Source organism: Enoplosus armatus, chromosome 6 (genome assembly GCF_043641665.1).
Source record: "Enoplosus armatus isolate fEnoArm2 chromosome 6, fEnoArm2.hap1, whole genome shotgun sequence".
NCBI lineage: Eukaryota > Metazoa > Chordata > Actinopteri > Centrarchiformes > Enoplosidae > Enoplosus > Enoplosus armatus.
In genome coordinates this window covers 4,122,369-4,186,666 of record NC_092185.1, presented here as the reverse complement: position 1 = coordinate 4,186,666, position 64,298 = coordinate 4,122,369, and the positions used below count along the sequence as shown (strand labels likewise).

Sequence of the window (64,298 nt, the reverse complement as noted above, 5' to 3'; positions counted from 1 at the left end):
TTTTCCTTCACTGAGCCTCAGGATAGTGACGTCAGTACGTCCAACAGTTTGGTCCACAGATCTCATTCCTGCTTTCAGGATGACCCCTTGAGATTCTAGTGACCCCCATGACCTCTTGCGCCACCCACAGGACAAACTGTACATTTTTAGCGCCACCCTTAAGACATTAAGAATCTAAATAATCAGGATATTGTTTGCAAACACAGCAGCTTCTATAGGACGTTGCCATTCAAAACATACATTTAATTTAGATTTGAAATAATGTGATTGTTTCCATCCACTTTGTCAGTGTTTTGGAAAATAATTTTAACTTTGACCCCGAGATGAACCGGTCAGGAAGTCGAGTATCAGCCCTGGACTGTCAAGACTGTAGATGCTGTTTGTTTGTTTGTTGTCCAGCACTCCTGTTTCCTCTCTGCTGACGTTGAGCAGGACTCAAACTGATGGAGGAGGGAACCAGTAGCAGCTCACGGTGCTACAAAACACCAACCAATCAGCTTCCAGCTTTCCCCTGATCCTAATCTGACCAAATACCAGCCGGGGTTTAACGATGTAGCTGTCCGTCTGTCTGGGACAGTTGTAGCTCAGCCTTTAGGTCTTCACAGGAGCCCCACCTGCATACATTCATTATCAAGGAAAAACAGGCCTGATACAAGAGGGACCTGAGGACAGTCAGAACTGGTCTGATAATAAGACCTGTATGTGGTGGACCTGAACAGAGAGAGAGAGAACACCAACACTGATAATGTGAACCGGGTCAGTTCTCAGTTATGAGGACCTGAGTGGGCCTGTGAGGACCTTTTAGCTCGGCCGTCTGTCTCATGTTGATTTATCTCTTAACGTTGTGTGGAAATACAATCAGAGTCTGAATGTTTGCTGTGAAACCCCCAAACAACAACAAACCAAATGTGTTCAACTTGTGCACATGGAGGTCGACAAGTTTCTCTCAATTTAAAGCTCTCCAGCTGACAGGGAATATTTTCATTTTCAACACTGTAGTTTAATCTGATCTAAATCTAGTGAATCAGTCGACCTCTAGCTGTAATCTGAGCTGTAACTGATCTTTACCTTCTGCTGTAGCTCTTTCATTATCAGGAATTAAAAACCTATTCAACTCCTCTGCGTACACAATGATTTTATTCTTAACATCCTCTCAGTGTTGGTTTCCGCTGCGTGTTTGATTTAAATTTAGATTTATTTATTTATTTTCAATGAATCATTTTTATTTATTCATTAATTTATTAATTTTCTGTATTGGAACCCAATACATCCTTTAAACACTTGGGCAAAGAAACACAAACATTAGACATTTTCTAAACATTAGCACTACATGTTTATATTATTATTACATTAAAATATTAATTTTCAATATCTGAACCCTTTTTTTCACTTTTCAAACCACAGTTACCATTTTTAAAACTGGTCACTTAATATCAATATAATAATTATTAATAATTAATATTAGCCCCACCTTTTAAAAGCTGCAATATTAAAGTGATGAACACATGAATGCATCAGTAATTATAATCTAATAATATATACAATATTCTGAAACAGGCCATTCTGCATAATGAGCATAATAATTGTTGCATAATACTTTTACTTTTGGTACTTTGAGTATATTTTGATGTTAATATTTTTGTACTTTTACTTGAGTAACATTTTGAATGCAATACTTTTACTTACTAACAGAGCATTTCTACACTGTGGTATTGCTACTTTTACTACGTAAAAGTACTGAGTACTTCTTCCACCGCTGACAGTCGGTAGCAACGGTCTCAACAAAGCAGCTAAACGTGCTACTGTACGTTGTCCGAGGCCACTTCTTCAGGTCGTCCCCCCACCCCTCGCTGTTAGCAGGCAGAGTTCACGTTATCCTGTTTAAGGTGCAGCAGGCTGTGTTCCCACATCATTTGTTTACCCCAAATCTCTTAAGAAACGGGAAGACACCTGTAGCATCTACATCTCGCTGTCGTGTCTACATGATAACTCCTGCAAAACTCTTTGATTTGTGCAAACACAGTAACCAAGTCGACATTGACTTATTATTTTAACCCAAACCATGAACTTAACCAAGTAGTTTTGTTACCTAAACCAAACTGCATGCGAGAGTTTTCCAAATCTAGGGTAACCATCTGGACTCGACCAAATCTCACAGATGCCAGTTCAGGGAAGCTGTGCACATAATTCAGGCAAAGTATCAGGGGAGTAGGAATGAGGTGGACAAAACCAAGAAACAAAACAACAAGGATGTTTGCAACCACTGTCATCTAAGTAGTACTGTATATGGAAGAGGCCTGCACAAAAATGATAGAGGACAACTTGTGAATTTGGTTATCAGTCGTGTCTGAACACCTTGTTATAATCCTCTGAGGTCAGATTCTCCACTGAGAACAGTTGTGACGGAGCAAACAGGAGCTCGAATCACAGTAATAAAAAGATTTAAACGTGTGTCTGTGGATCAATACTGTGTATTGATGTGGGGATGATTTCGTGTGGACAAACAGCAGGCAGCTCTCACAGGTGATTAGAGCTCATTAAGGAAGTCGCGTCCAATAATTTCAGGAAGATTTCAGGAAGCGAACAAACCGTCACTGCAGCTGTAAAATCTGATTCTTAACTCAACGTGTTGACACGGTAAATAGTGAAGTCTGTCGGAGGGTCGATACCTGAGGGGGTACAAAAGGAGGCGGCCCGGACCCTGACACCCAGTCTGCAGGTCTGATCCGATCTGATCTGGTCTCTGAGCAGGATTTGTCCAGGTGAGTCTCTTCGTACATCGACTGGAGACAGCATTTGTTCATTTCCTCCCAGAAGCTCTCAGAAACAAAATACGACCTTAGAGATGTTTAAAACTGGATGAACATAAAGGTTTTATTTGAGTTTTTTTATTTGATGCAGTTTGTTTGTCTGTTCAGGCTGCAGGAAGTTTCTGAGGCTGAGGGGATCGAAGCTTAATCACTTTGATTAAACATGAGTTTAGGTCACAAACTGGTGATAATATGTTCATATTATTAATGTCTTTTAAGGTTTCTGATTTGCACGTAATGTGTTTCTAAAATTTGTATATTTTTGTAAAGATCATCGTTAGAAATATTCTCATATTATCGTCTTTCTCATTGTGTTGGTGAGGTTTTAAACGTGTGTTTGAATGTATATCTATTTTTGATTAAGAATAACACTACTTGTACAAAAGTATATGGACCGTTAAACATTGCAGCCATTCGTGATGGATGAACATGTTATTCCAAAACCTGTGGCATTAATCTGCTGCTACAACAGCCTCCAGTCTCGGGAGGGCTTTCCACCAGAACCTGGGTATATATAGAAATATTATATCAACTGAAAAACAGAGTTTTGAAGCGGGAATGTTAGTTTTATAAGTTTGTACATTAAAGTTTGTGCCTGTAAATTCTGTTGAAAGATTTAAAATTCAGCTTTGTACGATTTTGAAGATTTCAGGTACAAAAATGTATTTTCAATGACTTCACGTGAGTGATACAATATGCCAAAGCTGCAGGGATGTGCTCCCATTCAACCACAAGAGTGTCCGACATCAGTGTTGGACCTCACTTGTCGGCCTTCCAGTTCATCCCAAAGGGGTTGAGGTCAGTCTCTGTTCAGGCCAGTTAAGTTCTTCCACACCAAACTGGGAAAACCATTTCCTTATGGACCTGGATTTGTGCACGGGGGGGCAATGTCATGTTGGAACTGGAAAAGGGACAAACCCAAACTGTTTCAACAAAACAAATATCATCAAAGAAATATAATTTTATGCAGTAACATTAAGATTTCCTTTCTTTGGAACTAAGCAGCCTGGACTAAAAGACAAAAGAAAACTAAAGGATGTGTTTGTTTGAAGGTTTGAAAAATCAACTTGTCTCTATAGGAAATCATCATCCTCATCATCGTCATGGTGCCGTCCATCAGTGTGACTCAGGTGTTCCTGCTGTTGGCCCTCCTCCACCTCACCACATCACTTCCTGCCAGGTACAAATCTCACGAAACACTAACAATATAAAACATTCAGGAAAGATTTTATCAACTTGTTTAGTGTCAGAAATCCTCCTTTCATTCTCTTCTGGAGAAAAAGAGTTTTATTTTTCCTGATATTATTCTTTGTAATTATTTAAATGTTGTATGTCTTCCTGTCATGTGACCTCAGGGATGAAGACGAGGTGGAGAGTTTCCTGACTCAGATCAGACACCTGAACGCACCGTGGTCTCTGTCGGGGATGAACTCTGCGGACGCTCTGCTCGAGGCCAGACTCAGGTCAGTTTACAGCAAAAGAGGGAAAAAACAAACAAAGATTGGTGAAGAAAATGAATCCTCACTTCCCTGTGGAGCTGACAAATACCACAGAGTCAAGGTTTAAAATGTCCCTTAAAGCGGCAATAAACAACATTTTATAATAACAATGTATAAAATGTTCATAGTGATGAACCTACAGAGAATTCTCACCTGAATCTGCAGCTCCTCTCGGCTTTACTTTATGGTGTTTGCCGTTCCATATTGATGATCGACTGATGTGATTGTGTTTCAGGCAGCTGCTGTCTGCAGGTCTGGACCGCAGGAGGCAGCTGGGAGACATCGAGTTCTCCAACAGATACGCAGAGTTCCTGCGATCTAAAGCCAAACACAGCTCCATCTGCGCCTTCCTGCGCCGCATGCAGAGCGTCAAGAAGAGGTGTGACAACAGTGATGAAACACACTGATACACTCAAGGGGTGTAATTTCCACTGAGGATGGGGGGGATGTGTCTCCCTCACTTTTATGGTTTCAGGTTGATTTATTCACTAAAATCACTGTAAGCAGGATCTTCTTGACTGTCCAGCTGCCAAAATCTAAAGGAAAAAAATATTTATATGTTCATCTAGGCTGCTTTCAATTATTACCGTGCATTCATAGTGATTTGCTTTAAAAGCAGCAGCGCTTAATTAGCCGGCCCCGGGTTAGCTTCTTAGGCTACATGGAGGCTACTGCTCTACACTCTGATTGGTGGAGGTTATACCTGCAGCTCTTGTTCGAATGATATCTATTTTGTTGTTGTTGTTGTTGTAACACAATACTTTATATTTATAATTTGTAAAGAGATATTTCAGTGTTTTACGACAAACCAACTTATTTGATTTTAACAACAAACTTTACGAGATAAGTCACGAATAACAGCTGTGGGCAGGGCAGGTACGAACAAATAAAGGCAGAAGGTGGTGGAATTACCCTTGTAAGACATGATGAATTCAGTACAATGTACATTTCCACAGCACTCAGTATAACAACAATAATGTCATACCCATAACACTGCTGAAAACACATTAAATATCTTTTGCTCGTATGCTTTTAATGTGAAACATCTACAGGAAGTGTTGATTTTCATTGACAGTTGCGATTGTAAAAACAACCATTTCTAATTATTGAATGAAAATTGTATTAGTGTTCTCATTCTCATTTTTTTTCTCAGTTTGGTGTTAAGCTACTGTCAATGAAACTCAACACTGTCAGCAGATTTTTCACATTAAAAGCCTACCAGGAACGAGATGGATTACGTCCTTGAGCCGCTCTGCGTTTAATGATGTTGGCTCAATGGCGATTGTAAAAAAAAAAAACAGCAAAGTAGAAACGATTGAAAATAATCTGTTTCTTCTTCCTGTGTAACAAGATCAGATGTTAAGTTGTAATAATAAGAGAAACAAGATACAAATACCAGAGAAAGAGATGACGTTACAACACAAACATGAGTTCTGAGGACAGTTACTCTCTCTAATTGCCACTGTGTTTCTGTCCACAGTGGGGTGGGAGGAGACATGGAGAGGGTGAACCTGCTGCTGAAACAGTACATGTGTCCGTCCGTCTACAACAACTGGCCGACCGACCTGTAGAAGACGCTCAGCAGAGACAGACAAACATGTTACTGATGTTCTGAGTAAAGCTGTTATCTTATTTAATGAGGAAACACGGATATCTTTGTTATTAAAATACATTTTATGAACTACTTCAAGTGTTTTACTCACACACTTACACCCCAAATTCACTTTGATGAGTGGACGTTATCAAGGATAGTAATGATTTCTGCTGAATCCATCATCCAACCAGAGGAAGTCAGCAGAGATCGAAAGAAAATATCAAAAACAGACCTGTTTAATAAAACAATGCGTCAGTGGGGGCGAGTTTCTTCAGGCCTCGGTGATACGTTGACAAGATTTAGATTTAGACTGCAGCAGTTATGAATATGAAAATCCCCCAAATTGTAGGATTTTACAAACCTGTTCAGTATTTTTTTTTTCACCACAAGATAAAGTTATAATTCAAACTGATCTATGGATCAAGAGAGTTGTTTAACAGAAACTGAAAAGTTCCCTTTGATGGAGTCTGTTTGCCCGACCCCGACCTAAAGATTACCCAAGTGGACCCCCTCTCACGCTGTAAGAAATTAAATTAAATTAAGCATCACCAACAGCAGCAAGTTGGATGAATTGATCTGTCTGTCAAGTCTTTTACCATCTTAAAATGTTTAAGTTAAGTATGGATACACGAAGCTGAGAAGGATTATGTTCCTGGATAATCTATTAAATCTAAGACAATGAGATGGTGGTTATACAATGTTCTTTTATTTTTATATAATTAAAAAAAGGGGAGTAAAAGAAAAGCATGTATTTTGGGTTTCAATGAGAAGGTCTAATAATCATAATAATCAAAGAGTACTAGACACTTACAGTGATCCTGATAAAACTGTTAAAAACCTCTTAAAAGTATATTTATATAAAAATATAAATATTACACATAGTGGTTTGAGAGGAAGTCAACATTTTGTATATTTGATATATAAAGCAGTACCAGTAGTAGTAACAGTAGCAGTAGTTTGGATATATAAAACAGAAATCTAACCATCCACAATCAATCAATCAGTCCATCAATCAATCAAGTTTAAGGCACAATCACAGTGTTTTCTGTATTTGTGTGTTTGTTCCGTCATTGTTGTCAACCATAAATGGAAACCAAGACGCATGAAGTCGTGATAAAGGGGGGGTGGAGAAGAGGATCATAGAGTATGTGCTTTAATATTATTTGATAGAAAACTTAATTAATGCTAATAATAAATTCAACTTCTGTATACGAGTAAACATAAAACCATGATATGCCTGATGTCAAACAAATCAAATTAAAGACAATTGGTTAAAAAAAAAAGAAAAAAAAGAAAAAGATCTTATATGACTTCCCAACAAACAGACGTGTGTGTTGTGTTTTTATGACGGGGAAAAGTCCACAGCTGCCATAAAGCCGAACAGATAAGCAGAGACAGAGACAGACGAGGATCAGTTCAGACAGGACGGACGGAGACATGGACGGGATCACTGCGAGGACGTCCTTCAGCTTTCTGCTTCTGATTCTGCTTCAAATGTCCGCTGAGGCCCAGGACAGTGAGTAATGACGTCTGCTGGTCCACTCGTTTGTTTTATCTGACTGACGACTGAATCAAGAACAGAGTCACATGGAACATTTAGACATTTAGATAAATAACATACAACTGGATGAGGAAACAGGAAGTAGTTTGACATTGAAACAGCGCAGTGTGTGTGTGTGTGTGTGTGTGTGTGTGTGTGTGTGTGTGTGTGTGTGGAGGCCAGAGAGGTGACGGGTGGAAACATTTACTAAAAGCACTGACGTTCAATCTAATTTTCAGTTTAGGATTATTTATGTTATCAATTGATGGATCATTTTGTTGATTACAAAATTCTCAAAAAGTGGAAAGGGCCTTTATCAGTTTGAGTTGAGTAAGTTTGATGATAAGCACCATTCAGATACAACTGTGAGAGAAAGTGAAGTAAAATAAGAGAGTAAAAAAACAGGAGGATGTTTTCTATCCTGCACAAATCCAGTTTCGCAAACCCGGTTAATCAAATATGCTCCGAACTGGAGGACACTGTTGGCAAAAGCTGTCAACGGCCTAAACTAATAAAGAATTGCTAAAAATAAATCCATAAAATCGACTCCCTCAGATTGCGGCAGTAGAAGTATCCTCCGTGTGCTCCATGTTCATTTCACCACAGCTGGATATCTTCTTTATTTAAATCCGAAACACTGAGATTTAACAATCGCTGACCTTGTGTTTGAGAGCTGCTTCAAATGGTTCAGTTTGTGCTGTGAGATTATTTGCAGAATACTGGCTGACTAGAAATCCCCATTTTGTATTAGTTTGTTTTGAGATTTAAGGACTGTTGAAGAACTTTTTCATTTGGATAAATAAGGACTGATATTTTGTTCAAGTCTATTAGACGTCATTGACATAAATGGTGCTTTTCAAACATGCATAGGAGGAGCAGAACCCCAAAGTTTAAATGTATTATCTCTCCAACATTTACTGCGTAGTTTGCAGAAATACAACCAGCACCAGTATTCATATCATGTTTCTAAGGTAAGGGGAAACACAAAGTCATTGAGTAACAGAATTTCACACTTTAACACTGGTATCCATGGCACCAACGGGGCGGCACCAATAAACATCCACTGCCTGTCATGTTTCCTGTGCTGCACCTCGCCCGTCAACATTTCAACATGAAAATTAGATAGAAAATACTTGAAGAGTGACAAGTTTCTGTTACAAACAACCAGGTGGTGTCAGCGGTTATTCCCATCTCAAGTGAACGCAGCATAAAATCTCACTCTACATGTAATTTACTTGTGTGGTGTGACCAGTTTTTACCAAGTTATGTGTAAGTTACATTACTTACACAACAGTGTGCAGGCTTTTATTTCTAACTTCCCCGTTTTATTTGATTATACTTCAGTTTGTTAGTTCACCGAGTTTGCCTCAGTAAATAGAAAATATAGAATTTTCAGTGCTTGCATTAAGCTAGCACTTTGATCTCTGTACTGGACACACAGAGATGAAACTGATATCCACTTTCTAATCCGACTTTGGAGAAGAAAGAGAGCAAACAGGATTTACTAAACGTTGGTACTGTCTCTTTAAATGTGACAGCTGTGTTCTTCTTCTTCTTCTCTCCCAACAGTCTGTTCTGCTCCCACATCTGTACAGTTTGCAGAAAACAACGCAGTGGGTGATGTCGTGGCGACGATCACTGTCCTACCAGGGGTGACCCTCGAGTTCAAACCTCCCCCTGCTAACCCCGACAACCCATTCAGTCTCGAAGGAGACCAGCTGAAAGCTACAAGAGTGTTGGACTTTGAGGTACCGTAGGACATGACTAAAAGTGAAAACCAGATCCAAACCCACATCTCAGTTTAGATACTAGTCTGTGAAAATACCTGACTGTTTGATAAGGAAGTTTGTTTTGTTTGCAGACTAAAGACAATCATGTAGCCCAGATCACCTGCATTGAAACAGCCACAGGCCTCCAGGTAAAACTGTCTCATACACTTAACATGTTACACTGAGAGCCGGCTGTACATGCAGCTCTTTGATTTACTTGATAATCTTAATGATGATCTTAATATTTGTAGTCATATAATATTTACAAGTTGTATCAAATATGCAATGATAGTTGGAATAAACAATAATATAAAATCAGTAGCAAAATTAATTTAAACAAGGATTGTTGTTGTTGTTTCCAGTTGGGCGTCATTATTGTCGTACTTGTGACCAATATGAATGATAACCCTCCAGTCTTCAATCAGAACCTCTACAACATCAATGTCAATGAGGTAGGAGTCTGATCAATACCTTCAATTAAACGGGATTTATTGGTCATCATTGTAGTTTTTTGTTTGTTTGACCTGACCGATGACAAAATCTATTTTTAATGAATTAGGTTTGCTGGTGTTAACATCCAAGTTTCTCTGAATTCATGTATTTTCACGTGCATTTTATGTTTGTAGCTACATGTACACTACACGGCCAAAAGTATGTGGACACCATGTCCATATGTTTTAATGTGCTATTGCTCTGGATCTGATTTTCATGGTTTGGTACAGAATCAGAATCAGAATCAGAAATACTTTATTGATCCCCGGAGGGTACCATGCAGTGTTCAGCTGTCCACATACTTTTGGCCATGCGGAGTAAGAATAGGAAACTTACAGTTATGTGTGATGATGATGTAAATGTCTTACTGGACTGATCAGTGTTGTGGCTGCTAATTGCGGGTTGGTCCAGTGAATAATTCCATTAAATGTTGAAAACTGTGTTCCATGTTAATGTTTCATCACACTTAGTGTTTGTACCGTTTTGTCCCAGATGTCTCCTGTAGGCACAACCGTGGGTCACTTCCCTGCCACGGACTTAGACATGCAACCGATCTACTACACACTGACGTCTGAATCTGTGAGACCTCACGTTTGTTTTTGTCTTCTTATCAGAGTCAGATGAGATAAACATTTCATTTCCAGTACAGAAATGTGTCCAGGACGTGTGTTTAGCCTAGCTTAGGACAAAGACTGGAAGCAGGGGGACACTGATAGCTCAAGAGGCAGATTTAAACAGTTTTCATTCTTTTTCCTGTTTGATTTCTGCAGAACGGCTTTCAACTAAAGTCGCCTACAGTCCCGGATCTGCTCGTTCAGACGCCTCTCGACTACGACAAAGTCAAAAATGTCCAACTGACATTGTACGCTCAGGTGAGCTAAACACAGATTTCCTTCCTCCAACTCAATAAAATCCAATATTTCTTTCAGTCTCTGGACACTCTGCATGTGAACAAGTAAAAAGCATTTTCCATTAACCTCGCTGTAGAAGAGAAAGACATCTGTAACCATGGAAATTTTACACCACAAAGATGGCGACAAGCTTCAAAATGCTTCGAAGACAAAAATGAACAATTCCTGACAAAAACTGTTACAGAAATTACAAAAATTTGACTAAAACTAATCTACATTTCCGCCCAAATTAACCCCAGTGTGGGCGTGCCGGGCCTTTAGATGAAGAAAAGCATCTGTAAAATGTTCGAACCCTACAGAATCTGGAGTCTCTGACCTGCTGAACCTTGTGAAGCTTAGTTTCTCAGACCCGTCATACCGTTTGTTAGTTGTACTGATTGTCATCTCTCTTTTTTTTTAAGGACACACCGTTGGCACCGATCAATAGCAAGGCTTCGTTCACCGCCACCACCACCATCATGGTCACCATCTTGGACGTGGACAACAGGCCGCCGTGGTTCCAGCCCTGCACCAAGCACGAGATAGGGGGGGTTGTGGTCTGCCAGAACGCCGGCTACACCGGCAGAGTCACCTTAAACGAACAAGAGGTCCGACCCTTCTGTTGTGGTAACTCTTTATTTAGAAAGTCCAGCGAACTGGAGCATCAGCGAGCTCTCTGACTGAAGGTCCAGATATGCTTGAAGGTAGTAGTAGTTGGACTGTCATGTGGTCCACGTCTAAAGTCAAAGTGAAAAGAGACAGAAGTACAGTTCCCACCTGACAAAGCACTGCGTAAAGTGTGCATGACAGGAAGTTTCAGACAATCTGACATGCACTTTGTTTGAAGCACGCTGAGGTCTTAACACAGCCTCTAAAGTCTGTTCTCCACTGTGCTCACGCTGAAGGATGACTTTCACCACTGTGTTAGACACATGATGACGATCAGAGTGTTTTCTTCTCTGCAGACCGGAGTGTTACCACTGAAACCAGGACCGCTTTACGCCATTGACGGAGACTCTGGGATAAATGAGGAGATGACGTACTCGTTCCTGAACGGTGGCGACGGTCTGTTTGAGATCAACCACAACACGGGGAACATCATCATGCTGAAGCCGGCCGACGTGTTGGGGACGATCAGCCTGACAGTGCTGGTAAAGACAAAACATTCACTTGCTTTTATCCAATTCGTTCAAACGATGGCGTCTTTGTGTCCCTTTTTACTTCCTGATCTATGTTCTTGTTCAATGCTGCAACCTTTTAGACGTGTACACCATTTAGACGTGTAGGCAACAAAAAAACTAAATGAGTTTAACTTGGATGTCTAGAACATCTTTTTTTTGTCTGCTACAGCGTACGTATCTGTCCTGTAAATCACATGTCCTGTGTTTTGAGAATAAATCTAAAACCAAAAGAGGAGAAATGTATATTTTGTATTTTTCAAATATAAAAATCTGTATTTCAAACACCAGATCGCCCCTCCTCAAAGACCCTTTTATCCTCCTTTAAGTAAAAAAAAAACTATTAGGGCCGCAACTAACAATTATTTTCATTATCAATGCATCTGTCAATTATTTTCTTGACTAATCAATTAATCATTTGGTCCATAAAATGTCCTAAAATAGCACAAAATGCATATTACAACCTCGCAAAGCCCAAGTTGACGTCTTCAGATTGCTTGTATTCAGTTTAATACAATAGAAGACTGAGAAAACCAGTATATATTCATATTTAAAAAGCTCATATCAGTGATGTTTGGGCATTTTAAAGTCGAGATGAAACAGCATTTTGAGAGTATCCAATGTCCGTATAGTGACGTGCTTCCAAGTGAAACAGGAAGTCAGGTGGGATGAATAAGCTAACTAATGAATCTTAGCTCTGTACCACTAAAAGTTGAACATTGATTGATGGGTGGATGTCATGATATTATTGGTTTATTTATTTATGATATTATTGGGAAGAACAACATGATTGGATTTTGATATAAGAATACAAAGAAACTGATTTTTTGTAATTCTTTTGGCACAATACGACTGGGGATCTGATCTAACTTTTCATTTCATCTCGACTTCAACTTAAAAAATGACTTAAATGATTATTCGATTATGCAAAATAGAAGTAGCTCTATTAACAATACATTTAAAAAAACACATTGACATTAGTTTGAATGCAACATCTAAATGTGATTTCACTCGCACTTTAAAATGTGACACAAACTTTCTTTCAATAAAATTAATTTAGTTTTCTCCACTGAAATTACATACCTGGCATTTAGGCCATGATGCAAGGTGATAAAATTAACTGAAAATCTAGTTGAATGGTTAAATCAATAAATAAAATGAGAAATGTTTGTCGGTTGTTAATCAAACATATCTTAGTTAGGTGGAGCTCTCTGAGGTTTGAAACGAGACAGTCTGCGTCTGGGTTTTTTTTAAGTTTAAATCTTCCATCCAGGTATGTTTTCCTCTCCCAGGCTGCTCAGAGGAGGAACAGTTACCAGTTTGCCACCACCACCGTCACAGTCAATGTGCAGGTGAAGAGTCTCCACCTTCCACGGTTTCAGAGGCCCCAGTATGAAGGCGTCATCACTGCAGTGGGCGCCATGGCAATGGACCTGAAGAACAAGGACGAGCCGCTGCAGATCGTCGCCACAGATGATGACTACGCTGCCACCGGGGTAAAGCGCTGATTCCAGAATCTGTACACTTTTTCAATTTGTGCATGAAAAAGTGGAAACACTGAAAATACAACAAACAAAAAAAATCGATTAATGGCACCCAACTGGAGAATTGGCACCACCAAGTGTTTATCTCGATAAACCGACTCCTAATATTCACATAACCTCTTTTGCATATTTTCTGGAAATTCGGTTAATTGCACAAAATTTGGATGGAAACATGTCACCATTCATCTTTGTTTACTCTTACAAATACGTTTGGCTTGGGTTATGTCTGGTTTCTCTGAATACATTTACTAATATTAAACCTTTAACATCTTTGGTAAACCCTCTGAACTTCAGCTAACTTCAGCTTCATTGTGAACTAAAAGTGGTGGGCTTCTGTTTAACTGAATATTCATATTCAGCTTTCTGTCTACTTGATGTGCAGCACTAACCTTCTAATTTCTGTTCAAACAGGGGTTAAATCCCCACATCACATACTACGTTAACGGGAGCAGCGATTTCTCCATTATTGACGGTTATCTATTCATGACTAAGGATCCCCTAGAACCCACGTTATCTCTGCAAGTGAGTTTACAAAACTAGTAAATCTTAAAGTGAATGATTGAAAGGTAATTTTCTTACTAAGCACTCAACTTCATCTTCACACTTCCAGGTGATGGCAAGAGACAAGTCTAACGAAGAATCAGCTACAGCACAGCTCTTAGTGGAGGTGACATCAGGTAGGAAGTACACCTTCACAGAGGGCTCTACTAAAGATTGAAAAATAGTCAACAAAAACCCACTGGCTCTTCTTCTTCAGTGCAGCGTTAACCTCCAATGTGCTGCATGACCATCAACCATGAGTGCTAGAATGAAGCTTGTAACATTGTGCAAATTAGCAGCTGACCTCTCCAGACCCAAAGATCCCTGCCTTTCAGTTTTACAATTGGCCCATTTTCGCCACAGAGCTTTTCCAGGAACCTTTTTACGAATTCAGGAAATTTACCGGCATGTCATCCTGAGGATTATAAAATTATCAATTCAAAGACACCCCAAAAAGCAAAGTGAAAAAATGATGGGGCAGGCTGGTCCATTTTGCTGAAATTCCATTGCAGGAACTCAAAATGGTACTCAGTACTGTGTATTGCCCCCACGTGCTTGTAAGCATGCCTGACAACGTCGGGGCATGCTCCTAATGAGATGACGGATGGTGTCCTGGGTATCTCCTCCCAGATCTGGACCAGGGAATCACTGAGCTCCTGGACAGTCTGAGGTGCAACCTGGCGAGCGTCGGAGGGACCGAAACATAATGTCCCAGAGGTGTTCTATTGGATTCAGGTCAGGCGAGCGTGGGGGCCAGTCAATGGTATCAATTCCTTCATCCCGATACCTAATGGCAGTCAGGGTGCCGTTGTCTAGCCTGTAGAGGTCTGTGCATCCCTCCATGGATATGCCTCCCCAGACCATCACTGAGCCACCACCAAACCAGTCATGCCGAACGATGTTACAGGCAGCTTTCACGTCTGTCACATGTGCTCAGCGTGAACCTGCTCTCATCTGTGAAAAGCACAGGGCGCCAGTGGCGGACCTGCCAATTCTGGTGTTCTATGGCAAATGCCAATCGAGCTCCACGGTGCCGGGCAGTGAGCACAGGGCCCACTAGAGGACGCTGAGCCCTCAGGCCACCCTCATGAAGTCTGTTTCTGATTGTTTGGTCAGAGACATTCACACCAGTGGCCTACTGGAGGTCATTTTGTAGGGCTCTGGCAGTGCTCATCCTGGTCCTCCTTGCACAAAGGAGCAGATACCGGTCCTGCTGATGGGTTAAGGACCTTCTATGGCCCTGTCCAGCTCTCCTAGAGTAACTGCCTGTCTCCTGGAATCTCCTCCATGCTCTTGAGACTGTGCTGGGAGACCCAGCAAACTTCTGGCAATGGCACGTATTGATGTGCCATCCTAGAGGAGTTGGACTGCCTGTGCAACCTCTGTAGGGTCCAGGTATGGCCTCATGCTACCAGTAGTGACACTGACCATAGCCAAATGCAAAACTAGCGAAAAACAGACAGCCCTGTTTTGGGGGTCGTCTCATTGTTGCCGCTCTAGTGCACCTGTTGTTAATTTCATTAACACCAAAGCAGCTGAAACTGATTAACAACCCCCTCTGCTACTTAACTGACCAGATCAATATCCCAGAAGTTTAATTAACTTGATGCTATACTCTGATTAAAAAGTGTTCCTTTCATTTTTTTAAGCAGTGTAGAAAAGGAGCATAACTACAACCAAGCACACAAGAAGCTCTCTGGAGTGCACTGGAGGATTGCTGAAGAGGTGTACTGCCCTCGTCCTGTGGCGCTTATTACTTTATTGTGGGGTGCAATAATTTTAAATTAAATTGAACTTTAACTTTAACTTTTAAATTGAACCATTTCTTTTTAACGTCTGCTACAGTTCTAACCTCCAGGGGGAAAGTATTTACCTCATTTGTTACATATAGCCAAGCTAAGCTACTTGAGTTGAATTCCTACTCACTGTCAGCACTAAGTTTATTAAATACGTACCAGTTTGGTGTGGAGCTTTTGTCAGACATCCAAAGGGAAGGTATTAAACCTATATAGTTGTAGTGTTTGGTTATGTAAATGTGTACAGCTGTAAAAAAAAAAAAAAAAAAGTGTGTGGGATGTGTTGATATACAAATTTTTGAGTATGTTAACTGTACTTTCTCACAGATGTAGAACTCTTTTTACACACAGCTTGATCAATGAGGCCCGAGGTCTGACCTGCCACCAAACAAATTACACAGGAACTCTGTCAGCTAGCTAGAGCACATGTTGGTACCATACATTGGCTGTTTGTAGCCAATTTTTAAAAAAAAAAACTCCAGCAGTCAGGATTGTGCAAATAAATCAAGGTGAAAAATCACTTTGTGTCCACTCTGAAGCATTTTTAAGTTTCGGAGAAAACAGGGACATGAGGTCAAACCATTAAGCTTCAAAAGTGTTTCCTCCAAGGTCTCACCACCACCAGTTTGCCTCTGAGCACTACAGACAGTGTGGCCATGACATCCATAGGGGAATCCACTACCAACAGCAAGACCACTGAAGATATCATATCCACCACCAACCCCGGTACATCCACTGACAACAGCGCCTCGACTACCATCCCCAGCATGACCAGTGAAAGCATCATCTCCACCACGACTCCCATGACCACTGAAGCCAGTGTTTCAACCACGAATCCCAGTGTGACCACTGATGGCAGCATTTCCACCACTAATCCAAGTTCGACCAGTGAAGAAAGCATCTCCACAGCTAGCACAGCTCACCCTCACACAGGTGGTCACAGTTTTCTCTGAGTAGCTTCAGTCATGTTTATCAAATTAAGCTGAGGTGAGAGCGATCCTCACCTGGTTAACAGGTAAAAGTTCCTGTAGAGGCAGAGTTCACAATGTGTTTGAGAGCTGCCTACTTTGGCCAGAAAAGTCCTGTTGTTGACATTCAAAGCGACCAACCAGAGCTCTGCTTAGTCGTGAAGTGACAGCAGTCAGGTCTGAAAGGGTGCAATCAGATTTAAACAGACCTACCTGAAATTCGTCCTCCAGCTCAATGCTAAGCTAGCTCGATGTTCTCAAGTAATAATGAACACTGCCTCAAAAAACAAAAGCCCTCAACATGTTTGGACACTTCGTAGTGAATCTGTTGTAGACAGACAGTTATTTAGTTTTACCTAATTTAGCACATTTGTAGCAATTGTCATCAATTTTTCTTTACTTGAAAAGACATTTTATTTACAATCTGTACAGTAAAAGTGACGTAGGACAGTAAAGTTTAACCAGGTAATGTTTAAAATAAAGTTTCCCGTTAGCAGTGATGTAAAATTGTTACCTACAGCTTTACTTAGCAGCTGGACTGTTAGCTTTGTTCTTGGTTAGCTGGACTGTTGGCTTTGTTCTTGGTTAGCTGGACTGTTGGCTTTGTTCTTGGTTAGCTTGACTGTATCTTTAACTAATTAATTACATAGACTGTAAGCTTAAACTTTTATCAGCTACTAGATTGTTAAGTTTGACTTAAATCAGCCAGATGCCTATTAGCTTCGACTTTGTTCAGCTTCTAGACTGTTAGCTCAACTTTGGTTAGCTTACTGTTTGATTCAAAGTTCCAGTTCAATGAGCAAGTGAGTGTAAAATTCATAATCAAGTGAGGAACTTATCACACAAATGACACAAAGTCTTTGCCCACAAGACCGCAAGTCCGTATAATCCTCTTTAGAAGGTTTACTACCCCTGAACCGATTTCCAAAATCAAAATCAATTTAAAATAGACATTGTTCATGAATAAATATGACTATTTAGTATAGTCCCAATCTCTAATTTGCTACTCTTTTATCAAAATGATTAAAATTGTAGTCACATTTAGGTTTGTATTTGCAGTGATCATACCGTCAGGTGGCTACGGGCCGACAGACATGGCAGCGCTCGGTGCAACCCTGGGTGTCCTGCTGCTCGTCTGTTTGGTGGTCATCGGGGTGCTCGCCTTTCGCCTTCGGAAGGGGAAAGCAGACTGGAGAAGGATCTACGATGCCAGAATGTTCCAAAACTCTGTAAGTTCAAAGTTCAAAGGTTTGTTAAAGTACTACTTAAGATGATTGTACCACTTCGCTAAAGGAGAGCCAACATGAAGTCAGCCGACTCAGCCAGCGGGAGACTCGGGCTTGCATGCTCTCAACCCAGTGAGCAAATTTCATAGGATTGAATGGGGTGCTATCTTTGAGCGTGGTATCCTGTCCTCCATGTGTACCTTCCTAGCAAAGCGCCAAACCTGGAGAGACTAGCTGTCTTAACTCAGAGAACAAACGTTCATTGGAAGCCACAGTACTGCATGTAAACACTGCAGCCTCTAGTGGTCACCAGCAGGCCTTTTATCTGTTAATCTTGTTTTTAATTGTCTTCTCTTCCTGAATGTTGTCCTTCCACAGCTGGGTCAAGGTTTAGACGGTCATAAAGAGGGCATCCAGCACACCAATGATGCCTTCCAGAACGATGAAGATGGAGACAGCACTGGCTTCGGTGGTTCAGAGGGGAGAAGCGTAATGGCCGTTGGAGAGCCACGGAAATCGTCATGGGACTTTCCGCTCAATGAGGCCATCGCAAAGTCTTCGGTGCCGCTGCATGCCCTCCTGCCTGACGACATCAGCCAGGCGGGCTCCGACAAGACCAACGACGAGAAGGAGGTGAAACCCATCCTGACCAAGGAGAGACGCATGGACGAGGGATACAAGTCAGTCTGGTTTAAGGAGGACATTGACCCTGACGCCAAGGAGGAGGTGGTCATTATCCCAGACAGCAGGGAGGACGACAGCGAGGAGGAAGATGAGGAAGAGATATCCACCGACAGAGAGGAGGATGAAGATGACAACCCACAGATGAAAACCCCAAAGGTTTTCTTTAACGATGCAGATCTGGACAGTGGACTCGGGTTGAAGATTGAGGATCCAGAAGAGGACTCGGATGATGACGAAGTGTTGACCGTTGATCTGTGAGAGGCGCCAAAAGGAAAGACAAGAAAGAGTACACATAACGGGAACCACCCATAATAAAATCAAATATTTTATCAGCATTCAGTCTTGTAACACCCGCCTTATCAGTCCATTAAAGAGGACCAGTGACACAGAACCAGGTCTGCACAAACCTTATGGAAAGATATTAAAAAAAAAGTCAACTAATTGAACCTTTTACACCTTTTATTCTTTATGTAAATACTTCATGTGGCATAATTAATATAGTGTAACCTGATTAAAGATATTATGTTCTTGTATAAAAGGAGTTTGAGGCTGCTGAGATCAGTGTAGTGGAAATGCACGAATGGAGACCCCTGGTGGTTACTGCTAGTATTGCAGGGTAAATGTGTATTTATTGATTTATGCTCACTAAAATCATGTATTTCAAACTACTCATCATTATTACATTACTAGCCTCTCCCACCATAGCAGCAGAGCTAGTAGAGAGTATGTCTCTGGTTGGGGTCTTTAATGATCCTGTTGGCTTTCTTCCTACACCGCTGGGTGTAGAGGTCCTCCATGGATGGCAGCTTCGTCCTGGTGTTGTGGTGTACAGCCATGCCAGGCAGTGATACAGTCAGGATACTCTCAATGGTACACCTGTCGAAGTTACTGTACTCTGGACTCCATTTGAGATGGTATTTTGGGTTAATTATTTACTGGTTATTCAGTGCTGACGGATTAATACATCATGTTGTGTAAAACTAGATACACAGAGAGAAGCAGCATGATAAAAAAAAAAACCTTCCCTGCTGATACTGAAGACTGTAAAACATTATGACTGGCAGAAAACTGATGTAAATAAAAGTCTGTTGATGTTTGACTCAAACCAAAATGAAGAAAATATTGTATATTAATAGTAATAAACCTAAAACTGAGGAATGAGGTTGTTTAAAATACTTTTGTTTAAAGTCATTAAAAAATATTAAGTGAATGACTTAAATTGAAAGAGATTACTGTAAATTTACTGCTTATATTTAACATGTGGTTCATACAGTTTGTCTCATTTAATTCTTATAGAATATTTTGGTGTTTACACAAAAAGAGAAGGCAAACTTTCCTTCTGAAACCACAGAGGAAGAATCCAACCCGCAGATGACTCTCTACCGACACCAACAGGCTGAAAGAGGTACTGCATAGAAACAGAAACAACAGGAGACTGTCAGTGTTTGACATTTGATTTTACTTAAATTAAAAAAATGTACATCACATTTTAACAAACAGAAATCATTTAATTTAAAAAATTACACCTGTTTGTACAATGACACCATATTATAAAACCATTTAATCCAAAAGACACAACAGGTCGACAGAGAAAAGTTCACAGCGTTAACGTAAATGGGACAGAAACGAAACCTGAGAAACCACAAAACAAACTAAGGAAGGAGTTAAAGCAAAGAGAGGCAGGAAACGCGTAAAACAAAAAGTTTGAATGAGGCAACATGGCGTTAACAACTGGCAACAATACTTTTTTTTAAAAGATTTGGCAACAAAAGAGCTTGTTGAGGCCCGATCACACCAGTGAGAAAGAAACAAACATTGATATAATGTGTTACTGACTGGAGGAGACAACAAACGGCTTTCCTTTATGTTGGATGTTTCATGTGCAGGTTAGAAAAAAAATATTATCCTACCTCTAAAGGATAGCTTCCTCCATTTTGGACAGTTTGTTTTTGGTCAAAAGGTCAAATTTATAATGTTTTCATTGGAATTGAGTGAATTTGATGTGAAATAATTGATAAATGCTGGTGTGTTAATAAATACAGTACAAAAAACACAGTTACAGACCGGTGGTGATCGGCAGGAACAGAGCCACCATTTTAAAATCTACATAGCTGCACTTTAGCTGGTAGCAAACACTTAAAGTATATCAATGCATCTCGATTCAAATTCCGAACTAAAATGTTTACATCCAAGTGCCTCATTGAGATCAGATTGATAGCGATTTAAGAGCATTAATTATCAATTTGAGAGCAGTTTATTCTATGAGACCTGCCGTCTCCATGCAAAGTGAAAAAGAGAAGCTAAACTGAAAAGAAAAAACTTCTAGCTTTAGCCGCTTAGCTCGGGTTAAGCTAAAGTTCAACAGAAGATAAACATATCTGGAAAAAAAGGTAAATATTTCAGCAATTTTCAGCTTTTTTTAAAGCTTCTTGGCTTATTGGCTATGAAAGAAAGCTAAACCTAAAATATAATTAAACTGTGGTTTAAAAAAACATGTATTTCAAGTGATTGTGTTGTTTCAATTGTTTAGCTTTCGACGATTAACTTCAAGCTAGGAGAAAAGCTAAAGTTGAGACAAATTGGAAAAAAAGTCAGTATTTGATGTCGGTGTGTGGCTTCTGGTTTTTTTTTTAAAGCTTCTTAGCTCATTGATTGTAAAAGAAAACTAAAGCATGAGCTGAATTAACTATGATTAGACAAAACTTCAGTGTTACAGGTTGTGTCTCTTTTGTTAGTTTTAGCTTTTTAGCTAAAGACGAGACAAAAAAAGCTTAAAGCAGAGGTTATTTCCGTGTTTTACATTAAATGTTGCACAGAAACTAGTTTTAAAACATTCATATTGGATACAAACAGTCTCCTACCACCACATACAAACAACATACTGTAACATTAACGGACTGTAAGGCTTAGCTGCTAAGTACAATACAGAGTCATATAATGAAGTTTTCACAATTCCCTGAAGACACTAATGTAAATGAATATGTAGTTCAAACATGTTTATCTGCTAATAACACTGTAAAAACAACCGATTTAAATTTATCTTGAGGATTTGTTGCTTATTCTCTCTTATATCGCTCTAAACGTAATATTTTGCATTTTGAACTGTTCATCACGCAAAACAATATTTAATGGATAATTGACGGCATTGCCTTGTGACAAACTTTTGTTTTTGTTTAAACCAAACGTTTAATTGAGAAAGTATCAGCAGATCAGCATTATTAGATTAATAATGAGAATAATGGTTAGTGGCAGCCACACTTTAAAGTACATTTAACATGACATTAAGTCTTTAAATTAACCAAAGAAGATGTCCTGTTCTTGTTTGATGCGCGTGTCTCCTGTGTTCTTTCAGCTGTTTTTTAATAGTTTTGTCTCTTTATTAACTTATTATTAACTGATATCCGTCACAGTCCAAGGTGAAGTCTTCAAATGTCTTGTTTTGTCCGACCAACAGTCCAGAACTCAAAGATAATCAGTTTACAATTACATATAAAATAGAGAAAAAGCTGCAAATCCTCACATTGGCGACCAGAGACAGATTGGAGTTTCTGATTAATAAGCGATTAATTGATTATCAAATTTTTCTGCTCAGTGTAATATACATCTATGGAAGTAAACTGTAAATTACACAACCTGCAGCCAGTCACATGACACAGCTGACTGATGAGCTGCAGGTGAAGGTGTGTTGGTTCAGCTGACCGGCCTGAACAACGTGCGGTGATTGAATTCAAATGTAGAACTTCTTCTTAGATCGTAAACCGCTGATTTTTTCTCTTGAGAACAACGCAACTGTGGTTTGAAGAGAACAGTTTCCCTGCAGATGTTTCACATTAAAAGCCTACCAAGTATAAGGGAAGGATTGTGCCCTTGGAAGGCTTTTAATGTGAAGCATCTATGCAGGAAGCGTTGAGCTTGAGCACAGGGATGAAATTAAAAACAAAAAAAAAAGTAGGAGAAACTGTGTTGTCAGCAGAATGGTGAGTATGACATGTACTGATGGTATTAATGTTATGAAAATGTACATTACACTGAATAAATATCAAGTGAGACATTACAGTACAGGTAACCCCACCTTCCTCAATGTCTTACCTGGTCTTTGTTTGTTTATGCAGGTGATTAGCCATCAATCTGAGAATTTACGGTAAATTTGTGTGGTCCGTTTTGTGGCAACTTTCCATAAAACTGTTTAAAAGCAGTGATTGGTATTAGTTCGGCTGATTCTAACATGGAATCTGTGATTTTGTTGTAATTGGCTGATGTGATATTAATCAGCGATTTAATGTCACTGAAGAATTTAGTTGGATGACTGATGAGCTAACCAGCAGAACAGCAGTGGTTTGAAGACAAACAGTGCAGATGCCATGGACAGTACTTTTTTTGTTCCATTGTGGAATTATAGAGGGCACTATATAGTGGATACATACACATGCACTATATAGTAAATAGGGGGTGATTTTCAGACACAGCCTATGCCTCTGGGTTGGTGGCTGTAGCCATGGCCATGACCTTCAGGTACTGAGTGTTGATGGCGTCGAAGGCCTCGTCTCTGTGGATCATCGCACCGAACACCATCGGCTGCAACAGAACAGGAAGGAAAATCAGCTAAAAGTCGTTTCTCTCAAAAGTACAGTGACCAGCTGTTCTAGAAATTTACTGAGCCTTTTTTTTTTAAACATGAAACTATATATTTGGAAGCATTTATTAACAGTCCAACACTTTCTACGTTTAGTTTTATATTTAGTCATCACATCCTTCTCCCTGCAGAGACCTTTACTGCCGACCCTGAGACACAGGAAGTTATTAAAACTTCTCCCTTTAGGACTGTCGGTCTTTTCTCTGACAGAGCTCATCAAAGAGACAACCCACCTTAGTTAGAGTTAAAATAAAGACTTTTATCCTTATAATCTGATTTAATTTGCTTATTATTATTGCATTTATTTCAGATGCTATTTTTAGTAAAGCCTTAAAGGACGAAAGTGAGAATGAAGACCTGATTTACTTCATAAAATTCTTTGTTTAAAGCAGTCGGATTCACATTCATCTCTGATTGATTGCCACTAATAAACTCTGGTGATTAGCTGGATCCTGTGTTTAAACGGCATCACCATCAGTTTGACTTTGTGTGGAGTGAACACACACCAGATCAGGTCAGAGTGCCCCCCCGCCGCCCCCCACCCCACCCTCGACGAGTCTCCTCCCACTGAGCTCTTACCTTCTGGGTGGATGGCGTCGCTATGGAGATACCCATCCCAGAACCAGGCAGCACAGACAGAACTTTGTACTGTGAGGGCGAGAGACGATTATTCAAATAAACTTTATTTGCATGAATCAGCATCAGTTACAAAACATGAGGACAAACATAAACCAAACACTAATTAACCTGATGATGAATAAATTATCATTAACAGGAACACGTCGTAAGGAATATATAGTATAATTTAAAAAGCCGCCGTGTCTCCCTGCAATGTCCCCTCTCACAGACTTTCCTTATGTCTGCAAGTCTTAGCGTTGTGACGCTACGACAAAACATGGAATTTAACCTTTTAAATGTAATCGCACATGTTGTTGAGCAGCACTACGTGTGTGTAAAATGACGGCGTGAGGCTGAAGCCTGGCTGACATTGTCCTCATATGACACGGGCCTGTTATGTGACAACATTGCCTGTTTTAGTGTGTGTTTGCAATGCGTCTTAGAGATGGATCTGCTGTAAAAAGTACAATGTCAATAAAGATATTCATTCATTAAGCCCATAAACGTCTGTGTGGCGTCTAATGAGGATGTCCCCTGTTTGTGCAGTCCACTTGTATATACGTAATAGTTCTGTGTTTATTTTTACCTAACTTTGCTCAGCTTTCTTGTCCTTATTTGTTTGTGTGTGTCACATTCGTTGCATGTCTACACATGCTTGGCCAATAAAACTAAAAATTCTAACAAGTGACGTTGATTAAAGAGTCTGTGAGGGTCCAGTGCTCAGGCCTAGAGGACCAGAACCAGAGAGTCTGCGTACCTTCTGGATGTCGGTGATGTCGTTGAGTTTGATGACCTTGTTCCTCTTGGAGGATCCAGACCTGGAGCTGGAGCTCTCGAAACACAGATGACTGAAGAGACAGAGGAGATTCAGTTAACAGACCGAGTCACAGACTGGAACAGAGACAGGAAATTAACTAATTACTGTCTTAACGAAGTCAAACAACCTGCATGCACAATCACACATTGTAGCTCCTGATTGGTCAAACAGCATCCTTCACCCACCAATAAATGATCTGTTTGACCTGTTGGACTAATAAGCAACAGGCTCTTGGAAGGAGGGAAGTATCAGATTTATCGACTAAATTAATTAATACTAGAAAACTAGATTAAAATACTTTTGACTAAGACTTACAATACTGAATCAAAAGCACATTTAACATAATTCTTTGTCAAAAGGTTAGAAATAAATCAGCAGCCAAATTAACTCTGCTGTAAATTAAACACCAGTAGGAGTTGAACTACTGCATCGAAAGTGTTTAAAAAATATTTAAATGCCGTACAAGTATTTCAGGGGGGCTGTAAGCTAATTGTGAGTAGTGTTTTGTTTGTTTTGTGTCTCAGAACTGTAGTCTAACATCATCTGAAGGTCCTGCTATCACGGCGGACAGACATCTGGTACCTGTTCCTTATTTATTTTAGTTTCACTCTGTACATCAGGTTGATAAATAACTTACTGATTCATAACATTTTGTTTGCTTATTTGGAACATTGAACCTCGTTTGTCACAATGTAAAGCCTGAGATGAGAACAAATGTATTTTTGTTTCACAGCTGTTATGTTAGAAAAAGAGAACATGTGGTTATATCGAGTGCGAAAATTCAATGCAGCAAAAACCTTTTTCTGACCTACACGGTCGCATGCAACATAATCATAAAAGATGACAGAGTTTTGAAACACAATGTGCGTCAGACTGTCGACCATCATAACTGCGCCACTTACTTCTCAGTGACGTAGAGGACTCCGTTGCGGATGTAGTCTGTCGGTGTCTTCCTGTCTCTGTTGATGAGGCAGCAGCGCCAGCCGTTCTCACACACTGAGACAAGAACACAAAGAAACCTGGTCAGACAACAGTTTATATCACCAGCTGCAGGTAAGGTCATGTCCTCGATCTACAAACTTGGGGGTTTTGAAGAATTCAGTATTTCCCGTCACAGTTTCCGTCACAAATACAAAAACTGCGTTGGGGGACTTAATATGACTTTAAGATCTCAGTATTCCTAAATTCTTGGCTACGGCCCAGACTGCAACCTGCAGGAGCAGGATCAGGTTCAAAGGTTTAAGATCCCACTGCAGTTGCTCCCCCACCTGTCAGAGGGCGCTCACTCTCCGGCAGGCTGAAGACTTCATGAAAAGCTCCTCTCTTGGTGCTATAGTATCGTCCTCCGTCCTCATCCCGGCTGATACCCACAGGGGCTGCGGCGGCAAAGCTGCCTCGACCCCCCGCGGCAGGAACCTGAAGAGGTGGACAGAAGGGGGGCGGAGGAGATACTGGATTAGCAAATCCAATTAGCAAAGGTACTGCAGTGGCATCCTACGTACCACAGTGAGAGAGTGAAGCTGCAGGCAGAGCCGAGTCGACAAGAACAACTCACCTGTCCAGGTGTTCAGAGAGGCTTCAATGTTTATGACAGCCACAACAAACAATATCCTGATGATTAAGCTATTCTTAGAGACTTATCAAAAATGTTAAGTTTGTCCTGAGGGTGGCGCTAGAGGGTAGAACCAACATAAAACTTAGTATAAAAAACAAACAAAGATGGATAAAAATCCCTAAAATGTTTGTAAAATCGGACCCAAAAATTCACGTAAAAACAAACCTGAAAACTTGGTGAGATCTAACCTGAGTTTGTCCTGAGGGTGGCGCTAGAGGAAAGGTCATGGGGTCATTTAAATCTAGAAGGTTCATCCTCTGGAGAGCAGGAATGACAACGGGACATTTACAACAACAGACTATCACGATCACTAATGATCAGCTCTGTCCGTCAGAGGAATAGCAGCAACTGATTGGTCACATTCAGTGATGTCACTATTAGACATCTCTAACTACAGTACAAACTACAGACCTCTACACTGTGACTGTAAATAACACACACACACACACACACACACAAACCAGGATCCTACCTGTTCACACTCAGACAGCTGAGAGAGAAAAACAACAACAAGAACTGAAACCGGACCAGAGACCACCTACTGGGACCAGTAGGAGCCGGTAACATACTGATCCAGTGTGTGCCAGTGCTGGCTTTGTGATCCTGAAACCAGGACGTATCTGAGCCGATGTTTCCTGCAGATCTCAGATGTTTCAGAGTTTCCAGTTACTTCTGAAAATGAGTCTGAGGTTTATTTAAAACTATAAACATTTGACATTTTGTTCTATGAAACAATTTCACTTTCCATTCATATTAACTTTCTATTCAAATTTACATAATTAGATTAACTGAGGAGATTATCTTCAACAAAACGTCTACTTGATACTGTATTATCAAAAAACCCCAATGCAGAACCTCCATTGGAAATCTGCCCCATTTACAATTACAATTTGTGCTCGTCTGTTTTTCCTGAGGAGCAGAACGGCAGCTCGACGATACATTAGCCACTATCAGCATAACACACCTGAATGTCTGACCGAACTGTCAACGGTCGAGTTGCATTGTGGGTAATGTGTGGCACCAGGCTGAAGAAGAATGTGTGGAATAAAAAAAAAAAAAAAGAGACATCCAGAGATATCTCCGGTTCTGCTGCTAGAACCTTTCTTTTTTTAAACTGTCCATCGTAAGTCCAACAATGTTTTAGGAGTACAACACTCAAGTGGTGCAGTACTCCATTCAGACCCGTCAAATTCAATTTCAATTCAATCAACTTTAAATTACAAAAATATTTTTATATATTTCACATAATTGATATACAATTAAGGGAGATAAATTATTAGAGTTACAGAATTCAGACTTGCTGTCCTGACAGGGAAACAGTACCAATGAAGGACTTGAGTGACATACTGACTGACTTCAGACCAGCGCTGCGGTCTGTGAGCCTCTGATATTTCAGAGAGTTTGGACTGACCCGTCTGCTCAGCGTGGTGTTGCTGCGCTCCTTCAGCTGCAGGTCGGTGGGTAAATTGGTCCAGATGATGTAGGGTGTGTCAAAGCGCTGCCTCAGCTTGGGACAACTCTTAAAGATGAAGTCGATGATGAAGAACTTTATACCTGCGTACACACCTGGGGAGGAGGAGGAGGAGGTCTTTGAGTCTTTCTGCTCTCAAAAATCACTTAATGAAGCTTTAATCCAGTAATTTTCTACAATTTTCACTCATTATGTATCATTATCTCCGATGTCCATCACGAATAAACGTCCATAAATCTGCTTATGAATCATACAAAAAAGACGCTCCTTATAACTCCAGAACTTGCCTGAGAATCATCACGTTTTTAAGTTTTCTTCCGTATCAAAGTAATCCAGCAATAGTTGCCTGTACATCCATGTGTACACTGCAAACAGGAACTGCTAATAGCTGATTCTGCATGACTGTAACGGTGCCAATTTGCCAAAATGTAAAACAAATACAGAATAAAAGACTCAAGTTGCAGCCTGCAGCATAACTGTGGGGTGTGCGTTGGGGTGAATTAGAATTAGACCATGAAGTCACATAGCTTACATAACGACAGAAGTGCGCGAGAATATCGCATTTCTGAACAAAGTAAAAAGTTGATAACATGTTGAATTATGAGGCACTTCCCATGTTGTACTTCTCAATTATTGTACCATACTTTAGTTACTGTGTGAAGGTGAGAGGAAGCACATACACAACTAATATAAATCCACTGTGTACACTACAGAACAAAGCAATAAGACTTAAGTAGATTCAACTTTAGATTCAAAAACGTATTATTTCAAAAAACAAAATAAGTGGATTCAAGGGAACAAACAGACTTTATCAAGTCACAGATAACAGAAGAATTTAGTTCCTAGTTTTGGTTTCATTTTAAAACTCAGTATGCAGAATTAAAGCAGACATGTATTTCAGAGTGTGTGGAGTCAAATTTAAAAATTTAAAATGCTGTTAATTATTATTCAAGTTAGGAAAATGTATATAAATTAAATCTTTGGAACAATGTTAATGTTTATTCTTGTGTGCACGTCTGAAAAGATTGTTTTGGCAGATCTATGTTATCTACTGTGAGAAGGTCGTTTTCCTCCTTTTCCATCTCAGACGTGTTTTATTTTATTACAGATGACTCCTCGTAGTTTGTGATAAATTGTATGTGTGAAGTGATGTATGATGACGACAGAGTGTAGGTTCATATACTACCTATGATGAATCCCAGCAGTTTGTACGGCAGCAGGCAGGAGGAGATGAAGGCCACCAACAGACCAACGTACAGCTTCTGAGTCAACTCTGGCTGGACCCACATGAACAGACTGCACACACACACACACACAGTATTAAAGATCTGGACTAGATCTGGATGAGTTCTCTCTGATCTGGAACAAACTGTGTGCAGACAAAACTCACTTCTTTATTTTCTCCAGGATGTTGGCCATCTTCCCAAACAGATTCTGAGAGGACGAAACAAAAAACAAAAGCAGTTGTTGTGGAATCTGTCGGCTGTGACGCGGAGCCTCTGACCGCCCCCCACGTCTGTTACGTCCCACCCTTTGGCGGCCCTATCGGACTAACAAAAACTCCACCACCGACCCAAAGACATACACAACCAAAACACAAAACCAAGACAACCAAAAGGCATAAAGTCAAAACACATGTTACACAAAAATCCTAAGCTGAGAGGCAGCAAACCTGAGCTTTCTGAGCGACGTCCAGAACCAGCTGGAACTTCTCCGACACCGTCAAGTCTTCTTTAGGAGGCTCCTGGAAAACAGAGGAGACAGTAATGTTGAAAACACTGACATTTCCACTTCCAGGAAGCATTTCAGGTCAATTTACATGTCAAAAGGCGTAAACGCATGTTAAATAACAAACAGTGGAGATGGTAACGTGTCTGCCGGTGTAAAGAGAGATTTCTCACCACGGGCTCTGAGACTTCAGGTACGATGCTCCACTGAATCCTCCAGCCTCTGAGAGCAGTGCATCATGGGAACATACAGGTACATATGAGATAATTTCACACTCAATACAGGTTTAAATTCAAACTGATCAGAATCATCAGGTAATAAGGTAATAAATCACTCGTTGTTTTGGTCAGTTTCCTCTTCCCTGACTGAAGAATCCATTTAACCCCTTAAACTACAACTTTTCCCTGAAACTTAACTTTTCTAGTAATTATTGGATGTAATTCAGTATAATAGACCTTTCTGACAGCAGACATTTGTGCATGTCATAGCAGGGAAAGCACAGGTGTAATTAATAATATTAAAAACGTTGATGTTGTGCATGCTGGCTCACTATCACAACTTACTGGGACACTTGATGGAACTGAGCAGCCGTTAACGCTGTTAAATTTGGGTGCTTTTCCTGCTATGACAAGTCAAAATGTCTGCCGTGATAAAGGTCTATTCTCATGTTTATCAGTGGAGTGTACGGAGTCTCTGCTAACAGTAAGAAGCAGAGTGGCAGCTGTCTCATATGAGCAGATTCGTGTCACATCTGCTGTTGAAAAATCAGAGACAAACCAGTCAACGTGGGATTTTTCATATTTTGCGGACAACAAAAGTGGAAATGGGCGTGGCCTATACCAGGAGACGTCAATGTGAAGAGTGCGTGGATCTAAAGTGTGTGTGATGCACTGTTAGAGAGATATGAAAAAATGATTCTTCCTATTTTCATTACTGTGAAAAAGGTTGATTACCAGTTCTGCCTCATTTTAGCCTGAGAGGAGCTCAAATCAGCCAGGTAACTGAAAACACCTGCGAGGTGAGCAGCGCCTTCAACAGCATTTATCGGACCCTCCCTCGCCCCTAATATGTCAAAATAATACAACCACAACAGTGATATAAAGAAACGCACTAGATAGATAGACTATCTGGCTCTGTGATTGGCAGACAGAGAGAGGGCGGGGCTACCTGGCGATGAGGTAATTCAAGGAGAGGCGGAGGATGGCGAGGAACAGGAACATGGGGACGGCCCAGCCGTGCCACGCTGCATACATGTACATCTTTGGGGAACACACACAGTCGTGTTTCAAGAGGCAAGATACCATTCAATCATTATTTAGAATGTATATTAAAGTAATTGAAAACATAAAATACCATAAACAAAAGTAATAAAAAGTCCAAAATGTGCATTTATCCTCTCTTTAAATAATTCATGAAGCAGATTATATATATATATATATATATATATATATATATATTTCTTAATAATTCAAAAGATAGGAGAGAGTTACAAAATATGGACATAGACTTAAAATATACCGAATAGAATTAATATACTAACAATAAGTTTTATTTTCATAAAACAACACAACAATTTTTGTCTGATGTGCAAAACTATCCAGAAAAAAAATAAAACGAAAAATCATAAAATTGTTGTTTTATTTGTTTGTTTTATTACTTGTGTGTGTGTGTGTGTGTGTGTGTGTGTGTGTGTGTGTGTGTGTGTGTGTGTGTGTGTGTGTGTGTCGATCACAGCTGACTGTCGGTGCGTGGACTCACAATGAAGGCGATGGCCGACGTGTAGACGGAGTACCAGCTGGATAAGGCAGAAAGGTTCCTCTTGAAGTTGGTCACAGGTTTGAATCCTCGTTCTGGAAACACAACAACAGACCAGCTGACCAATCACAGGCTGAGAATGTATCACAACCTCAGCTCTGTGTCTTCGATAATGTTTAAATAAACTGTTAAAGACAGTGCTTTCCCTAAGCACACCATGTGGCCAAAAGTATGTGGACACTCCGGTCCCTTTGGTCTGGGTCTGTTTTTCCTGGTTTGGGATATTTGATGCGTCAGAGTTGTGAATGTGACGCAGCCTTGAAGCTCAATCAGAAAGAAATACTCACTGAGACGTCTCATGTTTTCAGTCAACCTGTGGATCAGAAACCAGATGTTTATTTAGATTTAATACAAATGCAGCTCGAACGCAATAAAACAACGTAGAGAGAGCAGCTTCAGTTGCTTTGACTCATTGTGTTAATAAAAACGTCTGCTGTGTTTTCAAGAAAATACTCCTAAAGCAAGTGGACGTGTCCTGAATGGTCTCTGCAGACAGACAGTTCCTGCATTGTCCTCCTCACCTCTTGGCACTCAGCGGCTCCTCCGTCTCCACCGTCGGCTCCTCCGGTTGAAAGCGGAAGTCCTCGATATAAACGCCGAAACGATCATAAAGCCATTTCAGGAAGCTGTCAGACAGAGTGTCCTTCTGTTTGTCTGAGGACGGGAAAAGAAAAGAGTCTGGTGGAGGTGATCAACACGTTCATTAACATCATTTTAACATATTTATTAAAGTTTATACGCTGAGGTTTGCACCAAACTTTGTCCTGTATGAAAATCTGAAAGCCCGGACGAATAAAACCAAAACTATCTGACCACAGAGACACCAGTCGAGACAAGAGAGGATTTTAATAATGGTGCATTTGAGCAAGAAACATCCAATCACAGAGCTTCAAAGTGTGTTATGTCACTGCCGCTGAGCTGAAGCGCTGTTGAACACTGACAATACAATCTGCAGCTTTAATCAATTTACTTTTGGATTCTGGGTCAATTTGGGATTAATGAACTATGGTGAAGTGTTTTGTTTTGCCTCTGACTGGTATCGCCATGGCAACGGCAGCTGAGGCTCATGGGTATTGTTGTATTTTGAGCCAAAATGGCCAGAGACTTTAATTAAAGTGATTACTGGAAAACTGGTGGCCATAACACAACATCGTTATCCAGGAGAGTCCCATGTTTCTACACTCAGTGGCCACTTTATTAGGGACAACTGTAAAATCTAATGCAACTAAAACACAACAGCTCAGTCATCGATTTTACTTTTAAAAAGATAATAATGTTTTGATTTATGAGGCCATTTAACTGTGCTTTTATTCCTGAGGTTGTAGCTTGCAGTGATGTTGAGCTGGACTTTTATTATATTGAGAGGTGTTTCTGATGTTTTACCCACCCACATTTACACACATGGGGGGGGTAAAATAGAAGAAAGGAAGAATATGTGGCAGAGCTGTTGTACTGGATTGCATTCGATTGTATCGGTGTACCTAATAAAGTGGCCACTCAGTGTATGTCAAGTAGCATCGAGGAGAATGGGGGGGATGAACACTTCCCATTTTACAACTCTACTGATTTCTATTTTTCCCCACTTGAAACAATTCCTCTCGCTGGAACTCACATGAACTCAAAGGCAGAGCTTCAATTAAAAGTGAGTACAGCTCACCTGTACTGCTGACTGCAGGTGGAGGAGGCAGCGGGGGCGGCGCTTTAGGTGTCAGAGAAGGCGAGTCTTCAAAGCTGTGAAGTGACCAGCGGACAGAAACGAGCAGTCAGTGTAAAACCACAGGAACCAGCTGTTCTGATGTCTCAAACCAGATCATTCAATAAAGTTTTGTTTTTTTTAAAGAACCACCTGGATCTCAGGGCGTCGTTGATCTTCTGCTCCAGCTCGTTGCATCTGCTGCGCTCCCTCTCCAGCTCCTGTCTCAGTGAATCCACATTGGACTCCTCTTTAAGTTTCCTCAGCTCCTCCTCTGAAACAGATGGATGGTCACGTGATCAGAGTCTCTGAGAGGAGACGAACGGAGGCAAAGAAAATAAACCGGAGAGAGCGGTCTTCATGCTTTTGCCGGCAGCAACAGCTCAGATCCCCAGATCCATATTCTTCATATACGTTTACAATCTATAATCTTAATTGTCCACACTGTAGTTTTACTATGTTGGTCTATTCTATACACACCACATCCTGGATGGAGAGGGATCCCTCCTCTGTTGCTCTTACTGACGTTTCTTCCATTTTTTCCCTGTTTATTTTCCCCCTCATCCGAATCTAAGGACAGAGGGGCATCATATGCTGTACAGACTGTAAAACCCCCTGAGGTAAATTTGTAATTTGTGATATTGGGCTATATAAATAAAATTGACTTGACTTCAGCATTTGGAATTAGCCAAATAAAGTGGGTATCTTCCAAACTTGTGGTCTTTTTAGAACAAAATTCTCTTTGTGTTACTGTCCTTCCACCGCAGCTCAGCATAAAAACACTGTCTGGGAAAATTTCACACTAAAAAGACCATAAGTCCGTACAGCATACGACAGTTCAATGTAGACACGTGAATACCTTTAATGGCTGCAGAGCTCATTAATCTAAAATGCAGCCTCCGCATCAGTGATGGATTTTAAAACTTATTTTGAGGTGAAGTCCATCATCATCCTCTTCTCACAGTCAATCCACTCTTTCATCCCTCATTAGAGGGCTCTGCTGCCTGTTTTATAACGTCTAACAGTGACCAGGACAAGATATTAAGTTGTGACTCTCGTTTAATTCCTATAAATACTTTAAATACTTTTATGGAAGGTAACACAAGGTCCTTATGTACCACTGTGTGTGTGTGTGTGTGTGTGTGTGTGTGTGTGTGTGTGTGTGTGTGTGTGTGTGTATGTGTGTGTGTGTGTGTGTCAGATGAGGTCAGCAGGGTTATTAATAGCTGTGTGTGTTACATAAAGCAGATGGGCAGATATTGACGGATTACCCAGCATGCTGTTGTGCTGTGGGACGTTTGACTCCCAGCTGATGTGAGAAGCCAAAGTAAAAGACAGTAGTCTGACAAAATAATCTCAACTCAAGGTCCACTTACTAGCTTTACCCCGACTGAAACATGTCGGTGTAGACAGTGATGGGAAAGATGGAGGGATACCGGAGCAACAATCTGGTTCTGGGTCTGATTGGTCAGTGTGAATCTGACCAGGCTGAATTGATTCTCAGTGGTTGTTTTTCAGAATAAAATCCCACAGAGAAAACTGAACTCCAGAAATATGAAGATTAAATTCACAGATTTCATTCCACAAATAAACAACCAGGTGATGCTTAAAGCTACAACCAGTTACTTTGTTTGTAAGACAAAAACACATATGAATTGTATTTCAATTGTCTTCGGTTCATATTATTTATTTGAATCTTTATGAAACCACAGGTCAGAATACTCACGTAAGAAGTGTTTCTCCAGCAAGGCGATTTCTAGGTGACCTTTGACCTCATTGAGATCTGTCCTCTGGTCCTCTTGGAGAGCTGCAGAAAATGAACCTGGACCAGCCTGAGAGACAAGCACACACACAGAAATATGAAACAACCAGACAACTTACAAATTTAAATCTTTGAATCTTGAATGATCTTAATATCATTATAATATATAATAATGATTAATATCAGCTGGTTGGTTCACAGACGTGACAGTGACCTGGTTCATGGTTTTTCTTCTATGTGGGGTGCCACAGGGTTCAATCCGGGGTCCTCATCTATTCACACCATACATTACTATTATCCTTGACTTAACCAGGTAAGAAACAGTAGAGGATGGGCATCATTCATAAATATTATTCTTATTGTTTCTGCTAAATTTGTTCATAAAAGCAGAATAAGAGAAAGATAAGAAACTGTCTGATTCGTGAAACATGTACAGACTCCTGATTCTTCTCACTCGTGGTCAAACTGCTGTGAAACATGATGAAAAATGTTTGAATCAGTTGTTTGGCCTAGAACTCGCCACAAACCATCATTAAAGGTCCTATATTGTAGAAAGTGAGATTTCCATGTCTTGTTTGATTATAGAGCAGGTCCAGGTGCTGTATAAATACTGTGAAAGTATCAAAACACTCAGTCCACGGAGAAATGCTACACAGCCCATATTTCAGACAGACGGTGAACTGAGGGGCTGCATGAAGGGCCAGTACAAGATCAATAAGGACTTTTTTGAACTGTGAATCATGCAAAGCTACTCTAGTGGAATCCCAGAACAAAAAGACAGAGCTGAAATGAGCACAATATGGGACCTTTAAGATTTGTGTGAATCAGTTTAGGAGTTTAGTTGAGAAGTCTGACAAATGTTTCTTAATTTGTTCATAGTTCAGATCAAATCTGGGTAAATGAGGCCCATTATCACATAAATAACTACTTTAAATAAAAGAAAATATAGAACCATCTCCGTCTCTGTATCTGTTCATACTAAATCAACACTCAAATACCTTCTGAAATCCTACCAAACAGTGTTTGGACTCATCAAACCAGCATTTTGTTGATTTTAAGGATCAGGATCAGATTAACATGTTTCTTTTTTTAACTCCTGGTTGATATATTTCTCAGATTCTCTTAGCTACAGATCAGACAGGTGTGTTTGTGCACCTGAGCGTCACTCTGCTGCTCTCCCTCCGCCTCCCTCAGCTCCTCCGACTCTCTGACGGAGACGCGAGGTTTGATCACGAACTCCTCGGTGCATTCTGTGTCGGACGTGTTAGGCGACTCGGCCAGATCCAGGAACTCGTCCCGTCTCTGGCCCCGGAACCGGATCCTGTCCAGATGTTTCCGCATGGTGGGCGCCGTGGAGCCGGCCTCTACCTGAACATGACTGACGACGGGGCTGCAGAGACTGGAAGACGGGAGGGACACTGAGAAATTATCCACAAAACCTTCAGTAATAACCTGTTTTCAATAAACTGACGTAAGGAAATATCTCAACGACTATTTCATGGATCGCCATGACCTTTTGTACAGATATTCATGGCTCCCAGATGATGTATCCAAATAACTTTGGTCATCCCCTGACTTTTCCTCTAGTCCCACCATGACGTTGACATTATTGTATTTTTTTCAAAATGTCTCAACCACTGTTGAATGGACTGTCGTGATATTTGGTGCACATATCCATGAAGCCCAGAGGATGAATTGTAAAAATTTTGTCCTCCTGATTTTTCCTTGAGCCCCGTCACAATTTTAATTTGTCAGCACTTGACAATGACAAAGGCAATGCTAACATGTTGATGTTCAGAAGATACAACATTTACCACGTTCCATATGTTAATTTAGTGTGTGAGCATGCCAACATTTGCTAATCAGCGCTAAACACAAAACACAACAGAGGTTGATGTTATTCGTTTTTTAAGGTATGTTGTCATAAAGTGTTAGATAAACTGACCTGAAGATGATGAAGATTTAAGGAGTGACAATTTATCCTGAAGGGAACGTGAATACCAAACTTTATAGCAATCCATCGAATAGTTGCTGAGACATTTAATTCAAAACCACAAATGTGGACGTCATGGTGGCGAGAGAGGAAAAGCCAGGGCACCACAAGTCAGTAGGATTCATTTTCTCAGAACCACGAATGTCCTCCCTAACAGAAATCTGACAGGGAGGAGACACAGAATCTGAAACTGGAGTCGAATAAAAAGCATGAAACAACAGACAAAACAAAATTGTTTTTAAAAAAAACGAATAAATCATATAATAATAATCTGTTAACTGACCTGAATGTGAGGCTCCCTCAACACTAAGTGACCATCAGCTTTATTTATACAGAGAGAGTCAGCACTTACACTTCAGCCCTCTCCCATAAAGACTCATACAAACAGATGAAGCAGCCAATCAGACGCTCCACTGTGAGGTCATCCTACTGTTTGTTCAGGGAGGAGGAAATGTTTCATCATCTGCTTAATGTTCCCCCTGTTCACGTTTTATCCTCTGTTCTCCAGACTGAACCAGGCACCAAAGAAACATGACTGTAGAGTCTAAAACCTAGACTCTGGGTTTGTCACCTCACCGGCATCTCAGTGTCAGACACTGGATCTCATTTGGTCAAAGAGGCTGAGGTGGGTCAAACAAGCTGCGACCACAGCAGCGCAGTGTGACACGCAATCAGCTCCTTCCTTAAAGGAATAGTTAGACACTTTGGGAAATACACTTACTCGCTTTCTGCCGGAGAGTTCGATGTAAAGATCAGTACCAGACATATCTGCCTTTTAAATATACAGTTAGTATAGCTTAGCATAAAGACTGGAAACAGGGGGAAACCATTAGCCTGACTGTGTCCAAAGGAAACAAAAGCCACCTAGCAGTACCACTAAAGCTCACTACTACTATTACGTTGCAAAAACAACAACTTGCCTGGCAACTGCTCAGAGGCAAGAATAAATCCAGGCACATAACCCCAGTAAAAAGGCAAATCTGTCATTTTTAGATTTCAGTGTTAGTACAGATTAAACTAATGAGATATAATATGTTAATTAGTGAGCTTTAGAGCTGCTGGCAGGTGGATTTTAATTACTTTTGGACCGAGCCAGGCTAGCTGTTTCCTGTCTTTATGCTAAGCTAGGCTAATCTGCCTCAATACAGTCCTCAGCGATAGCTCGGCAAGCCCGGGTCTGAAACTCTGTCAGCGTAGACAGCTGCTGAAGGTGTGTTCAGCCTGCAGATCACTGAGCCGTCTGACTGGTCTGACTTCTTCTAAAGATTACTGTCTGAACATGTTGGACTGACTGAAAACAATCAGCTCAATCACACACACTCTCTCTGCTGACTAACAGCTTACTGACTGATGGAGAGACAGACTTGGAGCTGTCCACTCGTGATCACTTGTAATTGATTTTAAACTGATTAACTACCTACTGGCTGAACGACTGACTTTTACCTTTAAGTGACTGTTAACTGACTGCTTCACTTACAAACGGGCTGTTTGGGTCAGAAAATAGCCACCTGAACCGGTGACAGCAAATCAGCTGTTGTTTACCTGCGGACCTCAAGGAGGATCTACAGGAACCCGACAGGTTCGCGGGGTCCAGGTTGTACACACCTGTACACCTCGGAGGACCAGGATAAAGAGGGTAGGGCGTGAGGAAAGAAGGAAAGGGGGACTTGCTCACCGTGAACCGAAGCTGAAGCAAACTTTCCTTCCTTCTTTCTTTCCCAGTGGTCCAGACCCGTTACAAACCCGCTCCAAACCAAGCCAGGCTCCTCTCAGACCCGCTCCAGACCAGCCCCCCCCTCCTCTGTCCCGACAGTTAGTCCAGATGTGGGTGTTTTAGGGTGTAAAACCGGACCGTGTTTCTCTACCTGACACAATAAGCACTGCTGTGGGCGGGGTAGCCAGAGGGAGACAAACACGGAAGTGACGCCATCACGCTGCGCTCTTAAAGCGAACGTCAGGTTCCAGAGAGGCGGAACCCGAACAGGCAGTTCCCTGTTTCTGGAGGAAATTTGAACTAAGTAAGTTTGACAGCTAGCTCGGTGGGAAGTTAGTTACTGTGTTGTGACGGTGAACACGTCGCTAGATTCACCTGTTTAGACTCTTTATCACCGCCAGAGATTCAGCTGAGAGGCGGACATGGTCTCCACGATCCAGAACACCGACGTGAAGCAGGTAAGGCAAGTTATTTAGGACTGTCTCATCCCGACATACAGCGAGACAGGTCAGATCACATACCTGCAGAAACACTGCCATTCAGCCCTGACAAACATTAGAATGAGCATGCTGTATTTTGTGCCATTTCTCAGCGTTTTCCACCAGGTTACATTTAGATAATCAGGTATTTTAATGTCACCTTCCTCATTTCCTATAGAACATCGCGTGCATATTATAACTCGGCATGTCAGTGTCTTCTGGCAAATTCAGCTCAAACATAATTTACTATGCAGCCAACTACTGCACTAAAGTTTACACGCTTACCGACAAGCTTACAAACGTCCCGTCAGTGTGGAAAAGTGTATTTTAAAAGTTAGATTGACATGAAAAATGGCCATATAGTGTATGTATCATATGCCAAATTGATGCTTAATAATTTGAAATATAACACAAGTCATCTGTTAACTATACTTTCACCAGTTAGCGAGGCAATGCTAAAATTGCATATTTTGAAACTGGGATTCGGACTGGAGAATATGAGGCTAGAATCTGGGCAAAAACTCAAGAGAAGCTGGCTGCACAGAACAAGCAAAACTATTTTTTAACAGTTTGAAAACGTACAGTAACATAGTGTTTTCTCACATACAAAAATATGTGTAAAAGTACTTCAGTTAAAATGTCTGTATGAGGTCAAAGGCCAGGTTTAATTAAAAAAATTTCAATTTTAATCGTACTGTAAGTAGTGTCCCATGTTGTTTCTGTGTTGGTCTTCTGGTGGTTTTATAGAGGTTCTGTATTGGTTGCCTGTTGGTTCGGCGTTGGTTCTGTGTCCTGTCTGATTTAGTGGTCAGATAAAACGTGCGGATGAAGATGCGGGCTCTGTGTCTCCTGCAGAAAGATACTGATCGTGCGGTTGTTGTCGCGGTATCGTCTCGTGCAGTGTTTGAATCCGGAGCTGGTGATGACGTGTTCGGAGTGGGTGTGGCTTTCCCTCTGCTGCAGGTCAGAAAGACATCAATTTAAAACTTTTAACTACTGTTTGTTTGTGTGTGTGTGTGTGTGTGTGTGTGTGTGTGTGTGTGTGCGTGCTGCCTGTATGTGAGAGTAGTGATATTCATTCGATGTATCTGTTGTTAATTTAAAATGTAAGTCGATATTTTATATTTTTGTTCTTGTCAACAAATTCCACGTGCAGACCCAAACCAGTGAATGAATTGATCCGGCTGTCTGTCCAAAGCCTGACATCTTATTCCTCTGTGCCATAGAGCTCCATTGTTGTCCAATAACTATTAAAAACACAAACGCTGTAGTTTATTTAGACTCAATCCCACATACACTGTCCTGCTGCCCCAAACACCCACTAGAGCACCAAATGTGGATTAATCCGCTGCTGAAAATAGTACCCAATAAATGTACAATTTCTTCCTGTTTGTTAAAATGTACAGTGCCCACCTGGAAATTACTGAGCCTTTTATTTTATGAAATGTGTATATATTCATATATTTGTGAGCCGTTTTTAAAGATTTACATCTTCAGTAGGAGCCACTGGGCTTGGAGCTGAGTGCCACAGAAGTCCAAAAGAAGAAGTACTGAGAGATGAACTTTGTTGACAACAAGAAAAATATGGAATGACACCAGATACTCTTAATGTTTTACTCTTCAGGCGCTTCAGAGAGTGAATGAACGTCTGCTGGAGGAAAATCCTGCCGAGTCGCTGCTGTTTGACGTCATCCTGATCACCACTGACAGCCAACAACAGCAGCAGAGCTCCCGCATCATCTCCAGCACCAGACATTACGGTAATCTCACTTTAACCATCATCTCCAGCACCAGACATTACGGTAATCTCACTTTAACCTTCAGGAGACAGATTACAGTCAGTCGCTGATCAGTGTGTGAGTTTCTAGTCTTATTGATGACAGTGTTGACTTCCTGTCTTGATGTCATCGCCGCTCTGTTTGCAGGTCTCGAAGTCAGCAGGTTCTGTTTTTCCAGCGAGGAGGATTTCATCGAGAGTTTACTGAAAAATAATGTGCAGCTCTTCCTGTCGACGGACAGAAACGAGGGGCCGCAGGCATCACAGAAAGGTCAGGAAGTTTCTTCTTCTCTGTCATTTAGTACAGCTGATGTGCGGTGGATGTGAACCTCCAGAGGTTTTGAGGTGCTGAGGAGTTTTTGCTGCTGATCACAGTCTCAAATCAAATCCTGAAGAGGGATAAGATAAGTCTTTATCAGGGGATAACAGTTTGAAATGTTTATCTTAGGATAATGATATATATAGCGCTAGAGGTCAGTAGGATTCATTGTCTGTTCAAAATTTCATGGCAATCCATCGGCTTGTTGAGATATTTCAGTTAGGACCAAAGAAATATTTTGACTTTTATATTGATCTTAAAAAGCATTATTAACAACTTTGTTCGCTTTGAACTTGTGTAGTTTCCTCCCAAAAACTCACAGTTTAACCAGAATTCAACCTGTTTTGATAATGATTGATAATGTATTGATTGGTTTCCAGGTGAGTTTGATGTTAGAAGGTGAGTCATCCTCCTTGTCATTGGTCCAGGTGTTTTTTCGGCATTGCTGGACCAGCAGACGGCTTTCTGTCCGCCAGAGCAGCTCAGAGTCATGTTCTGCGGGGACGCCGTGATCCGGCCCGACACTGGCCCGATGCCGGCGAGCCGACAGGCCGCTCAGGTAACCACAGCAACATCCTGCTAATACGTCACCTTTACTTAATAAGTCATGCACGTTTTTACAAAGCCGTGCGTCCTTGAACGCATGCTCGAACATCTGAGATTTTTAAAGGATAATTCACGTCCTTCCTCTCAGAGTTTCTCGGCTCAGCTGGGCGAGATGCGGCAGAGGTTCGGCATGTTGGACAGCCCTCTCAGCATCGTCCTGGTGACGTCGTATGGCGGCAGGGATAGCTGCGGTGACGCCCTGCGGACGCTGCGGTCCCGCAGCGTGAGTGTGGACGAGGCGTACTGCCTGGCTGGGGCTGCACGGGGCCCCATCCTGTCCCTGCTCCGACCTCACTTCCTGCTCAGTGACGGCTTCAGCGGCCTGGAGGAGTGATGACATCGTGACAGGATGTGCTGTCACATGACCTCACACAAATCTTCACTGTGTCTTTAAAACAAGCTGCCAAATCCTCAGACTGAACTCAAAGTTAAACACCTGTTTGAACAAATCTTTTCAGCTCATTGAAAGAGCCAATCAGTGATCCTCCAGCAAAATTCGACCCACAGGACTGGACGCTGTTACACCGAGTTCATTTTATAAATAAATCTGAACCAATCAGCATGTGTGTAGCGCTATCACAGTCCAGTAGAGGGCAGTCTTACTTAACATTACTTAATGTTAATGATGAAAAGAAAAGTTTAAATTGAACCCTGTTATTTTGTTTGACCTTTGACCTTTGTTGTGTTTTAATGCAGACTGAAAACATGTTTGCAGCATTTTTATTTAGATATCCAAATATAAAACATTAAAAAGAAAAAGGGGGAAGACAATCTCTGTCTCTGTCTCTGTGTGTGTGTGTGTGTGTGTGTGTGTGTGTGTGTGTGTGTGTGTGTGTGTGTGTGTGTGTGTGTGTGTGTGTGTGTGTGTGCGCGCGGCATGTTTTTGTTGCTGTGATGTTTACAGATGACCAGCAGGGGGCAGCAGAGACTTTCAGTCTGCAGAGAATCAATTCAAGACACAAACACACATGAAAAGAGGACGTTAATAAAATAGAATGATCATGAAATTATCTTTCATTATGATGCAAACAAACCTCTTTACAGCAGATGTATTCAAGAAGATTCCAGGGGTCCTTGAGGAGCCTCCAGTGGTCCTTAATGACATTCCCCTGTAGTCCTGGATGCTACAGAGGTCCTTGAAGATGTTCTAGGGGTCCTTCAAGAGGCAGTGGCCCTTGAGGCAGTTCCTGGGATCCTTGAGGGGATTCCAGGTATACTTGAAAAAACTCCAGTGGTCCAGTGGGGAGGTTCTTGAGGTTCTAGGAGCCCTTGAGGAGTGGTCATTGGGGACATTCCAGGGGTCCCTGAGAAGGCTCCATGGTCCTTGGTCCTTGGGGAGGTTCCAGAGGTCTTTGAGAAGGTTTCAGGGGTTGTTCAGGAAGTTGTAGGGTCCCCTGTTGTCCCATAATGCAACACTCAGCAGAAACAGAGGCGCTGCACACAGCTGGAGAAGTCAAATGTTGGTGAAACAGAGACACTCAGCTGTTCAGGAAATGAATTTACTGATGACTAACAACACCAAAGTCCAGTTTGTGTGGATGTGAACAGGACTCAGTGTGTTTCTCTGGAGTTTTGTCCACTCGCATCATGTGTATGCAGGACATGTGACAGGAAGTACATTTATTTATTTGTCTGTACGTGTTGTTTCGCTAAGATTTAAAATTTTGTCTGTTTTAATGGTTTGATTTTAAAGACCGGTATAGAGGTCCTTGAGTAGGTTCCAGGTGTGCTAGGGGGCTTCTCTAGGGGTCCTTGAGGAGGTCTAGTGCTCTTTGAGGATAGTACAGGGGTCCTTGAGAACATTTTATAGGTAATATAATCAGAGCAACACCTGGAGACAGAGTGTATCCAGAGGATCCAGCCGGTTCATGTGATTAGTTTTATTCATCAGAGGATGTAAAGCAGACGGAGGCTGAGCTGATGGCATCAGGAGCCGCCGTCTCATCTGTGTTGCCACAAATGAAAACATGTTCAGTGAAATGAAACAGCCCGGTGTGGTCGTCTGTTCCAGACAGTCTCATATCGTCTGAATGATGTGGAGCAGAAAACACTTTGTTTTCATTATCCTGAATGAGGTTTCTGATGAACACTGCCGTCATCAGCTCCTGTTCAGCTCCGCCTCCTGAACACAAACACATCTTTAATTAAAGAAAAATGAACCTCCGGGAAGGAAGCTTCATTTCTGCTGCTGAAACAGCAGCCTGCAGGAAGTGTCTGTTCAAAACTTCATTAACTAATTCAGCTTCACTTACTGAGCAGATTTGATTATTGTTCTTAAAGAAGAGGAAGTGTTTGTTTTATTTCAGTGTAACACTTCAGGACAAGGACGTCAAGATACATTCATCGTTGGTTTTAATCTCTTCCCAGCCCTTGAGTCGGATTAGAGGTCCTTTGGGAGGTTTCAGCAGTCCTTAAGGAGTTTGTAGCGGTCCTTGAGAGGGCTCCATTGGTCATTTGATTGGTCATGTTGGTCCTTGAGCAGGTCAAAAGGTCCTTGAGGAAGTTGGTGGTTCCGTAATGTGGTTCTGAGATGGTTCTAGTGCTCTATGAGAAGATTCCAGTGATCGCTGAGGAACTCAAGTGGTCCTTGAGGTGGTTCTAGGTGTTCCTCAATGTCCCAATGGTCCTTGAGAAGGGTTACAGGGGTCATTGTACTGTAAGTGGTTCAAATGATCCCTGAGGAGGGCCTAATTATCCTTGGGACGGTTCCAGTGTTCCTTGAAGAGCTCCCAGTGGTAGAGGACCTTTAGTGGTCCTTAAGGAGTTTCTAGAGCCTTTAAGGTTGTTCCAGGGGTCCTTCAGGGGGTCGGGCAGCCCTAAAGGAAAGTTTTCGGTTTATTTCAACCTGACCAATAGCCACATTGAAAGTTGAAATATGTTTTTCCTTTAAGGAATGAGGGGTCGCATGTCTGATTTTTACAAACTGGAGTTAAATGTCACCAGCAGCCAAAAATAGATGCAGGAACATTAAACTGGTTCACTTCACAGCTGCTGTAAGGTAAACTAAACTATTCTGTGATCCTGAATTATAAATGTAGTTGTGTTTGTCTGAAGACAGACAGGGGGAGTGTCCAACGCCGGTCCCTGGAGGTTTGGATGACATCAGTACTCAGCTGATCCATCATCACAGCAGACAACAAGGCCTAAAACTCAAATTAAGAGGGGAGAAGAGAGAGTCCAGGTCCTTGTTAGTGTTTGTGGAGAGGCTGTTCAGAGGCAGCTGGAGTCTGTGAGTTCTCAGACATTCAACACAAAGCCAAACAGAGCAAGAAAAATTAAAGAAATCAAGATTATAGAACAATAAAGGATCATAATGCTGCAGTGGAGCAAACTGAAAAACTGTGATTCAGTCTCAGCAGGGACCTGGATTCAGAGTAAACCTGATGGAAAATCACTTCATCGAAGTCCCGATTTGTAAAGTGGAAACACAAGAAGAACATTGTACCAAAGGTCTCTTTAAGTTCAGGTTCTGGGAAGAACCACGATACAAGTTGGTGAGTCACTGAAAAGAAGAGCTAAAAGTGAACAATGACGCTCACATTGCAGCTGCTTACATACAAAAAGGAAGTATATTATATCATGAGACCAACAGCAATGATCCTCCCTCTTTTCTTTTCTCTGCTCCTTCTGCCCTCAGCCACAGGCAGGAGGGTCAGGATGGAGGAGGAGGAGGAGGAGGAGGAGGAGGATGTTGAAGCATCTGTTGGATCCTGAAGCAAACTGGAGGGCAGCGGCAGTGGGAAAATGATAAAACATGTGAAAGCAGTCTGAAAATACTGACTGAGTGACTGTAACCAGATTTACTTTTTTTTTAACACAGACTGTGACTCAATGACGCTGTCGTAACACTGACGTGTGTCAGAAAAAAACTTGCTCTTATGACTATTTCATCAGATTTTTTTATTCATAGCGAAAACAAAAAATCGAAATCACATCAAAGTTAGTTTTCTTCACCAGGCAGGATTTTTAGAAATACACACCCCATCTGCATAAGACATTTGTGACTAGCCATCAACCACACTCTGTACAATTTTTGGAGGATTTAAGAAAAAACACATTTCATTTATTCAATTAACTGTTTAATTAGATTTCTGTACATTGTATGTCTCACCTGGTTTTGGAGGACAAATCCTGAATCCCTTCATAATATTTGATATTTTTTGGTCAAATTGTCTAAAAAGTATATAGGATCTAGCCCTAAAAATCTCATTACTCATCAGGTCATTAAAACCCTCAAATTCCCAGGAACAACAGCAACAACATGACCATGAGTCCCATCATGTCCTTACACTTACAAACAGAGAGCTGGTTTTCAGGCTGAACCAATCAGCTACAGATCCCTGAAAACAAACAAAGATGAGAAAGTATCCCTTCATGTCTTTTATATTATTTTTCCTGGACATACTTTGTGTAGAAACATTAATAAGGAGAATCCATGGAGCTAAACAACTCCCTGTGTGGACATCTGTGGTTGCTAAGGTGAACTCTCCTCTGCAATATCTTGTTATTTTTTTAGTTTTGTTACTTTCTTAAATAGTTTTTCATGCATCTTTATATAATGGAAGGAATTGGCTTCAGAGCTGTTTCCCCTGTTTTCTTTTTTTCGATTTATCTGTGTATTTATTAAGTAATGTATAATGCAACTTCACAATGTGCATGTTTAAAGGATGTAGGAAAAGCAATAAATCACGTAACATCTGTAAAAGCACTATTTTTCTGTAACATCTCATTGAACTCAATGCTCTCAAACGATTTTTAGACTGACTCAATGAAGCAGCATTGATGGATACAAATATAAAAAAACAAGAGTATTTTCCTTTATTAACTCAATTTATCAGTAAGATGACACTCCAATTCTTTAATTTATGAATATATGTATATAGATTTTGTATGTTTGAACAGTGTGTAATAATGTGGAGGTTAACATGCACAGTGTTACCTGGAAACAGGTGAGGTCATGTGACTGCATCAAGCCATTTGATCGCTGCTCATGTTTCCTGAGAGACAGACTGATGTTCAGATGTTCAGTCTGACCGGCGGCGGTGATTTCTGACTTGCTGAGTGAAAACAGCAGCTGAGCTCTGACGTCCTGACAAACACTCTGGATCTGAATCGCTCATCAATCATCTTTCATCGAACTCGTTCATACCCGTTGATACGTCTAATTAACATAAAGAGCAGAGCGACAGCCCGTCAGCCTGATCAGCGCAGTTTCCCTCAGGGACTCAGTGTGACCTCCCTCACTCTGATGACTATTTTTAGCCACTTGTTAGACAACTGGAGGAGACTCTTTTGTGTCTTAAGGAACTGCAAAATATGTGAACCTTCACATCGATTACAATTAAAACTTTTAGCTCCACCTGTTTCTGGAGCATTTATTCTTTAATGCTAAAGCTACAAACACCGCGGTGACCACACGGTAACACCTAAGCAATAAGTTAGCCACCTTACAGCCTCCACCTGATAACTATGTGGTAACCACCCCAAAAACTTCAGGAACCACTTAGCAACCACCTCAGCCATATATCAACACCATAGCAACCACTTAGCAATCAGTCCATTGACAGAATCAGAGTCAGAATCAGAATTACTTTATTGATAAAGGAGGGAAATTGTACTATAGTATTTAGTAAGTACTGAGTTAAATAAAAGCAATAAAGGAGAAAAGTTAGAAAAAATAAGAAAACAAACAGGAGCGACTGTAACAGGCTGCATGCACGGTCAGCGCATTGGCTTCACTTTTCAAACCCGGAGGTTGGTGCTTGCTCCAGTCATGTATCAACACCATGGCAACCGCTCGACAACCACCATAGCCGTGCATCAACACCATAGCAGCCAACGTGCTAACACTGAGGTCACTTACAACACCCTTGTAACCACTAGTAAAACCATAGCAACCATGTAGCAGCCACCTATAAACACCAGCAACCACATAAAGGACTGTATAAAGGAAGTGGACGTAGCCACATGACGTCCCCTTCTGGTTTGTGGACTACCGTTTTGAAGCCTCGAGTTTGGCCAGGGATCTGAGAACCCGAGGACAGGATGCACGCCTGCATATACCGGCTACCTGACTGCACCCGGCTCCTGGCTACGCCATGCGAGTGTCTTTTAGCACAACCGAACGCCTCTATCCTGATTGACTGGTCGCTGTGGTAGCGACTTGTCAATCACAAGGTAGCCCTGCCCTAAAACATACCCTGCTTCATCGTCTATTTTCCTCTAAATGGAACCATAATTTACAAAATGAACATCAGACTGTATTGAAGAAGACTTGAAATTAGAGATTGAGACCATAAACTCATGAGGGAAATGTTTACAGAGGAAATTAATCAAGCGAGAAGTCGGGTCTTTTTCTCATAGACTTCTATACAATCGGACTTCTTTTTACAACAGCTACAGTGACTTGCTTAGTTGTTCACATAGTTGGCTGTAATGAACACTGCAGCCTGTGGAGGGCGCTTGCAGTACTGTAGACCGGTACTCAGGTTGACTTGTTGTATGACAACTTGAATACTTTGATATGTTTATAGTGTTCTTAGAAAACGTGAGCTTGAGTTTGAACTTGTAACTGAAGAAGATGGTTTATAATTTTGCACTGGTTCTAATCTGAGTCTCGTGTTCTCTTGACTTAAATAAATCCAGATGTTGAGACTAAACAGCAGCAGAGGATTCCTGCAGTTTTCTGTCTGAGCGGGGGATTCCTCCTCTCTGCCTTCTGCCCTGCAGCTCTCCGCTCAGTTTAACCCACAGTCCTTCACTCTACACTGCAAGAAATGTCCTGCCAACATGTTTTAGCCTCCATTATACCTGAATTTTCTTAATTGAAAAATGAAGGTGTAATTTAAGAGATGGCTTTCATGTTATTATTTTAAAGCCTTTTAAAAACCACTTAAACCATGCAGATAATCTATTAAAAATACCCTTAATATATAACAATCCATTCATTGATTTATTAATGAATGGATTGAGCTGGTGTTGTTGCAGATTTAAAATTCCATGTATTTACACATACAGTAGAATAATGATGTAATTAAGGGATTTTAAATGGATTTTCAGGATTTCCATGCATTGTGACATAAGAAGGGGTTTTAATGATTTATCTGCACGATTTAAGGGCCTTTTTTAAAGGTCTAAAAATCCCTTTCAGTTAACTGTTAAATAAAGTTGCGGATATTTTTTGCAGCGGCCGCTCCAGTCCCTCTCTCTCTCTCTCACACACACACACACACACACACACACGGACAGATGAACAGACAGACAGATGGACAAACTGTGTCTCCTGCTGGAGCTCAAGGACTGAAGGACACCGTAAAGCGCAGCTGATAAGCGGCTTTAGTCGGCTAATTTGGCCCCGGTGGCCTTTTGCAGTCTGTAGGTGAGCACACCGGAGCTGAAGACACCCGCAGACCGACACACTCCCCGCGGTCTGACCGCAGAGACGCTCCGGGTGGACGTCTCTCAACAACCTGAGCTTTTGACCCGGGAGACATGGATTTCCTCCTCAACTTTCTAATGACTGGAGGATTTTAATGCGCTTTAATCAACTCCGCCTGTTTCCTCCGAGTTTTTTCATCTTTGCGACACAAAATGTTCTTTCTAAAGAAGACAGACGGAACTTTATCAGCACCTGTTTAGCAATTATAAGTTAACGGTGTAAGTGTGTGTGTTTTACTTTGTAAATAAGACCAAACTCCATCTGTTTCCATCCTGTTTTACGCGGAGTGTTTTTTGCGTAAAGTGCGCACCGCGGCGCTCTGGAGCTCCGCGGTAGAGTCTGGTAGAGTCTGAGTCTCCGTGGCACCATAATGAGAGAACAGTACAGGGACCAGCGTCCGGCCCGGCCTTCATGAGAGCCCGCTGGCCGCGCTGCTGCGGCTCGGACCGGGACGGAGCGGAAGAGCCGCGGCGTAGATGGCGGCCAACCTGAGCGCGGCGGTGGAGGTCCCGGAGGCGGCCGCGAGGGGACACAACCTGCCGGCCCTGCTGTTCGGGGTGCTGCTGATCGTGGTGATCATCTGCGGGAACCTGCTGGTGTGTCTAAGCGTGTTCACCGAGAAAGCGCTGAAGACCACCACCAACTACTTCATCGTCAGTCTCGCGGTGGCGGATCTGATGCTCGCGGTGCTCGTGCTGCCGCTCTTCGTCTACTCCGAGGTGAGAACACCTGAACCACAGCCTGTGGAAATATTACACGTTAGTTTGAGTACAGGTGAGATATCTTCTCTACTTTAAATGTTAACCTCACAGCTGCATCCAGACCTCCAGGGGCCCCGCAGAGCTGCTTGACCTCAGAGTCCAGATGCAGGTCTGTCGGGTCTCTGCACAGGTGTCATGGATCCCAATATCTTCCTTTCAAATCTGTTTTAAAGGGCTGATCAAAAGCCCAAATAAACCTCAATTTAGCCCTGACCACACACCAAACACCTTAATCTAAATTAAGGTTGTAATCAGAGATCCCTTAATTTGTCCAAATCAATAACAAAACCCCTTTAAAAAAACCTTTACTTGAAAAGCCCTTAATTAAGTTAAGTAGAATTGAAGGGGTGTTTGCCCTTTCCCTTAATTTCCACAAGGATTTGAAACAAATCCATTAGGCCTACTTCTCATTTTGTGTTGTTTTAATTGATTATATGTTTGGTTTAAAGGGTTTAAAACCTCTTTAAACTAACGGAAAAGGGTGAAAGTCATCACAAAATGTTCATGTTAATTGAAAATGTAAGGATATTTTAAGGTATAAATTAAGAGATGGCTGCCATGTCATCTGGTCAGGGGTTGGTAAAGGGGGTTTTTACACCTTGTGAATCCCTTAAACCATGTAGATAAACCATTAATTTATCCACTAGCCGTTAAAATCCCATTAAAAGTACCTTAATCACATAGTATATTGTACAGGTAAAACAATGGGGTTCAGACAAACAACAGGTACATTTTCACACCAGATATTTGTTTCTCAAATGTTGTGATCTTCTGTTCTCTCAATTCAGATGGACAGGAGGAAATTATGTTTGCAGCAACATAAACACAATAAAAACACAATAAGACGATAAAAGACATTAAATGTGCAGAGAAAAACGGCAACAATAAGAGCAGCGAAGATGAGAGAAGCTGCTGAGCTGAGGAGAGTTTACGACGTAAAAGTACAATTAAGAGTAAACTTGAACCTGATGCAGCTATAATTAAATTTATATATTCAGACACTTTACTCCTCGGATTCCTTAAAGAGACGATGGTCCATATTTGGCTGTGATGGATTTGTGTCAATAAAAGTGTGATTCAACATTAAGAAACAAGAAAACACAGTAATATACAAATAAAATATACAATAATGAACACTGCGGTAACATTAGTTAAAGTAGCAACACCACAGTGTACAAGTGTAAGTAATGCTTTAAACATTTAGCATCAAATCTGACTTTGAAGAGTAACTAAAGTTATCAAATTAACAAAGTGCAATATTTCTGTCTGAATTGTGGTGAAGTAGAAGTAGCAGAAAATGGGAAGTGAAGTACAAGTACCTCAGAGTTGTACTTAAGAAAATACAGCCAAAACATTGGCCCGTAATACGTTTTCTAACATGTTGTGGAGCGAGTAAAGACAAGGGAAGAGCTTTTAGAGAGCACAGTAACACGTTGGATATATATATAGCTGTGAGGACATCGTTGTGTTTGTTTAAACAAAGAAGAGATTTTACGCTTATGGGAGGTTTTTGTATTTTTATCGTCTTGGCCAGATTTTCCCAGTAAAATCAACTTTAGTGTCCCCGAAGGGAAATGTGTCTCGCTATGAACATAAAACACTCAGAGAGACTGAGGCACACGGACTGATGTACATAAAACAAGATAAAATGGATTAATTAATTAAGTATTAACATCTCTTCCTGATGTTCACGCTGTAGTTATTAAGGACCTGTATTATTAATGTTTATTAATGTGCAGCATTTTAAATGATTGTAGCGTCTATGAAGAAATTTTGCAATGTTGTCATTCATTATCTGTTTATACACCAGAACTGATGCTTCACAGGAGGAGTTAAAGTTGTTGACAAATACATTTATTAATACTTTATATCGGGTAATAAACCATTTATTAAATGTTTATGTTATAAATGATAAATGAGGAGGTTAAGTGATCGCAGAACCTGCTGCAGGCTGAACTTCTTCAGCTGTCAAATTTTAAAAGTGAACATTTTTCTACTCAGATCAGGACGTTGGTGTTTTAGTTAATTCAAAGCCATATTTTTGTGCTCCCTCCATTTATTAGCCTCTCAAAGTCTCTTATTAGCTTCAAATATGGATGAATTGCACATTTTCTTTTTTCAGCATAAACCAGGTTTCCTTGAACATGAAGATTTATTTGAAGTGACTGGTTGCATTCAAGATTTATAATGGATTATATAAACATGTAGGATTTAGGTTGGCCCTGAAAACGCTGTTACAAATTTTTCGAAGATGTAAAATATGGTAACTACACAGCCTCATAGCTCATAAATAAAACAGGCCAGTAACTTCTACTCAAGTCAAACCATGTCGCTAACATGTCTGACTTCACAGGGGTCAAGGGTCAACACCTAGAATGTGAATAGTTAACTCAAGCATCACAAACAATAAATAACATCCATCTAGTGAAGTCTTACAGCCTCATTTCTCATTAGCGACACTGTTGCTTGGATCACTGTTTACACCTGGCGTTGACATGCGTCTCCACATGCGTCTCCACATGCGTCTCAGTGTCCACTTGAGATCGGATCTCACTTCCTGCTCTATATGCAAATAAGCACGTACATCATTTCCTTTTGCAAAGACCAAATATGTTGTTGTTTGTGACCTGAATTTGATGAACTTACTGTTTATCAGACAGCAAATGAGAGAAGAATTAGGCTGGAAAAACAATAGACGTGTGTTTCTGGTGGCCGTGCCTCACTGGTTACTGTACAATAACACAACTTTATAACTTTATTAACTGATTTTGGTGAAACTGGATTGTGTTTTATGGAGAAAATATTTGCATCAACTCTCTGTGATTCACAAGTTTACTGATGGATAGATAGCTTTTTGCTCAAGTAACCGCTAACTGTAGCTGCCATTAGCTAATTAGCTCAGTTAGTGGTGCAGCTAGCGGTCTATTAGCTGTAAAGCTTAAATAAAGCTTTATTAAACCTCCTCCTCCTGGAGGTCCAAAGCTCCTGCGCTAGCGGTGCAAACACCAACACTCCCCCGGTGCTTTGAGCTCCCAGCCTGGGCAGCGGAGTGCTAGCTCAACGGCTAACTGAGCGGCTAACTGAGCTAACTAACTTAAAAGCTGAGTTTGACAGTTCACTGTTGACCTGTTGGAAACAACAGCTGACAAAACCGTCTGAATCAAGGTCCACTTACTCGCTTGTTCTGGAGCTTTTGGCTGAATCACACAGTCTTCAACAGCAAATGTCAAGATCAAGACAACAAGTCGGCGTAGAAGACAAGTCATGCTCAGAACAAGTACAAGTACTTTTGAACGTTCTTGTATCTAATGAATTAATTAATTCAGTTAAGATACTGTATGTGTCCGTGTTTAATCTCCTGCAGGGAACCAACATGTTAGTGAGGTCCTGGTTTTAACATCAGTGAACTGTCCCTTTAACCGTCAGTTCTGAACTCCAGCTAACCTCCTGATGAAGCCCCGCCCCTTTTGGTGACATCACTGAGCAGACTCAGAATGACCAATCATTTCCTCTGATTTTATTTGTTCTTCATATGAACGCTGAGTCTTGAATGTCACATGTTTTATTTCATTCTCGTTGATTAATTTCTTTCTTTAACTTTAATCCAATGATCACAACAGGAAGTTCTCTTTCAGTCAGTCTTTGTCTTCCAGAGCTCAGAGAACAACAACCAAACACAGTCTGTACATTCCTCCAGACGTCCTGCTCCAGGGGTCGCAGGTCAGCAGAGGGGCCCCACAAAAACAATGGATTTTAGAAAAACAATGAAAATGAGCCCATAGTGTTCATTCTTTTGTCCTCTCCCTCACGTCGTCTTTGTGCCTGTTTGTTTATCCGTTCAACGTATTTTTCCAGTTTCCTGCTGACAGTTTATCTTTGTTTGTTAATCTAAACCTTTATTTGTCTTCATCGTGTCAACAAACATTTGACCACGGAAACTAATTTAATCAGGGCCGTGTTTCAGCTTCAGGGTTCGCATTATTATTGAGTAAAAGTGATAATACCACAACATCAAAATACTCCACTACAAGTAAATTCATGGACGTGCTCAAGGACTTGATTTAGATTAAGGTGTTTATAAATTCTGCAATAAATCCTTTTAAAGCTTTTTATAGAGGGGGTTATGATGAGGGTATTTCATATTTTAATTTATTTCTTTTTAGCATTTGTTTATATGTGCATTTATGTAATTATTCACATTTTTTCATTTGCATTAATGTATTTATATTTTATTCATGTGTATTTTATATGTTCATTTTTACTTTTATTAAAGTAATTATGTATGTATTTATTTATCTTGTATATATTTTTTATGTGTATAGATTATTTGTTTTATTTACTTTATTTACTGCTGATGATTTATATATATATTTTATGCAAAAATATACTTCAGTAAAAGTACAGAAGTCTTCTCTGCAAAATGTATTGATTTAAGTATGAAAAGTAGAAGCACGTTGTCTGATATATTATTATATAGTATGTCATTGCAATAATTCTTACTGGTGCATTAATGTGTCAGCAGCATCGAGGATGAGCTCATTTTAATCTCTTTGTACTTTATTCTGTCACGACGTGCCACATTTTATTAGGTGATCATAGTTTTCTATGTAAAAGTAAAAAGTAGTATAATTTACTAAGTAAAGTACCTCAAAGTTACATGATGTGTTTACGGTATGTCTGTGTGTGTCTGTACAGTAAATACAGCTTGTATGTTAATGTTGAGTTTGAGTGAATGTACTGAGAGTGTGTTTGTGTTTCAGTTCCAGGACGGCGTGTGGACCCTCAGCACCACCGTCTGTGACGGTCTGATGACCATGGATGTGATGCTGTGCACCGCCTCCATCTTCAACCTCTGCGCCATCAGCATCGACAGGTCAGTTGTTCACCTGCACAGGTACACGCAAACAGACAGACGTCACTGCAAGTAAACAGCAGGTCAAATATGTGAAAATATGAGTTAAATGCTGATCTGACCTTCGACCTGCTGCAAGTTTTAAAGGTGTTTGAACTCTAACTGTGAGGTTTTAAATAGATCTTACACATCAAGGTTTGTTTTCAGGTGAGTGCTACTGCACATGTGAAGATGTTGTATGAAGCCTCATGTGAGTCAGAGTCTGGTGGGTCTGAAGACTACAAGTTTGAAAATGAAAAAATATTGATGTTGTTAGAAAAAAGTGAGCTTTCCAGACCGCTGCTCATCCCTGCTGCAGGCTAGCAGCTCCAAGCTACATTAGCCACTACTAGCATAACACACCTGAATCTGTTCAATCTAGTCGAGTTGCATTGTGGGTAATGAAGGAGACAAGAAAGAAAAATGCATGGAATAAAAAAGTCGTTCTGGTTCTACTGTATTGATTTTGATGGGGGGGGGGGGGGGGGGGGTTCAAACTGTCCATCAGGAGACAGACGATGTTATAGAAGTTCAATGATAAATCAGTGGAGAACTCTTTCAGACATGAACCTCGTTACGAAAATGTCATGACAATTTAAAATTGGTCTCATGTCCGAATATGAGCACAAGTCACTTTTACGTAAAAGTCACAACAGCAAGTCAGACTTAGTAATATATTATGAATAAATAAATATATAACAATATATTATTTATAATGCTAGCGACTCTGTGAGCCTGTACTTAAACCACAGTGGTGCTTTGAAATAAATGCTAACATAATGATGTCAAGCATGTTCATCATCGTAGTTTAGCTTGCCAGCATGCTAATGCATTAGCACTAAACACAAAGTGTAGCTGAGGCTGTTGGGAATGTCATTAGTTTTGCAGGTATTTGGTCCAGGACAGTCCAGTCATTGTTGGGGTTTAACGTCCATATCTTCAGAACACCTAAAAATGGACCCCACAGAAGCTGTTTGGTGAATGTTCTCCAGCTGTAGTGAGGAAGATGCAGATGAATGAAGATGCAGCTCTGCAGCAAACAAACAAACCCTGAAACTCTTGTAGGAATATCAGAGGAAACTCTGTGCAGTTGATTAAAAGGAAGAGGTCAAAGTTCAGCCGTCACTCACAGACTCCGCTTTAATCGGCCTCAGGTCAGGGTCATCCAGCAACAAGCAGCTGATTAATCAAACCAGAACCCTGGGCGGTCTGTCAGGGACACAGAGGACACCTGGCTGTGAGTTTCAGCTCTCCTTCTGAAGACCGTCAGGTTCAGACAGTCACGCCGTCACAGTTCACTCTCATGTGGAAATATGACGATGACCTTTTGTCTGTTTCCTGTAAAATCTCCAGAAGAAGAAAAATCAGAGCAGACAGAACAATTTAAAGCCCCAAATGAAGGACGCGTCTGCGGTGATGAACTGCCAGCTTCGTTTAGTTTGACCAAATGAGATTATCTGAACTCTCGGCTGATGATGAAGGATGAAACTCTGAGCTGAAAACCGGGGCTGCTCGTCAAATCTGATGTCCCAACTCCAGAAAATATGATTACATCAGAGACCGATGGAGGCAGTGAAGCTAACGTGGACTGATGGTGATGATCTGAAGCTTTTTGAAGCAGCCAGCAGCATTTAGACGTTTAACTGGATGACAGAGCCTGAATAATTCAACAAGACTGGGCAGGAAACTGATCCTGGAGGTCTTCAGAGAGTCCACCTACTGCTGCTGCTGAAGGGGGACATGTTCTGGTCTCTCTGCAGGTTTGATTGTTTTAACCACAAACTGACTGATGACCTGCTGTCATTCATGGATGGATTACTGAACAGGACGAGGGGCCTGAAGGGGCCCCTGAGCCTGAAGACCTGCCTGAAGAGTCTGTTATTAATACTTCTTGTTGGAAAGTCAGGGAGGTCAGTCAAAAGCATGTCTTTAATCCACATCACATGTTTTTCCTCCTGATCATGATCAAGTCCTTTGAAGGAATATTTGGGGAAATACGATTATTCGCTTTCTTGCAGAGCGTTAGATGAGAAGATTAATACCACCCACATCTGTCCATTACATATGAAGCTACAGGCAGCAGCTAGTTAGCTTAGCTTAGCATAAAGATTGGAAGAGTTCTTCATCTGTACCACATGTTCAAACAGAACTTGGAAGAACTGGTTTTAAATATACACATATATTAATATAATAATACAAAACGTTACAAAAAGTTTTAAAATATTATACTGAAGCATTTCGACGACTACTTGTAATTGTTTTTCTTACTGTGTAATCACTATTCTGTGTTTTTGTCACATACTGATTATGTCCTCTTTTTGATCTCAGTGTCTATCTATTCAAATAAATGTCACAGCAGACATTTTGACCTGTCAATCAAAGTGTCAAAAGTGTAACTAATAACTTTATTAATTGCTGCATTGCAATAATTGCCGTAAGGAAGCATCATTAATGTTATTAGTTCCACCTGTCATTTTATGACACGTGAAAGGTCAAAGTTTCTGGTGTTGGGAAAAAAAAAGATCTGTGGATCTGATTCTGCAGTAAAACAACTTGTTATTCTGTTAATTGTTTATTTACATAAATATGTATTTATTAAGCACTTCAAGCTGCATTTCATGTATGACAGGTGCTGTTTAAATAAAGTTTTTTATTGTCATTACAATTATGATCATTTTTGGTATTATGTCCAAGTACAAGATGGAGTGTGTGTGTGTGTGTTTTGTATGTGGCATCTCTGCAAAGTTTAACTTGGATGTTTTTATTTGTCCAACAGACTGACTTAACATTGGATGTGAATATTCATGGTCCTCAAGGGCATAATTTAAAAATCCTATTTTTCAGGTTTATCTTCAGACTAAATTCACTCCGAACATAGTTTTCTTATTGTCGAGCCACCAATGCCCAGATGGGAGAAGATCTGAGCTGATAAAAATGCTGATACACTCATCAGAGTCGCCTTAGTTATTACTACCTCTCAGCATTAAGCTTAACGAGCAGCAGTGAGTGCTTAACAGGCTTTTGTTTGCACTGAGTTTCACCTCTCAGGCCACATACAGGCTGCCCTGCCTCACTGGAAAAGGTTGTTGGGGATTTGAAAGGAAAACCTGCAGACACTACTTAGTGCTGAATGCTACTGCCAACTCTGTTTTTATAAAAAATAATTGAATATCAGGCAATAAAGCACAGTGGTGTCTGTGGTGAATACAACTTTATTTATCATAAAGTATCAGGTATCTAGAAAGGAAACAAAAAGATATTTATATATATATATACACTCATCAAAACAATGCAGCAAAAATATATATTTGTGTATATATATATTATATTATATACAGTGTATACCTATACCATTGATGAATCTTAATGATTAATGACTTGTACACAAAAAATAAAGAAATAGCAAGTTTAAAGAGCACGTTCATGCTCCTCAGAAGATTTTGGACACTTAAACAACATATTTTTGACTGAGAGGGAAAGTCAGTTGGCAGCAGGAGGAGGATCTGTATAAAAACTCTGTTCTGTACTGTTCTGACGTCTAAAAGCAGCTAAGATGATCAAAAAATAATGGAAAACAAACTGCCAGGATAAAGCCATTATATAATCTGTTGAAATTAGGTGTTACCACAAAGAAAAGCCAGCATACCTCAAACTAACGTACAGGTTGTCCTTGAATTGTCCTTGTCACATTCCTGCTCCCCAGAGGACAAACCCTTTAGATTTTAATGACCTCATGACCTTTCCTCTAGCACCACCTTCAGGACAAACTTTACTGTTTTAGCTCCACCACTGGTAAGACTCTAGGACTCACTAGCTCATCAGGTAGTTGTTTGTTCATATTGTGGCTGTAATGAACACTGCTGCCTCTAGGGGCCGTGATGTTAGTGAAATGATTTCTTATTTCTAAAGAACAAATCTCTCCCATGAATAATGATGTGGCAGTTCTCAGTTTGTTCAGGCTGTCAGCGATGTCATTTCCGGTGCAGCAGATTGTAAAATTTCTCACTTTTTCACTTGTTGCAGGTTCATCGCCGTGTTAATCCCTCTCAACTACAACAGGAAGCACGTGGACCTGCGGCAGACGGTGCTGCTGTCGGCCACCTGGATCGTGGCCCTGGCTGTGGCCTCACCCATCATGTTCGGAATCAACAACGTGCCGGGCCGCGACCCCAGCGAGTGTAAACTGGAGAACAACGACTACGTCCTGTACTCGTCCGTGTGTTCCTTCTTCATCCCCTGTCCCATCATGCTGCTGCTGTACTGCGGCATGTTCCGCGGCCTGCGGCGCTGGGAGGAAGCGCGGAAAGCCAAGCTCAAGAACAGCATCCAGGCCTGCCGCAAGCTGCAGGAGGCCGCCGCCTCGCTGCCACCGCTGGCCTCACTGCCACCGCCGCTGCCGCCCATCATAGAGCGGGAACTGACGGATACTCCGGATGAGCCGTCCACCTTCCCGTCCCCAGACCGGCCCTTCCACTCGTCAGAGTACAAAGACGGCCCCGTGCCGACGGTCAGCTTTGCAGAGATCAAGTTCAACCCCGACCCTCGCAGGAGGAAGACTGCCAAGATCAACAGCCGGGAGAGGAAGGCCATGAAGGTGCTTCCTGTCGTTGTGGGTGAGTTCAAACTGGTAGTTACATCTCTACCACACAAGGTTAGATTACCAACAAACTGAGCAACTAGCCCACAGATTAGAGGGTCCAAAATTCACACTTGTAGTATTAAGAACAACTTTACTGTGAGCCTCATGAATGCCACAAGCCGAAACTCATCCGTCTCCCAATAAAGGTTTTGAGTTCTGTGCCTCGGGCTGCTGTAGAGTTGGAGGTTTCTGGCTCAACTTCACCTGCTTCGAAGGTGCATGGAGAAAAGTCTTCAAGGGTCAAAACTCCACCAACACTGGTGGCATTTTGACTTGTAGCCTCCGACCTCACTACTGCCCCAGGAACCCACAACTCCAAGTGCCCCCCAAAAGCTCCAGGTTTACTGTGTGTCAACTGGTTTGTGCTTATTTAAATAGTTTATTTTCAATAAATAACACAGAAGCTCAAAGAAGTTTGACACTCTGCTCTCTGCTCAACTCAACCAACATACATCAAGCTGGGCTGACACACACAATGTTACTAATTTTGTACGTTGTGTTAACTAACACTACACATTTTCATTCACGTGAAATCCATTTGATCGTCCAACAGCCAGATTGCTGATTGATCAGGCGCCCCTCAAACTTAACATCAAACAATTTTAGAGGTGGTGGAAATTTTGCCCGATTCTAAAATGAGTTTGGGGCAACCAATTCAGGTTTAAAGTCAGGCTTACTCCGCACATTTTCTGCCAGGTTTACCACATACTAGGACAAGTTTGTCCACTGAACTCACAGATACGAAACTGATGTCAACCCTCCTTCAAACTCCTGGTTAAATAGCGAACAAGGCGACCCCCAAAAATGCCAAATTATCAAAGAGCTTCTGGGTACTGTAATGTAATTACTGAATTTCACATTGTAATCCCTTGCACAGCTGTCAGTAAGTAATGCGTTACAGCCCAACACTGACTGCAGGACCAACGTGTTGCAGCTTGTAGCCTCTTTAGAAAGAACGTGGACCCTGACGTAGGCCACAAGCCTTCGGTCTGACAATAAAACAGTTCTTTACACTACAAGTGCTGCTGAAGTTTTGACTCCCAACTTTGTTTGACCTCCAGAGAAACATAAAGGGCCTGAAAAGCAGACAGCAACATTTTTGGTCACATTAGTTCACAAACATTTAAATTAGTTATTACAAAGTTACTTTAGTTACAAAAGATTTAGCCAAAAATGAACCATCCTTCCGCCAATGCACTTACACGAATAGTGATATAATGGGCCTCCCGCCACCTCTGATGTCTGTTCAGAGGCTGCGGGTACCTGAACGCCACACCTCTACCTCTGATGTCTGTCCAGAGGCACATCAGTTAGAAAAGGTCGGCCTATTAATAGCGGCCAGTGTTGGTCCTAATGCGTAGAAGTGCTTCCCTTTGGCACGCAGCAGCTAATCCTACAGCTTCTTAATCTGAAATCCAATTATTACGTAAGCTTGGTCAGACACGATTTTCTGCGTGCAGGTAGTTCTCATGAATCTCTGCTTCATTAGCTCACCTGACAGTTCCGGTGGCAGCCTGACAGTAGAGCTTAACAATACAAAGAAAATAGCTGATTGCAAATTGTCTGACCACTAAAATATTTTGTATATTTAACTCCTGTGTTGGTGGTCTATATAGTATTAAACAAGTATGAACTGTTGCTGCATGAATAGATAAAATGAGAGATGCTACCTTCCACTGAGCTACCTGCTCACCTACATTACAAGGCCACCACTCTGTTGGTTGGTAGGTGGATAGATATGTGGAAGATGTGGAAGTAGGATGTTGGGAGGAGGTGAACTGGTGCATAGATGGCATGTTGGCAGACTGGTAGGTAAGTTAGGCTGGTAGGTTGGTGAAGCTCTACCTCATTAGCTCATCTGACTCAGCAGCAAGTCGGTAAATTGTGGGTAGGTATATAGGTAGGGTGATTGGTAGGTGTGTAGATGGTAAATTGTGCTAAGCTAGGCTAAACACGTCTTGGACTGATCTCTGTACTGGTTGCACAGAGATGAACCTGATATCCATCTGGAACATCTGACTCTTGGTAGAGGAGTGTTTAAAGGTAAAATGAAAGTGAGGCTCTTGGTGTTTCTGTCTGATTGTAGACAAACTCTTCTTCTTCTTCTTCTCCTGCAGGTGCCTTCCTGTTCTGCTGGACTCCCTTCTTTGTCCTCCACACGATGCGAGCTCGCTGTCAGGACTGCCACGTCCCACCGGCCCTGATGAGCGTGGTGACGTGGCTTGGCTACGTCAACAGCGCTCTAAACCCCGTCATCTACACCGTCTTCAACACAGAATTCAGGAACTTCTTCAAAAAGTTCCTGCACCGCCTCTGCTCCAAGAACGCCTGACGAGGACGCCGCTGCTGCCGCTGCTGCTGCTGCTGCATGGACAATTTCTAAATGCAGCTGCAAGAGACACTACTGACTGTTGTTTTGTTGTCTGTAGTCTGTGTACGTTGCCATTGTTTCCTTCCTCTGTGAGGTTTTTATTTTTCTACATGTGACGACAGCAAAGTTTGTTTGAGCTTCGTGTTTCCTGTGATGAAGCTTCAGTCTGAGGAACAAACAGTTCAAAGGATCAGCAACACATCTACATCACACAACCGACAAGAACTGATTTTATATGTTCAAATTCATCTTTTCAGAATAAACGTTTTCACTTAAAAAAGCTGGTCGTTTGTTTGTGGAGGGGTGCAGACAGAACAACTGTCGTCTGTTGCTGATTTTAAATGCCAGGTCAGTTGTTATCTCAGAGTTTCAGAAACTTCTGTCTGGGGTCAAATCAACCAGATGATCAGATGTTTGGAAAATGGTCCTTATACGCAGGATTATGGTGCAGGGGTATTCACCGTATATCTACCTAAAATACTTAGATGTTAAATATTAATTTAATCTGTTAAATTCACTCTTTAAGCCAGTGCCTCCTCCAAGGCTAAACGTGTGCCACACATAGACGGTATAAAAGAAGTGGACTTAGTCACGGTGACGTCACCCATTGGCTTTTTGATCGTCACCATCTTGGTTTTTTGGAGTGACCATATTTGGACGTGTGACGTAGCTGCTAACAAAGTTAGCTTGTTAGCCTAGAGTGTCTTCTAGTACAACCAAACGCCTCTATCCTGATTGACAGGTCGTCATGGCAGCGACTTGTCAATCACACGGAAGCCACGCCCTAAATCATAGCCTGCTTTATCGTATATTGTCCTCTAAATGGAACCGTAATTTACAAAATGAACATCAAGCTGTGTTGAAGAAGACTTGAAACTTGCGATTGAGACCATAAACTCATCAAGAAAATGTTTACTGAGGAAATAAATCAAGTGAGAAGTCGGGTCATTTTCTCATAGACTTCTACACAGTCTGACTTCTTTTTGCAACCAGTGGAGTCGCCCCCTGCTGGCCATTAGAAAGAATGCAGGTTTAAGGCACGCATTGGCTTCACTTTTCAGACATGGATGTTGGTGCTTGGTGCCACCCTAAAATGGCGGCAAACCTCGGGAGAAGTGCTGTCTGAAGCATGAACTCTTCAGTTACTGATGGTCTGTCAATGGCAAACTTTAAGTAGGGGGATAAAATTACTGAGCAGCTAGTTTATTGTTCACACACGCAGTATGAAACAAACAGGGCTGCTCAGCATATTCCAGGAAGAGTCCAGCGTGACCAGGGTCCCTGCAGGATCTGGACCTCCACAAAGTCATCTGAAGGTCATTAAAGTTTGATGATGCAAAGCCTGAGACAACAAACAGACGTGAAGCTTTAAAAGCTTCTCAGCAGATTTAATCAGAGTCAAAAGAGCTGAAATCTCCGAGGACAGACTGACAGCAGCAACACACACACACACACACACACAGCTGATGCTTCTGGTGTTTCTTTCAGATCATTTTAAAACTCCTGGTCCCGCCCCCTGCAGAGGTGGGTGGAGCTTGTGGTGTCTGTAAAACCAACTCTTTGCCATATTAAAGGATAATATTCACATTGCAATATGCACACTGAAACATCATTCCTCCTGTTCATACTGGCCATAAAGCAGTGGTGGAAGAAGTACTTTTACTTAAAACGTAAAAATACTCTGTTACACGTGAAAGTCATTGAAAGTATTACCAGCAAAATGTATTTAAAGTATCATAAGTAAAAGCACTCATTATGCAGAATGGCCCATTTCAGAATAATGCATATTACTGGATATATACAAATAGTGAGGCATTTTATGTAAGCATAAAGCAGCAGCAGCTGATGTCAACTGATGACTGGGTTGTTAACAGTAATCTATAATAATTAATAACAATTAATTAAAATAATTTATCAGTTGATTATATTTTGTATTAATAATCTTAATCTGCAAAGTAACTAAAGTTATCAACTAAAGGTAGTGGAGTAAAAGTATAAAGTAGCATAACATAGAAATACTCAAGTACCACCACCTTAAAATTGTACTTAATGAGTAAATACAGTGCATCCGGAAAGTATTCACAGCGCTTCACTTTTTCCACATTTTGTTATGTTGCAGCCTTATACCAAAATGGATTAAATTCATTTTTTTCCTCAAAATTCTACACACAACACCCCATAATGACAACGTGAAAAAAGTTTGAGATTTTTGCAAATTTATTAAAAATAAAAAACCTGAGAAATCACATGTACATAAGTATTCACAGCCTTTGCTCAATACTTTGTTGATGCACCTTTGGCAGCAATTACAGCCTCAAGTCTTTTTGAATATGATGCCACAAGCTTGGCACACCTATCTTTGGGCAGTTTCACCCATTCCTCTTTGCAGCACCTCTCAAGCTCCATCAGGTTGGATGGGAAGCGTCGGTGCACAGCCATTTTCAGATCTCTCCAGAGATGTTCAATCGGATTCAAGTCTGGGCTCTGGCTGGGCCACTCAAGGACATTCACAGAGTTGTCCTGAAGCCACTCCTTTGATATCTTGGCTGTGTGCTTAGGGTCGTTGTCCTGCTGAAAGATAAACCGTCGCCCCAGTCTGAGGTCAAGAGCGCTCTGGAGCAGGTTTTC

The 64,298-nt window shown here is 41.1% G+C and overlaps 4 protein-coding genes across 4 annotated transcripts; 3 read left to right on the top strand and 1 right to left on the bottom strand.

Annotated features, from left to right (window-relative positions):
* Positions 1-7,340: 7,340 nt before the first annotated feature.
* Positions 7,341-18,788, top strand: cdhr5b (cadherin-related family member 5b). Its single transcript, XM_070908141.1, has 15 exons — positions 7,341-7,419; positions 9,013-9,191; positions 9,305-9,361; positions 9,575-9,664; positions 10,197-10,283; positions 10,475-10,576; positions 11,017-11,202; positions 11,560-11,745; positions 13,065-13,268; positions 13,728-13,838; positions 13,927-13,993; positions 16,262-16,426; positions 16,469-16,585; positions 17,680-17,849; positions 18,225-18,788. The coding sequence occupies exons 1-15, from the start codon at positions 7,341-7,343 to the stop codon at positions 18,786-18,788; spliced, it is 2,364 nt and encodes a 787-aa protein (XP_070764242.1).
* A 4,050-nt stretch (positions 18,789-22,838) lies between these two features.
* LOC139286595 (GRAM domain-containing protein 4-like) lies at positions 22,839-38,533 on the bottom strand. Its single transcript, XM_070907462.1, has 19 exons — positions 38,351-38,533; positions 35,838-36,081; positions 34,647-34,752; positions 33,074-33,194; positions 32,885-32,958; positions 31,749-31,881; positions 31,515-31,540; positions 31,171-31,262; positions 30,580-30,671; positions 29,586-29,634; positions 29,357-29,428; positions 29,075-29,118; positions 28,871-28,980; positions 27,625-27,779; positions 25,867-26,014; positions 25,501-25,594; positions 24,539-24,629; positions 23,743-23,811; positions 22,839-23,105 (listed from the first exon to the last, which is right to left on the bottom strand). Exons 2-19 carry the CDS (start codon positions 36,021-36,023, stop codon positions 22,998-23,000), a joined length of 1,770 nt encoding a protein of 589 aa, XP_070763563.1. The 5' UTR covers positions 36,024-36,081; positions 38,351-38,533; the 3' UTR covers positions 22,839-22,997.
* A 106-nt stretch (positions 38,534-38,639) lies between these two features.
* Positions 38,640-42,327, top strand: LOC139286881 (cytosolic 5'-nucleotidase 1A). Its single transcript, XM_070907814.1, has 6 exons — positions 38,640-38,847; positions 39,724-39,831; positions 40,493-40,628; positions 40,794-40,916; positions 41,393-41,523; positions 41,659-42,327. Exons 1-6 carry the CDS (start codon positions 38,812-38,814, stop codon positions 41,902-41,904), a joined length of 780 nt encoding a protein of 259 aa, XP_070763915.1. The 5' UTR covers positions 38,640-38,811; the 3' UTR covers positions 41,905-42,327.
* A 7,157-nt stretch (positions 42,328-49,484) lies between these two features.
* Positions 49,485-61,631, top strand: drd4a (dopamine receptor D4a). Its single transcript, XM_070906949.1, has 4 exons — positions 49,485-49,727; positions 54,530-54,642; positions 58,684-59,273; positions 61,417-61,631. The coding sequence occupies exons 1-4, from the start codon at positions 49,485-49,487 to the stop codon at positions 61,629-61,631; spliced, it is 1,161 nt and encodes a 386-aa protein (XP_070763050.1).
* Positions 61,632-64,298: the final 2,667 nt, after the last annotated feature.

Coding starts and splice junctions, on each gene's coding strand:
- cdhr5b (XM_070908141.1), top strand. CDS start 7,341: ATGGACGGGATCACTGCGAGGACGTCCTTCAGCTTTCTGCTTCTGATT. Junction 9,192..9,304: donor CAAGAGTGTTGGACTTTGAG/GTACCGTAGGAC, acceptor TTTTGTTTGCAG/ACTAAAGACAATCATGTAGC. Junction 9,665..10,196: donor ACAACATCAATGTCAATGAG/GTAGGAGTCTGA, acceptor GTTTTGTCCCAG/ATGTCTCCTGTAGGCACAAC.
- LOC139286595 (XM_070907462.1), bottom strand. CDS start 36,023: ATGCGGAAACATCTGGACAGGATCCGGTTCCGGGGCCAGAGACGGGAC. Junction 34,753..35,837: donor AGCAGCAGAGTGACGCTCAG/GTGCACAAACAC, acceptor CTTGTCTCTCAG/GCTGGTCCAGGTTCATTTTC. Junction 29,429..29,585: donor CTGAAGTCTCAGAGCCCGTG/GTGAGAAATCTC, acceptor TCTGTTTTCCAG/GAGCCTCCTAAAGAAGACTT.
- LOC139286881 (XM_070907814.1), top strand. CDS start 38,812: ATGGTCTCCACGATCCAGAACACCGACGTGAAGCAG. Junction 38,848..39,723: donor AGAACACCGACGTGAAGCAG/GTAAGGCAAGTT, acceptor TGTCTCCTGCAG/AAAGATACTGATCGTGCGGT. Junction 39,832..40,492: donor TGGCTTTCCCTCTGCTGCAG/GTCAGAAAGACA, acceptor TTTACTCTTCAG/GCGCTTCAGAGAGTGAATGA.
- drd4a (XM_070906949.1), top strand. CDS start 49,485: ATGGCGGCCAACCTGAGCGCGGCGGTGGAGGTCCCGGAGGCGGCCGCG. Junction 49,728..54,529: donor CGCTCTTCGTCTACTCCGAG/GTGAGAACACCT, acceptor TTTGTGTTTCAG/TTCCAGGACGGCGTGTGGAC. Junction 59,274..61,416: donor GGTGCTTCCTGTCGTTGTGG/GTGAGTTCAAAC, acceptor CTTCTCCTGCAG/GTGCCTTCCTGTTCTGCTGG.